At 46.4% G+C, this 56,943-nt stretch overlaps 4 protein-coding genes across 5 annotated transcripts; 1 reads left to right on the top strand and 3 right to left on the bottom strand.

Moving 5' to 3' along the window:
* Nucleotides 1-757: 757 nt before the first annotated feature.
* Nucleotides 758-9,801, bottom strand: LOC117659235 (enkurin-like). 2 transcript variants are annotated; one of them, XM_060693725.2, is made up of 6 exons: nt 9,698-9,801; nt 9,272-9,396; nt 5,809-5,957; nt 4,441-4,667; nt 2,831-2,977; nt 758-1,942 (listed from the first exon to the last, which is right to left on the bottom strand). In XM_060693725.2, the coding sequence occupies exons 2-6, from the start codon at nt 9,370-9,372 to the stop codon at nt 1,769-1,771; spliced, it is 798 nt and encodes a 265-aa protein (XP_060549708.1). In that variant the 5' UTR covers nt 9,373-9,396; nt 9,698-9,801; the 3' UTR covers nt 758-1,768. The 2 variants fall into 2 exon arrangements, with proteins under 2 accessions (XP_060549708.1, XP_060549709.1); XM_060693726.2 differs by having other exon boundaries at nt 9,772-9,801.
* Nucleotides 9,802-18,082: 8,281 nt separating this feature from the next.
* On the bottom strand, nt 18,083-35,510 carry LOC117659866 (uncharacterized). Its single transcript, XM_060693728.2, has 3 exons — nt 35,457-35,510; nt 22,406-22,538; nt 18,083-21,762 (listed from the first exon to the last, which is right to left on the bottom strand). Exons 2-3 carry the CDS (start codon nt 22,500-22,502, stop codon nt 18,191-18,193), a joined length of 3,669 nt encoding a protein of 1,222 aa, XP_060549711.2. The 5' UTR covers nt 22,503-22,538; nt 35,457-35,510; the 3' UTR covers nt 18,083-18,190.
* On the bottom strand, nt 28,385-35,818 carry LOC148114442 (uncharacterized). The gene is made up of 3 exons (XM_087893705.1): nt 35,789-35,818; nt 35,457-35,537; nt 28,385-29,362 (listed from the first exon to the last, which is right to left on the bottom strand). Exons 1-3 carry the CDS (start codon nt 35,816-35,818, stop codon nt 28,385-28,387), a joined length of 1,089 nt encoding a protein of 362 aa, XP_087749831.1.
* Nucleotides 35,819-38,842: 3,024 nt separating this feature from the next.
* Nucleotides 38,843-56,724, top strand: LOC132709156 (uncharacterized). Its single transcript, XM_087894340.1, has 5 exons — nt 38,843-39,199; nt 41,436-41,568; nt 43,920-47,134; nt 55,569-55,623; nt 55,722-56,724. The coding sequence occupies exons 2-5, from the start codon at nt 41,472-41,474 to the stop codon at nt 56,360-56,362; spliced, it is 4,008 nt and encodes a 1,335-aa protein (XP_087750466.1). The 5' UTR covers nt 38,843-39,199; nt 41,436-41,471; the 3' UTR covers nt 56,363-56,724.
* Nucleotides 56,725-56,943: the final 219 nt, after the last annotated feature.

Genomic DNA, 56,943 nt, shown 5'->3' with positions numbered 1-56,943 from the left:
CTCCATCTCTCCATCTCTTTCCATCTCTCTCTCTCCATCTCTCTAACTCTTTCCAACTCACTCTCTCTCTTTTCTCTCTCTCTCTCTCAGGCCAATCCTACCTCACAGGGTTGTCATTGGGATAACCAGGATGGGTGGAGGGCTGGCTTATGTTTTACTGACCTCACTGCACTGCATCTCCAGTACCATCCTCAAGCCTACCTTGACCTGTATTTCTGACCTGGACACTCAGAACTCAACTCAACCCAACTCAACTGAACTCAAGTCTTCAATTCAATTCAATTCAACTCAACTCAACTCAACACAATCCAACTCAACTAGTTCAATTCATGGGATTTCTATACCTGACTGACTCAACCAAATTCAACCAAACTCACTCCTTGCTACCCTCTAGTGGGCCACTGGATTTTGGCAGCCCAGGAACCTGTCCTGCAGCCGGAGACAGGCCATTTTCAGAGACTCTGCTATGTTTTATGAGAAGAAAAAGGAGAAGGGGAATGGGGAGCAAAAGGAAGGAAGAGGGCAGAGGGAAAAAGAGGGGAACAGAAGGGGAAGGAGAAGGGGAGGAAGAGGAGGAGGAGGAAGAAGAAAAAGTAGTAGTTGTTGCTGGAAGGGACCTTGGAGGTCTTCTAATCCAACCCCCTGCTCAAGCCAGGTGACCCTCTGCCTTTTCAGACAAATGGCTGTCCAGTCTCTTCTTTCTGTGGCAACGGAGCACAAACACACCCATGCACACATATGGACACACACAGATAACAGAGGGCAATAATGCGCTTTATTTAAAAGAAAGAACCATTTTACAACTTCAACCACTTTGTAAAACTCAAGTAGAACCTTTGTAAAACTTTGAAAAATTCGCAAAACTCAAGGAAGAATGTTTGCACAACTTCGGCAAACACATCTTAAAAACTAGTAGCAACTTCTCATGCTTCTCCTCCCCCGAGGATGCACTGGTTGTGGAGGAGGGGGAGGGGGAGAAGAGATCTCGCCCAGGATTGTGCCTGACTGTGGTGGTGGAGAATCGGAGCCCTTTCGGGTCTGGCAGCTCCAGGGGTGAAATTCAACCAGCTTGGACCGGCTTGGGCGAACCGGTAGAGATGATTTGAATCAGTTTGCCGAACAAGTAAAAACCACCCCTGGTTGGGCCTTCCCATGCTCGCCCGGTCGCCACTCACCCCTTCTGGCCGCTTGCCCCATTCAACGTTAAATGCTGCAGCAGAGAGAATCCAAACTTTTCTCTGTCCATTCACAGCGGAGCTGCAGCAGCCTGTCCCTTTAAGGTAGTTCCCGGGAGGGAGGAGGCCGGGGGGGGGAGGGGCATAAAGGGAGAAGCAGCTCCGTTGTGAATGAATGGAGAAAAAATCAGCTTCTCTCTGCCGCAGCATTCACTATCAGCCCTTCTGGTGCTCATACACACATTTTCTCCTACCGGGTTCTGTGGGCGTGGCTTGGTGGGTGGGGGTCATGTGACTGAGTGGCCGTGGCTGTGAATGACATTGAGTTGGCCACGCCCACTCAATCACAGGAAAAACCCCCCACTAAGCCACGCCCACAGAACCGGTAAGGGAGAAATTTGAATGTCCCCACTGGGCAGCTGCCCAACCCAACCACAGCAACTGGAAACCCATTGGGAGAAGTGATGGACCCACCAAAAGCTGGGGGGGGGGCTGTCCGCCAGGTGTCGAGCCCCTCCCAATCTGGGGAAACAAAGAAACCATGGGAGGTGATCCCAAGGCAGCCCACTCCTCCTCGGCCCAGACTCCCTCCCTTATTCGCCAGCAATGTAGATAAACCGATGTTTCTCCAGTGCGCTGATGTCATGTTCCAGCTGTTTCATCTCAGTCTCCAACTTCTCCTTGCGGAGCCTCTGCGGGATGGTGGTGATCTCCACAGAGAGGCTCTGGAAGTCCTTGTTGATCTCCTCCCAGTTGTTCTTCAGACCCTGCGGGGAGGGGACAGAGAGAAGAGGGTCCACATAGGATGGTGTTGCCTAGTTGGGTCATGAAACGTCTGCCAGGAAACACTCAAGCTTTGAGACCATCGAGGATGCCACAGCCCAACTCCTCCTCCTCCTCCCCTCCCCCTCTCTCCCCTCCTCTTCCCCTTCCCCTCCTCCTTCTATTCTCCTCCCCACCTTCTGGCACTGATGGTGTCCCTTAGTTGGGTCATGAAAACATCTGCAAGAAAACCACCCAGCTCAGAGACCACTAAGAATCGCACAGGATAGAAACCATGGGGTCATATTAATCCAATCATTTTTATTTGAAATAAGGGAGAGGTATGTAAGCTTTAAGGGTGTGAACGGTATCCGGGAGTGTTTACCTCCCCTTCCACAATTTGGTGCTCCCGATGGATTGCACTGATTGGCCCAAACTCTCAACCAGCAACCCATGGAAGGTACGTGCCAGTAAGGTCAGGCACTGGGTGGACCTGTGATGCTCAGGAGATGTTAGAAATTCTGTTTATATATAGCACCACAGATCAGCCGCCCTGAGTCTCCAGAGAAAGGTGGCATATAAATTGAAATAATAATAATAATAATAATAATAATAATAATAATAATAATAATAATAATAATAATAATAATAATAATAATAATAATAATAATAATCAAACAATGTGCACAGTCAGCATGTCCTTTACTGCTTAACTGTAACAGGGAACAGGACACAAAGGAACTATAGATGCTAACTTAATATCTGTATAATTATAGATGCTAACTAAACACTGCCATCTACTGGCTGATTAATTCTGTAGTTGCAATACAAAATACATTCCAACCATGAATTCCAATGGGGGTGGGGGTGGGGGAGGGTAGGCGTCTGCTTACATCCAAGATGTTCTCCCGTTCACGGGAGGAGAGGCGGGTCAGCCGTCTCTTCTGCAGGCACTCCCGCCGAGCAGCCACCCGTTCTTTGCGCACATCCACAGCTTCTTTCTTCCGCCTTTGGATGTATTTGGGGGTCACCCCGAAGTCCTGCGAAGGAAGAAGTGGGGTGCTTGCAATTCATGAAGGAGAGATGCAGGCAGTCTCTTTCAGAGCTGTTTCCTGGCGAAGGAGGAGGGAGCCTGGTGGTTGTCCAGTGGGGAGTGGGCTCCTTTGTTGGGGGTGGTTGAAACAGGGTCAGCTTTCCACCTTGCCCCAAACTCTGCAGGGCACCCTGCCCCAAATGGAGCCCGCGGAAGACAGGAACAGTGCCAGGCATTCAATGTCTGTCTGTCTGTCTGTCTGTCTGTCTGTCATCTATATCATCTATCACCTCTCTCCATCTATCTTTGTCTATCAATCTCTATTCCCTCTCTCTCTCTCTCTCCCTCTTTCTCTCTCTCACACTGTCAGCCTCCTCTTTTGCTGCTTTGGCTGCCATAGGAACTGGGAGGGGGGAGAGCTAGGGAGCTTGGGGGGGGGAAGCGTGCTGGAGGAAGGGCATGGCTTCGGAAGAAACAAAACTGAATCCTTGGAGTGGCTATTGGGTAACCGTCGTGGCATTCCTGATTGATGACGCTGCCAGACGTGCTTCCACCTGACCCTGGAAGACCTTTGGATTGGATGATTTACATGGACAGTGGGAGGGGATGCTTTCTATATGCACTTTTCATGCCTATTGCTTTAATTTTAGCTTTCCTTTGGTTGCATTCACTTCATTTCTAGTAAAAGTACCTGTCTCTATAAATCATGGAGTCTGGGTCATTCTTTCCTGGATTTTGAAGGAAGCACACCTGACACACACACACACATCTCTTCCTTCTATCTATCTATCTATCTATCTATCTATCTATCTATCTATCTATCTATCTATCTATCTATCTATCTATCTACCCATCCATCCATCCATTCATCCATCCACCAACTCACTCACTCACCCGCCCACCCACCATATCTATCTATCTATCTATCTATCTATCTATCTATCTATCTATCTATCTATCTATCTATCTATCTATCTATCTATCTATCCATCCATCCATCCATCCATCCATCCATCCATCCATCCATCCATCCATCCACCAACTCATTCACTCACTTGCCCACCATATCTATCTATCTATCTATCTATCTATCTACCTACCTACCTACCTACCTACCTACCTACCTACCTACCTACCTACCTACCTACCTACCTACCTACCTACCTACCTACCTACCTACCTACCTACCTACCTACCTACCTACCTACCTACCTACCTACCTACCTACCTACCTACCTACCTACCTACCTACCTACCTACCTACCTACCTACCTACCTACCTACCTTGGACTTAAACATTCAGCTGAGAGAAAGCTAATCAGGAGATAGAGGGAGGGTGGCATGGGGAGGGGGTGGGGGTCTTTCTGCAGAACCCCCCTTTTCCGCGCTCCCCATTTCGGAGAGCCATTTTCACCCAGCCTGGTCCTGGCCTTCCCTGCACATCAGCCCTGGGGGCGCTAAAGAACCCACCTTCTTCTTGAGGAACCTTTGGACCAGTCCAGATCCGTCCAGCAGGAACTTGTCTCCCCTCCGCTGGTCCACGCAGGCGTGGAGGGGCTTCTTGGCCACGGCCATGATGGCCTCAGCTACGTTGGCCGTGATGAAGTTCTTCTCGCTCTGGATGCCCATAAGCGGCCGGTCGGACTGCGCAGGCAACGGGGCTTTGCCGGGGAGCCTCTTTTCACGCTCATGCGTGCCTGGGGTCGCGGGAGGAAAAGAAGAAACACCCGGGTGGGTGACGGTGCAGTTGGACTTTGGGTCAGGACCAAATCCAGCTTGTCTTCCACTTACGACCATTCATCAAGTGGCTGTTCGGAGTTACCAAAAGCGACCTTGGATCATTTTTCGCACTTAATGACCATCGTGGTATCCCCAGCCAAAATTTGGAAGTTTAGCAACTGACTCGTATTTCTGTCAGTCGCAGTGTCCCCTTTTGCGACTTTCTGACAAGCAAAGTCAATGGGGGAAGCCAGATTCTACATTAATAATGTCATAATTGCAGGGATTCACTTAACAACAGTGGCGAGGAAGGTCGTCAAAGGGGGAAAAACTCACGTAGCAAGTGTCTCGCTGAGCCACAGAAATTTGGGGCTCGATTATGGCCATAATTTGAGGACTACCTGTAACTGGGGTGGGGGATGGTGGGATACATCCAGCATGCCCGTTCAGTGGAAGAGATGGGTATGAAGCCTGAAATGGTCTCCTGCTTGGGCAGGGTTTTTTTTAAAATTTGATTTATATGCCGCCCTTCTCTGGAGACTCAGGGCGGCTTACAATGCGTTAAGCAATTGTAAGGGTTGGATTAGAAGACCTCCGAGGTCCCTTCCAACTTGGTTACTCTATGGTTCTATAGGGGTCTCCTCTTCGAGCAGGGGGCTGGACTAGAAGACCTCCAAGGTCCCTTCCAACTCTATTCAGATTACAAACACAGAGGGTGAAGCAGCTCAGGGTGTTTCCAAAAATTGACAGGGTGCGTCAAAAACACTCCAGATTTTCCTGGGCTGGTAGGGATCTCACAGCTTCGTTGAGCCCCAATGGGTTTCCCCCCAGCCCAGCTCCGGGTGCTTCCTTCTGACATCTAAAAGCAAATCCACTCCAAGGGATCTCATCCTTCTCAGGATCTCTATTGACTCTAACACCACTCCCTTCTAGCGCTGATGATGTTACCAAGATGGGGCACGAAATGTCGGCAAGAAAACCATCCAGCTCAGTGGAAGTCCATAAGTCTCCAAGTTGCCCCTGATCTAGACCGAGGAGAGAGGTTCGAGTCCCGTTTCCCCCCTTCCTCCCAGGAAGGTGAGCGATGCATGGCAGAGAAAACCGGGCATGCCAACGTACATTTGGGGACCCTCTGCTCCTTGGAGTGTTTCCGGAGATACTCCTTTGGGCTGGGCACTTGCAGCTTCGGGATGCCCATGGTTTGGCATGGCGCCTTCCTCTTCTCTTCCATCTCCTGCTGGACGAAGGACCGGAAGGTGGAGATGTACCTTCAGTGGAGAACAAAGGAGACGGTGGGTGAGAGTCCAAAAACGGGGATCTGGCGGAGGGGGGAGGGGTTTGATTTGATGCTTCTGAAGGACCCCAGGCACAGGCTGGCTGGGGTAGGAGCTGGACGAAACACACCCACATCTACACAACTCACAAAAGCTTCCACTTCGGCACCCGGATCGGACAGTTGCCCTTTCGAGAGAATTGACTTTGGACAATAATGTTCCCACAGCCCATAATAGTCAGCTTTCAGAGGTCCATTTGGCCAGAATATTTAGAAAGCCAGCTTGGATTGGTGATTAAGGTACAAGGTTAGAAACCAGGAGATGGTGAGTTCTAGTCCTGCCTTAGGCATGAAAACAGGCAGGTTCTCTCTCCCTCTCTCCCTCTCCCGCTCCTTCCTCTCTGCTTCTCTCTGTCCCTCTCTCCTCCCTCTCTTCCTCTCCCTCCCTCTTCCTCTCTCCCTCCCTCCCTCCTCTCTCTCTGCTTCTCCTTCTCCCTCCTTCTCCCCTCCTTCTTGCTCCCCTTCCTCTCTCTCCCTCTTTCTCTCTCCCCCTCTCCTTTCTCCCCCCTCTCTCCTCTCTTCCTACTTCTCCCTCTCCCTCTCCCTCCTCTCTCTCCCTTTCCCTCTTTCTCCCTCTCCCTCCCTCTCTCCCTCCTCTCTCCCTCCTCTCTCTCTGCTTTTCCCTCTCCCTCTCTTTCTCCTCTCCTTCTTGCTCTCCTTCCTCTCCCTCTTCTCTCTCCCCTTCTCCTCTCTCCCTTTCCCCTCTTCCCCTCTTCCCTCTCTCTCTGCTTCTCTCTCTTCCTTTCTCCTCTCCCCCTTCCTCCCTCTCCTCTCTCCCTCCCTCTCTCCCTCCTCTCTCTCTACTCTCTCTGCTTCTCCCTCTCCCTCTTTCTCCTCTCCCTCTTCCTCCCTCTCCCTCCCTCTCTCCCTCCTCTCTCCCTCCCTCTCTCCCTCTACTCTCTCTGCTTCTCTCTCTCCCTCTTTCTCCTCCTCCTCCCTCTCTCCCTCTTTCTCTCTCTGCTTCTCCCTATCCCTCTTTCTCCTCTCCTTGCTCTCCTTCCTCTCTCTCCCTCTTTCTCTTTCTCCCTCTCCTCTCTCCCTTTCCCCTCTTCCCCTCTTCCCTCTCTCTCTGCTTCTCCCTCTCCCTCTTTCTCCTCTCCCTCTCCCTCCCTCTCCCTCCCTCTCCCTCTCCTCTCTCCCTCCCTCTCTCCCTCTACTCTCTCTGCTTCTCTCTCTCCCTCTTTCTCCTCCTCCTCCCTCTCTCCCTCTTTCTCTCTCTGCTTCTCCCTATCCCTCTTTCTCCTCTCCTTGCTCTCCTTCCTCTCTCTCCCTCTTTCTCTTTCTCCCTCTCCTCTCTCCCTCCCTCTCTCCCTCCTCTCTCCTTCCTCTCTCTGTTTTTCCCTCTCCCTCTTTCTCCTCCTTCTCCCTCTCCTCCCTCTCTTCCTCTTTCTGTCTCTGCTTCTCCCTATCCCTCTTTTTCCTCTCCCTGCTCTCCTTGCTCTCTCTCCCTCTTTCTCTTTCTCCCTCTCCTCTCTCCCTCCCTCTCTCCCTCCACTCTCCCTCTGGTTCTCCCACTTCCTCTCCTTCTCCTCTCCTTGCTCTCCTTGCTCTCCCTCTTCTCTCTCTTCCTCTCCTTTCTCCCCCTCTCTCCTCTCTCCCCCTCTTTCCTCTTTCTCTGCTTCTCCCTCTTTCTTCTCTCCCTCTCCTTCCTCTCTCACCCTCCTTCTCTTTCTCCCTCTCCTCTCTCCCTCCCTCTCTCCCTCCTCTCCCTCTCCTTCTCCCTCTCCTTCTCCTCTCCTTCTCCTCTCCTTGCTCTCCTTCCTCTCCCTCTTCTCTCTCTCCCTCTCCTTTCTCCCCCTCTCTCCTCTCTCCTCCTCTTTCCTCTCTCTCTGCTTCTCTCTCTTCCTCTTTCTCCTTTCCCTCTCTCTCCCTCTCGTCTCTCCCTCCCTATCTCTCTCCTCTCTCTGCTTCTCCCTCTCCCTCTTTCTCCTCCTTCTCCCTCTCCTTCCTGTCTCTCTCTTTCTCTTTCTCTTTCTCCCTCTCCTCTCTCCCTCCCTCCTCTCTCCTTCCTCTCTCTCTGCTTCTCCCTCTCTTTCTCCTCTCCTTCTTGCTCTCCCTCTTCTCCCTCCCTCCCTCTCTCCCTCCTCTCCCTCTCCTTCTCCCTCTCCTTCTCCTCTCCTTGCTCTCCTTCCTCTCCCTCTTCTCTCTCTCCCTCTCCTTTCTCCCCCTCTCTCCTCTCTCCTCCTCTTTCCTCTCTCTCTGCTTCTCTCTCTTCCTCTTTCTCCTTTCCCTCTCTCTCCCTCTCCCTCTCTCTCCCTCTCGTCTCTCCCTCCCTATCTCTCTCCTCTCTCTGCTTCTCCCTCTCCCTCTTTCTCCTCCTTCTCCCTCTCCTTCCTGTCTCTCTCTTTCTCTTTCTCTTTCTCCCTCTCCTCTCTCCCTCCCTCCTCTCTCCTTCCTCTCTCTTTGCTTCTCCCTCTCTTTCTTCTCTCCTTTCTCTCTCCCTCTTCTCCCTCCCTCCCTCTCTCCCTCCTCTCCCTCTCCTTCTCCCTCTCCTTCTCCTCTCCTTGCTCTCCTTCCTCTCCCTCTTCTCTCTCTCCCTCTCCTTTCTCCCCCTCTCTCCTCTCTCCTCCTCTTTCCTCTCTCTCTGCTTCTCTCTCTTCCTCTTTCTCCTTTCCCTCTCTCTCCCTCTCCCTCTCTCTCCCTCTCGTCTCTCCCTCCCTATCTCTCTCCTCTCTCTGCTTCTCCCTCTCCCTCTTTCTCCTCCTTCTCCCTCTCCTTCCTGTCTCTCTCTTTCTCTTTCTCTTTCTCCCTCTCCTCTCTCCCTCCCTCCTCTCTCCTTCCTCTCTCTCTGCTTCTCCCTCTCTTTCTCCTCTCCTTCTTGCTCTCCTTCCTCTCTCTCCCTCTTTCTCTTTCTCTCTCTCCTCCATCCCTCCCTATCTCCCTCCTCTCTCTTTGCTTCTCCCTCTCTTTCTTCTCTCCTTTCTCTCTCCCTCTTCTCCCTCCCTCCCTCTCTCCCTCATCTCTCTCTGCTTCTCCCCATCCCTCTTTCTCCTCTACTTCTTGCTCTCCTTCCTATCTCTCCCTCTTTCTCCCTCTCCTCCCTCCCTCCTCTCTCCCTCCTCTCTCTCTGATTCTCCCTCTCTTTCTCCTCTCCTTCTTGCTCTCTTTCCTCTCCCTCTTCTCTCTCTCCATCTCCCTCCCTCTCCCTCCTCTCTCTCTGCTTCTCCCTCTCTTTCTTCTCTCCCCCTCCTTCCTCTCTCTCCATTCACCACCTCGAATTGGCTGCGTGATGCCTGTTACAGTCCCTACCTTAACGGTGGCTTGGTGGGCTCTTCCTCCCTGGTGGGCAGCCAGTGGTAGATGCTCTCCTGTTGCTGCAATTGAGGCTGAGGGCAGAGAATTTCAGCCATTTCAGCTGGGGGTCCTGCAAAAAGCTGGGGTGAAATTACAGAAGGGTGAATTGGGGGGGGGGGAAGAGAAGAGGGTTTAGTGGGCTTCTCAAGTCGGGAAATTAACTGTGGGGAGCAGCTAGCCTAGGAAGAAGCAACCCCCCCCTTGGGGAACAGCAGAAGGAGACAAGGGTCCAGATCCACCCCCCACTGAGGTCTCTCAAATCTACAGGTTGGTAGAGGGCAAGGGTCCGGCAACCTTGAAAAGCCCCCCAATCAATCCATTTTCTCACAATTCAGCCCTCCCACCCCTGAATTTGAGGGAGAGGGCGAGGGTGGCACTCACTCCAGATGCAGGGCAAGAAATCAGGCCCTGCTTTTTGGCAAGGGATGGGGTTTCCTCTCTCCCCCCCGACACACCTCTGGATGGAAATGAGGCTTCCACCGTCCGGTAGTGGCAGTTGGTTCCGAGGGGGAGGAGCCTGCAGAGGCCCCACCCATAGGGTTCTGAGGCTCTGGATGGGGGCCAGGACCGCAGCCCACCCACTGGGGGGGGGCATGAGTCCCATTGACCCAGGGGTGAAATCCAGCAGGTTCTGACAGGTTCTGGAGAACCGGTAGCAGAAATTTTGAGTTGTTTGGAGAACTGGCAAATATCACCTCTGGCTGGCCCCGGAGTGGGATGGGAATGGAGATTTTGCAATATCCTTCCTCTGCCATACCCACCGGTAGTAAAAAAAAAATTGGATTTCACCACTGCACTGACCCCTATTGGCAGGATCCTCTATAAAGTCTCCATCATATTATTTCATATCTTTCGGAATCGGGGTAAGATGGAAGGTCCTGGCAGGATATGGGGGACCCCCGCCAAACCCTATTTTGGGCTCCCTCCCCATAGCCTGAGCCACAGATTAACCCACCATGGAAGCCCAGAGAGTGGACCATTGGGAGTCTTCTCCCCCTGGAAGGCTGAGTTGGAGTCAACCCCCAGGATGATTTTTGGGGGTAATGAAGGACCCACATCCGTTCCTTCCATTTTGAAATTGTGGGTGGGTGGGCCACAAGGATTCTCCCCAAGCTGCAGAAGGGACCTCAGCCTCACAGGTAATGGTGAACACCGGCCCGAGAGGTAGACTCAAGTCACCTCCACCAAGGAAAGAGTTCATAAGGAGATCTTTGACGCCAGGAGAAAGCCAACCCTAATCAAGAGCATTCCATGCCACCGGATCTCAAGGAGTTCGAAGAATAACAACAGAAGATAGCAAGGGGAGCAGAGCTGGAAGGGGCCTTGGAGGTCATCTAGTCCAACCATCTGCTCAAGCAGGAGACCTTTACAGAGTCAAAGAATAACAGAGTTGGAAGGGACCTTGGAGGTCATCTGCTTAATCATTCTGGACAAAAAGCTGCAAGATGTCCAGAAGAAGACTGTGTTGTCTTCTTCTGGAGGTCTTGCACCAGGCTGGTCCGGGGTTCCTTTTTAAACTCCTTTTGAAAGGTCAAAGGTTTACTCAGTGTAGAAAAGGGTGGAGAGCGATACTATTGTTGTTGTGTATAAATTTGCAACAACAGCAGAAGTATTCAGCCAGTATGTTATATACCGTTTCCTTGAAAATAAGCCCTAGCATTTTACGCGTGTGCCTAATATAAGCCCTATCCCCAAAAATAAGCCCTACTTAAGAGCCTGCACAGCCACCGGCCTGCCCATTCGGTCTTGTTGCTCACGGTGCTGCAGCCACGAGGCGAGGTGGGGTGCTGCAGCCACGAGGTGAGGCCCCATGGGCCCTGCATGGGCTTACCTCAGGGCCCCTGCAGCCAAGCCATCCACAGCCCGAAACCTGCCTCGCAGTGGCAGCACCAGCAACCATGGCTTCAACGGAGCAGGAGGCCGAGCGGTGTGGTGATGGTGCCGTGGCCATGAGGTGAGGCATGTGTCAGGGCCTGGCTGGCCTGGCTGTGGGGGCCCAGAAGTAATGTGCTGCGAGGCATGTGGGTCAGCTACACCCGCCTCACCTCATAGCCGCAGCCCCGGTGCGTTGCTCGGCCTTGTGCTCCATTGTGGCCCTGAGCAAGGAGAAGAAGTGGGCCGGTGGCCATGCTGGGTCCTGCTTGATGGGGCTACTGGTGCCATGGCCGCAAGGCAAGGCAGGTATCAGTGTGTGGGTGGCCTGGCTGAGGGGATCCTGAGGTAAGCCAGTGCGGGGCAGGTGGGGCAGCTCCATCCCCTCCTGCCTTGTGGTGGCAGTGCTGGTGCATGGAGCGGCCCCCTGCCCCACCACAAGCAAACAGAAGTGGGTCTCCTGTACTTGGGGAAAAAATAAGACATCACCAAAAATAAGTCCTAGTGCTTATTTTGGGACCCAAAAGAAAACAAGACCTGGTCTTATTTTGGGGGAAACACGGGTATGTTATGTTACATACAGTATTTTGATGGTAGCAAGGTTACTTCATGCGCAAACATGGAAGGACCCTTTGATTCCCAGATCTGCCAGATTTGATGGAGTTAGCAGAGACGGTTATACTGACCGCTTTGATTAAAGAAAAAAAAACCCCACAATTCCTTTTTTGGAAACCGCTTTCGGACTTTGTGCTTGAGGTGGAAAAAAATTGGAAACTTTGCTTTTGGGTTTTACCAACGAGATAGATTTATTTTTATAAAAGTGGCTAGTTTATACTATTGTGTAAAAGTAAAAAAAAAAAAAGAGATTTGATGTTACTATCTTATTCTACTGCACCAAAGGGAGTCAGAAGTCAGTGGCTTTACCTTTCTTTCCTTTTCCCTTCTTTTCTACGCTTTCTCCTTCCCTATTCTTACGATTATTTGCTTTTGTGTTTTTGTATTTTATATTATAAACTAACAAAAAGAAAATCAGACATAGAAATATCCAGCCAGTAGATGGTTGTGTTTGTATGTTTGCTAGGTATAATCTATGATACAGTATATGCTCTATGTCTTTTTTGTTCGGAAGAAGGTTTCCTATCAACTGTTATATATAAGCAGTTAAGCAGGAAAGGCACATGGTGACTGTGCACTTTATTTGTTCTATAGTGATATATATATATGTTTTTCTTTCTTTTTCGTAGGTTTTATGTGTCTTTCTCTTTAGCCAGGTTCTACCTACGTAAACCAAGATGTTATGCAGCCCTAGTTCAGTGAAATCGCAATTCACTAGTTTCTGGGCTTTCCCCCCCCTCTCTTTCTGGCAGCCAGCAGACCTTTTGCTGCCCATTGGGAGACTAAGATAGATCTATTTCAGCGTTATAAGGCCCCATCAGTTAGCCACACCCTCATCTCATGTGGGTCTTATAAGGCCGAAATAGATCTATCTTAGTCTCCCAATGGGCAGCAAAGGTTCTGCTGGCTGCCAGAAAGAGAGAGAGAGAGAGAGAGAGAGAGAGAGAGGGAGGGAGGGAGGGAGGGAGGGAGGGAGGGAGGGAGAGAGAGAGAGAGAGAAAGCCCAGAAACTAGTGAATTGTGATTTCACTGAACTAGGGCTACATAACATCTTGGTTTATGTAGGTAGAACCTGGCTAAAGAGAAAGACACATAAAACCTACGAAAAAGAAAGAAAAACAAATATTGTACCTTTACAGGGAGGATACATGAGATGAGGGTGTGGTTAACTGATGAGGCCTTATAAAGCCGAAATAGATCTATCTTAGTCGGGTGTGTGTATGTAACTAACATTTTAACATTTTAACTAACATGTAACATTTTAACTAACAAACTTATAATGACGTGGGAAAACACCTGAGATTTTAACTTTATATATATATGTGTCTTCTTAAGTTTTCGTGGGTGTGCATATGCAAAAAATTAAAATCTCGGGTGTTTTCCTGTGTCATTGTAAATAAGTTGGTTAAAATATTTAAAATTCTGGTTAAAATCCCAGCTTAAAATCTTCTAAAAATCCTTACAGAGCTCTCTGCAAGGTCTTTAAAACCTCAGCTAAAATCCTACCAGTGACTTTAAAAGTTTTTCTTATAGCAACGTTTCGACAGGCTCACAACCCTGTCATCTTCAGGCTCTTGTTTCATTTAGAAGCGAAGGGATCTCTGTTGCGAGGTCGGAGCTGTCGCGTATCTATAGTTGCTGCTGCTGACATATGCCGGTTAGCCTGTAACTCTGTGTGGACAGCAGTTTTTCTTCCTGCTTCCTCATCCTGGCTGTTTGGCTGCGTGTTACCGGCCCAGCTTTCTCAGACTCTAATAATAGAGAATCTGTTGTGAGCCTGTCGAAACGTTGCTGTAAGAAAAACTTTTAAAGTCACTGGTAGGATTTTAGCTGAGGTTTTAAAGGACCTTGCAGAGTGCTCTGTAAGGATTTTTAGAAGATTTTAAGCTGGGATTTTAACCAGAATTTTAAATATTTTAACCAACTTATTTACAATGACGCGGGAAAACACCCGAGATTTTAATTTTTTGCATATATATATATATATTCTTCTAGCCAGGTTTTCCCTACGTAACCAAGGTTTTTCTGCAGCCCCAGCTCAGTAGAATTACATCCACTCGATTCTGGGCTTTTTTCCTTTCTAGCAGGCAGCAAGCTCTTCCTGTTAGGTGGGAGACCTATATAGATCTATTTCTAGCTCGTTTGCTTTCATCAGTAGGCCACACCCACATCTTATGTATCCTCCCTGTAAAGGTATAGTATCTATTTTCTTATATATATATTCAGGTAGCCCAGGTTGCTTCAATAGAAAACCCACTTAATCTCTCCCCTGGTACAGCTGACACATACACATACACATACACACACATACATGCATACACACACACAAACACACCGAATTTCTAAAAAAGTACAAAAGCCTTTTATGGCACAGAGGGGTGAGAAGGCTAACTGATGGGGAATTTAAGTCTACACCTTTTAGGAAAGCCGGCTGGTCTGAGAAGATGCCCTCCAACTCCTCCATTAACACCAACATGTTACTGAAGTGACGATCTAATCTCGTGGGTCCACCTCCTTAGCTTGGATCTGACTATCCGGCCTGGGTCCTTCTGGTTTCTTATCCCGAGCTTCCTTCCAAGCAATCCCTTTGGGGTATTGTGTCGTAAAAATATCCCAATAAAGAGGAACACAGACAAACCACAAATGATAATCCTTACTTTAAGATTCAGAGGTTTATTTCATGAACAATTTGGAACATGAACAGCCGTCATAACACAACTTAACATCAATAACCCATTCCAAGGAGGTCCAGAGACAATAGCTAGGTCCAATAAGGAGTAGCTACGGCCAGTGGCACCCAACTCATCCCAAGACATTCTTTTTATACCTTTTGGCATAAAAGGTCACAACTTACTTCTTTGTTCTTTCTTACTGACAGAAAGTCTCCACATATACCCGTGTTCATCTCGAACCTCTATCCATCGGCTACTTTCCATTCCTTATTTCTCATGGTTTTGTCCTTCTATGTCCAAATATATTGATAAAGCTACATACTTTGGAAAATCATGTTTCAACAATTAGCAACAGCTCAGCAGGATTACAAATAGTTCTGGTACATTTTGAAATCATCCTATCTAAAACTTTGGTTCATGTCTCTTTCTTCTGGGACCTGCTATCATCCAAAGGCCTTATTGAATCTGAGAGATCAATAGCCTATATTTTTGTTTCCCACAGTCGCCACTTCTTGTTCGTAAGAACCAGGGGTGAAATCCAGCAGGTTCTGACAGGTTCTGGAGAACCGGTAGCGGAAATTTTGAGTAGTTTGGAGAATGGGCAAATACCACGTCAGGCTGGCCCAGAGTGGGGTGGGAATGGTGATTTTGCAGTGTCCTTCCCCTGCCACATCCACCAAGCCATGCCCACAGAACTGGTAGTAAAAAACAATTGGATTTCACCACTGGTAAGAACAACACAAAATGAATCATACAAAGCAATATCTAGCAATATAATAGAGCCGAGGTGGCGCGGTGGTTAGAGTGCAGCACTGCAGGCTACTTCAGCTGACTGCTAGGTGCAGTTCAGCAGTTCAAATCTCACCGGCTCAAGGTTGACCTCAGCCTTCCATCCTTCTGAGGTGGGTAAAATGAGGACCCAGGTTGTTGGGGACAATGTGCTGGCTCTATAAACTGCTTAGAGAGGGCTGTGAAGCACTATGAAGCGGTATATAAGTTTAAATACTATTGCTATCTGCATGTAAGATACCTTATATCAATTATGGCAGTAAGTTCAACGTCCTTCACTTGAGATGAAGGAGGACAGCTACTTTGATTAAAAGGCATTTCAGCTAGGCAAGGGATAAGAGGGGATAGACAGGCTGAGCATTTGAATGGTGGGACGTGCAACCCTAAATACAGCATGGTACTGAAGAGGAGCAATGTAGCGATAGACTGCAGGCATAAGACCTCTCCTAATGCAGGCTGTTTCTTGCAGTCATCACTGGGCTTCTATGAGCTGGTCTTTTGTTACTCGATGCTGGTGTGGCTTTGGCTGAAGGTTGTATGGAGAGCGGGGGCAGAGGTTACTAGCACTTGCCTCCCTGCTGGGCAAAGCTTTGGTCTTTGCCTTGTAGCAGTCAGGTGACATGAGCTGAGGGGCTTCCTCGTCTGGGGCTGGTACCTTCTTACAGTGCGAAGCAGGCACCCAGGAGGCCAGATGTTGACACTTCACAGCAGGAGTATGGTCAAGATGAACTGCAATGGACCAGGGGTGAAATGCTACTGGTTCGGACCGGTTCAGCTGAACCGGTAGTGATGGCAGCACTAAGCTCCACCCACCCACCCGGTCATTGTTACTTCCTGGTTTTAACCAGGAAGTAACCTATTTCTTACTCCACGTGCTTAGAAGGGTTTGTGCATGTGTGGAGGGTCCAACCGCACATGTGACACATGCATGCGCATGCATGCACTTCTGAATGTGGTGCGTGCACTTCCAAACCGGTAGGGAAGGTAAGTAGATTTCACCCCTGCAATGGGCCCTTCCAATGGGGAGCCAGGCAATTCTTTCGTTGACATTCCGTCACCAGTTCCTAATCACCAGGTGCCAAGGAGTGGCAAGGGATGGTCTCCACATTTTACACTGAAAGTTCGCAAAGTTTGGTACAAGTTTGCATGGTGGCATCTAGGATGTCTTCACCAAATCATAGACATAACCATTCTAGACCAGGAGTCCCCACCCCATCACAAAGCAAGAACATCCAACAGAAAATGAGCAGGGGAGGAGAGAGGAGAAAAAGGCAACACACATTAACTCTATGACTAAGGAATGTCCTTCTAGACCACAGGTCAAGGGAAAAAGGCCTTCCTTATCCACGGAAAAGTGGTCAGGCTCAGTCGCTTGTGGTTCCATTGATGCTCAGCATCGCAGTCCTACACTGATCGCACTCCGCTTGTGCCCTAATGGCAACACACTCAACAACACTGGAGCTCATTGTATTTGTATTAGTAGTTGCTTACCGATCTAAGGGCAGGTACTTCACATTGGGTTTCCTTTCTTCCTCCTCCTCCTCCTCCTCCTCCTCCTCCTCCTCCTCCTCCTCCTCCTCCTCCTCCTCCTCCCCTCCTCCTCCTCCTCCTCCCCCCTCCTCCTCCTCCACCTCCTCCTCCTTTTTTCTGCTATCATCTGCGATCATCCAAAGGCCTTATTGAATCCGATAGATCAATAGCCTATATTTTTCTTTCCCACAATTGATAGACCCTCCAGGTGGACATGAGCTTAGATGGGTCCAGAACTGGATGGGCACCTGTTGACGTTGCTGAGTGTGGCATGAGATGGTATCTAGATCAGTGGTGGGTTGCTCCCTGTTCACACCGGTTCGCAAGAACCGGTAGTAAAAATTTTTAGAAGTTCGGAGAACCGGTAATAATATTGTCTGGCCATGCCCCCGAACTGGTCCCCGGCCCAGTCGCCGCTTGCTTACCCCTGTTACCTCGCTTAACCTCTTTGGCTGAAAAAAAAAATGCTTTTAAAAGTTAAAAAAAAAGCCTCTAATTATTGCACGGCTCAGCTGGGATCTCAGAAGCTTCTAAAAGCATTTTTTCCTGCAACTTCTTCGGCCAAAGAGGTTGTAGGGAAAAAAACACCCCTTTAAAAGCCTCTGGTGATCCCAGCTGACTTGCCTGATCGTCAGAAGCTTCTAAAAGAATTTTTTTCTGCAACCTCTTAAGGTTGCAGAAAAAATGCTTTTAAAAGTAAAAAAAAAAAAGTTGGCCACGCCCACCCAGTCACATTACCACCCACAAGCCACGCCCAGAGAACCAGTAGTAAAAATTTTTAGAACCCACCCCGATCTAGATGGCATCTGATGTTGTTGCAGAACGTGGCATGAGATGATATTGAGGAGACTGCTGTGGGACATCAACCACGCACCACCTCACTGATGAAATCTAGCTGGTTGAAAGGAGTCCTAAGAGTTTCAGAAAACGAGAAAAATACAGACGTGTTCAACAAGATTTGACCCCACTCCCACCCTCCTTGTCTCTGGTTTGAAGTACATTGATCTATTGGAGGTGACACGGGTGAAATCCAGCAGGTTCTGACAGGTTCTGGAGAACCGGTAGCGGAAATTTTGAGCAGTTTGGAGAACCGGCAAATGCCCCCTCTGGCTGGCCCCAGAGTGGGGAGGGAATGGAGATTTTGCAGTATCCTTCCCCTGCTACGTCCACCACGCCACATCCACAGAACTGGTAGTAAAAAAAATGGATTTCACTACTGAGGTGACACGATAGTGAAACGCAAGCAGGACACGGGAAAGAGAAGGGGTTGAGCAGGATCTGGCTGGTTTTGTTAGAGCTGGCCATGATGCCTTTGATAGATATCTTCTAAAGAGGAAAGGTTCTCAGATGTCCACCTGCCTAATAGACAGAGATGTCTTCCTGTCCTCTCTTGAATCTATATGCCTGAGGGCAACTTCTGGAGACTCTCAACCAGTCTCCTCATGTCCATCACGGATTGCATCGTCTTCAGCTCCTGTTTTCCTGTCAGGATACGCAAGTCCTCGTCTTCTGGCATGGAGAGTGCGACGGGTTTCAGTGCGATTTCCCGCAGATTCTCCAGACACTGACAGGATTGATCCAGGGAGGTCTTTATGCCGAGTCTGATCTCATCAAACTTCTCGTCAAGGCTTTTGATTTTTTCTTCCAGAGTATTCTTCTTGGCCTTGGCCTCTTCATACTGCCTCTTCAGCTCTGTGTGGAACTTTCTCTCATAGATGATTTTGGTCTTCTCGTAGTGAGACTTCCACGCATGGCTCGACGAACAACAGCGCCCCGGACAAATGAGACACTTTGCTTCGTTGTTCATAGCGTCACATCGCTCAAATCTCCCATCATTGTGACAATTGTAATGGCAAACTGTGGAACACGACGGACAGTACATTACGGGGCCCTGTACATGTTCTTTCGCGCACTTTCCAACTTTATACTCAAAGTTTCGACTGGCTAGTACATTGATTGTGCATTGCTCCAAAGCTACCTGGATCTCTTTCAGTTCCTCCAGCTCCATCAGACTGGCTCGGAGTTTGGTCTGGAGCCCTTCCAGAGCGGTGTCCAATGACTGACGTTCCTTGAGGACCTTCATGGTCAAGGTTAAGTCTTTAGCTTCCAGCATCTTTAACGAGTCAAAGAAATCCTTCATGCTCTTGGTGCTCATTTTCCAGAACATTTTGGCAACAATATTAGGGCTTCCTCCATTTTCTCGGGGAGCAAAGAGGGCAGAATGGTTGAATCTGAAGTGCAGAGGGATTCCCGACTCATCCTGAGCACATGGCAGATCAGCTTCCTTGAGGGCCTCCAGGACAGGTGGGGTCCCCCCATCCGCAAAGGTGATCAGGAGTTGGATGTTATCCTTCATGTCTTTTCCCAACATGGAGAGCATGGAATCAAAGATGCATTTCTGGGTGTGGGTTGAATTTGAATGGGCAAAGAAGGCCTCAGCCACCAAGCAGATGGCATCCATGTGGTCAATGCCCCCTGGGGTGGAGAAAAACTCCAGGAGCTGCTTCTCCAACAATTTGTCTTGCTCTGCATCTCTTCTGCCTCCAAATCCTGGCGTGTCAATGATTGTGAGAGAATAGGGAATTCGGAAGCCCTTCTGATGGTTCACCATGTAGGCTGTGACTTCAGACATCCTGCTTCCAGCTTCGCTTCTCTGGGTGGTTTCATGAATGAGTTTGAATCTGAAGTTATCTTCCCACTGGACACCCAGGATATAATTGATCATCCCGTTGATCAGAGTGGTTTTCCCACACCCTGTTGCTCCCATCACCAAGATCACTTTGTTGGGCACTTCCAGGTTCTCCTTTCCAAGCTGGTACATGAGACATGGTGTGGAGGCATCTGAGGGGACTTCCTTCAAAGGAAGGGTGAACACTAATGGCTGTTTGTCCTCCACCAGGGAGCTTTCCTGAAGGAACTGGTGGGCTATGTTTCCTCCATCTTCCTCCTCCAGTAATGTGGAGACCTCCAACTCCACACTGGGGCCACTGAGAGCTCCATTATCACACACAGCTGACACCCGTATTCTATACATCATTTGGGGCTTCAGATCTTCAATGGGATAAAATTCTGTTTTTCTCCCAGTCCTTTTTTCAGTCCATTGGTCCTTACCAGCTCCAGCCTCCACCATTCTGTACTCCACCTTGTACTCCTTGATCACAACTCCGGAGGCAACGATGCTGGGACTCATCCAGGCCACAGATATGACAGAGGATGCCGCAGTGACCATTCTTAATTCCTCAGGAGGGCTGGTGGGAAGGGTCTTTATGGGTGGGCTCAGCTCACTGGTTTTACTAAGGCCTACCTTGCAACAAGCAGCATACTGGAACTGGTACTCTGTGTTTGGAGGCAGATCTTTCAGCAGGAACATCTCCCTGGTGTCCTCTGTCTTCATGGTCTTCCAGTTTTCTTCTCCTGCAATCTTGTACTCTACCAGATAACTGGAGATTGTAGCCTTTCCATATTCAGCTGGCTGAAACTTCAGTTGAATGCTGTTGTGTCTCAGTTCACAGATCAGGAAAGGGAGAGGTTTTGAGGGCAACTCAAAGTTCTTGCTGACCAGCTCTCCATCTTCATAAAGGTATATTGAGGCTCCTGGTGTGGCCACTTTTGGAAGTGAGGCCACGACAAAGCGGACCTTCTCATTAGATTGGTTGATACTGAAAAAGTCTCTGATGGATTTGGCAGCTTGGCGAGCATTGCGGGTCCTCTCCTTGTCCTCAAACCAGGGCATGTCTTCCTCCTGCCTCCTTGTGGACTTAGCTGATTCTTGCAAGAATTGCTCCTGAAGCCACTTTTGTAAGCTCAACAGAAATGGCTCCTCTTCATGTAAAGAGGTGAATATAAAGGAGACCACATATACATTCTGGGGGTCCAGAACTATTTCTTCCAGTTTGTTCTGAGATGAGATAACTTGTATTTCACTTAGAATAGTCAGATAAGATTTGACAAAGTTCATTTCTCTTTTTTTGCTGTCCAGAAATTCGCGGAGTCTTTGGCTGTTGAAAGGCGACTGGTTGATGGACATCAAGATGTCCACCAGAGTCCCTTCCTCCTGCCCTCCTCCCCGGATGGAAGGCAACATTCTGGCCAGCTGTTTCTGGAAAGTCTGCCTGTGTTGCTTGCACAGATCCTTGAACTGCTGGATCTTCCTCTGGATCTCAGGGAAGGTTTCAGCAATGGGATTCTTGGCTAGATCGTTGCTTTGCATCTTGTTTTCATTGAGTTCCTCCAAGATCTTTTCGGCATCAAAGATCAATGTTAGGCTGATTTCTCGGACCATCTTAGCTGCTCTGGTGTCCAACTTGGTCAGGGGGTAGAGCCAGACCCTCATAGGCACAGCCTTCTCCCCATGTTCCCCTAACAATTTTGGGAGAGTTTCATAAACTTTCATGGCATCTTGGAAAGTCACTGGATTTTTCTCCAAAGAAAAGTCTCCATGGAACTTGCAACTAAACTTCAGAGCATTCTCTTTCTCCTTCTCAGTCAGTTTGACCTCTGCTTCTCCCGTGATGGATATCAAGTTCTTGACTGTAAGCTGGAGACTTCCTTGAATATCTTTCACCATCTCTGTTGAAGAAACTTCTCGGTCAAAGACAAAAAAGGCCTGGGCTCCATAGAGGATGGCGGTGACCACATGGGTGGCTGTGCCATGATCAAAGACAGCTGGGTAAGAGATATTCTGGATTCCTAGGTGGCTCATTGTCAGCTGTTCATACTTGGTGGTGGTTTTGTACTGTACAGTGACTCTGGCCTGTTGCTTGGACTTCTTTTTGTCATGAAGATACTTGGCCGACCCTCCCACTTCAACCAGCCCTCCGAGGAAACTGGCCTTGAGGGAGGCTGAGATGTCCAGGGCGGAGCTCTTATCATCTATGCTATCGGATGCAATGATTTCAGATTCTGTCTTGGGCTGAGGCTTGATGGTCAGGTCCTTCTGAAGAGAGCTGTAATCCCAAAGGGTGACCCCTGCACAAAATAGAAGAACAAGGTCATAAATTGAACACCATCTTCCAAAACAACTGTAGCTAGACAAAGGACCTCCAGAGAGATGGGACAAGGAAGACATCATTTCCCCTGGTGAGTTCCCTCATTTGTTCTCTCCGGCCATCACCAGAGATGCTTCCTTCCCATTTTGCAAAATACCGCAAAGTCCAAAGGCTTTTGACAGAGTAGAGACGAAAGGGAACCTCTTGATTTCCAAAAAGATCTCCAACTACCTTGTGAAACCACGTCATTCATCAAGCTTCTCATTTCAGACCTACCCCCCGAGAAAAGCACTAGCACCACAACCTGAGAATTTCACCCCTCACTTCAGCTCCTTGGAAACTTCACTCTTTTTTAAAGCTATTTTTCAAATCATTTCACTGACATTAGTTTGGAAACCTACCCTCTGGTTGGTAGTCAATTACGGCCCTGCTGAGTGCCTGGTCCACAGCAGGGCTGGTGGGATGGATACACATTCCCAACTAGAAGCTCCTACTTAGTTAGCTGTTACTAGTAGGCCATGTGCCCAGGAGGTCAACTCTGTCCCTGGGCTGAGCCTTTGTATCTCTGGCAGTGCCCATGTCCTTCCCTCCCAACACCCATCAATCTCTCCTCCAGCTCCTACCTGGGATGAGGGCATCCTTACGACAGTCATAAAGCATCCCCAGCTGGAAAGGGCGACCCAATGCTGAGGTCTCAATGGCATCCTCTGTCTGGGCCATGCTCGGTTCCTGCGTGTCGCTGACTCTTTTACTGACCTGCAAGAGACAAGAACCATCCATAGGAGGCCATGACTGAATGATGTCTCTATGAGTTGTGCTGGGGACACTTCATACCCCTTCCTGAAGCCCCTTCCCTGGGTTTCTCCCCCCCTTCTCCAACACCGAAAGTCATTCCAAGAAAGGGCCTTTGGGTACACCGACCAAAGACCACCTTTGTAAAGAGTTTGGGGAAGGGCATTCCTGTCAGGGAATTGGGTTGCCGGAGTCCAAATGGAGTCAGAGACACTTACACTGAACATGGTTTCATGTAAATGAATATCTTCATGGTCAATAAGAGAGGCAACCAGGAGCATTGTTCGGTAAATCAACACCACAGGAACATCATGAGATAAATCTTGGAGAGCAGACAACAGTGGTCCCCAATCTTTTGGACACTGGGGACCGATTTCGTGGAAGACAATTTTTCATGGGGAGCAAGGGTTGGGGAGGATGGTTTCACATGCTACCTGGATTCCACAGATGCACAGATGAAGCTTTGCTCACTTGCGTGGAGCAGTTGTTAACAGGCCACTGATCGGTATTGGTCCATGGCCCTTGGGCTGGGGAACATTGGCATACAGGACCCCAAGGCATAAAGGTGGGAAACAAGGAAAATCCCCCTTTTCACTCAAGGCAAACAATCACAGCTCCGATTGCCTCATGCAGTAGCCAGCTCACTTTCATCCAGGGGTCCCCAACTTGTGTTGGCGTGGGCCGCGCAGGCACTAGAGATTTCATGTTGTGATTCCATGAGCACAATCCCCCAATCGCGGTAGTGTTGCAGTGTTGTGCTGGTGCTATGATGGCGTAAGAGCTGTGCAGGCTCTACCATCACCATGAGCACACACTCCCCCCACTCACACTAGCATCACTATGTTGCGCTGGCACTATCGTTGCCATGAGTGCACACTAGGGGTGAAATGCTCCCCCGGTCTGAACTAGGAGCATTTCAACCCTGCTTTGAATGGTCATTAAGCATAACCAAGAATACACAAAGGCAGAAGCGTATCCCCCCCCCCCAGGATAAAACACCCAGACACAAACTGAACAATGTGGTATATGCAGTACAAAGCAGTGAGCCATGTGCAGATCTTTACATTGGGGAAACAAAACAGCCACTTCACAAACACATGGCACAACATAGGAGAACAAACCCATCCGGACTAGATTCAGCAGTCCATCTGCCTTTGAAAGACAAGGGCCACTCTATGGAAGAGAGCAAAGTCCACATTTTGGACAGAGAGGACCACTGGTTTGAAAGAGGGGTGCAAGAGACCATCTACATCCATACTGAACAGCCCCCTCTCAACAGAGGGAAAGGGATATGACATAATCTATCTTCAGTCTACAACACGGTCCTTTCAGCTATTCCAACAAGGCCTCACACCCATTTGCACCACTCAGGTGACCCTGAGGACACAGACGAACCTCCAGGTGCCCTCAACAACCATTTATTTATTTATTTATTTATTTATTTATTTATTTATTTATTTATTTATTTATTTATTTATTTATTTATTCGAGTATATATTAGATAATATATATATAAGCATGAATTGAATACATAAAATGAATACAATTAAAGGGAACATTAGGACAGGGACGGTAGGCATGCTGGTGCTTTTATGCACACCCCTTACAGACCTCTTAGGAATGGGGTGAAGTCCACAGTAGACAGTCTAAGGTTAAAGTTTTGGGAGTTTTGGGATGAGACCACAGAGTCTGGTAGTGCATTCCAGGCATTGACCGCTCTGTTACTGAAGTTATATTTTCTGCAGTCGAGTTTGGAGCAGTTCACTTTAAGTTTGTATCTATTGTGTGCTAGTGTATTGTTGTGGTTGAAGCTGTAGTAGTCATTGACAGATAGGACATTGTAGCAGATGATTTTATGAGCTACGCTTAGGTCATACCAGAATTTCAAGTCTGGTGGCATAAGGTATTTTACTGCAAGCAGAGGAGTGGAGGACTCTTCTTGTGAAATATCTCTGGACTCTCTCAAATGTATTTATGTCTGATATGCGGTGCGGGTTCCAGACAGATGAGCTGTATTCGAGAATTGGTCTAGCAAATGTTTTGTATGCTCTGGTTAGTAGTGTGATATTACCGGAGAAATAGCTACGCAAGATTAGGTTAACAACCCTTAATGCCTTTTTGGCAATGTTGTTACAGTGGGCTTTGGCACTTAGATCATTAGATATGAGTACTCCAAGGTCCTTGACAGAGTGAGGGTCATCTACAAGGTCATGTCCACTCAGCTTGTATTTTGTGTTCTTTTTTTTTTTTTTTTTAAATTTGATTTATATGCTGCCCTTCTCCGAAGACTCAGGGCGGCTTACAATGTGCTCAGCAATAGCCTTCATACTTTTGTATATTTATACAAAGTCAGCTTATTGCCCCCACAAACTGGGTCCTCATTTAACCTACCTTAGAAAGGATGGAAGGCTGAGTCAACCTTGAGCCTTGGAGAGATTCGAACCCTGCAGTAATTGCAGGCAGCTGGTCTTAATAACCAGCTTAATAACAGGGTGCCTTAAACCCCTGTACTACCACTTTCTCCTCTCCATAAAAAGAAGTTCTTTATAAGTAATAACCTCTTGTTTTTGTTCTATGCTTATATTTTCTATCACGTGTCTAGGAATTGCCCATACAGGTATTTTATAATTCAGCTTATACTGATACTTTTTCCAGACACACAACAAAGCATTTCTAAGTATATGACTTTTGAATGTCTTGTCCACTTTCTTATCATATAATAAATAAGCATGCCATCCATATAACAAGTCGTACCCTTCTATAGTCAGTATTCTTTCTTCACTTAAATTAAACCAATCACTAATTGTTGAAAGACCAACTGCCTCATAATATAATCTTAAATTAGGCATTTTAAGACCCCCTCTTTCACGTATATCCTGTATTACTTTTAACTTTACCCTGGGTCTTTTACCCACCCATACAAAATTATTAATACCTTTCTGCCATTCCTTGAGATTTATATCTTTTTTAAGTATTGGTATCATTTGAAACAAAAATAAAAATCTTGGCAAAACATTCATCTTTATTGCTGCTACTCTTCCCAGTAAAGATAATTGTAACTTTTTCCAATTTTCCATTTCTTTCTGAACTTTATGCCATAACACTTCATAATTATTTTTATATAATTTCACATTTGTAGCTGTAATAAACACTCCCAGATATCTCACCTTTTTTACTATTTCAAAGCCCGTTATTCTTTCTAACTCTTCTCTTTCCTCCATAGTCATATTTTTGTTATTATCTTTGTCTTTCATTGATTTACTTTAAATCCCGATACTTTTCCATATTGATCAAGTATATCCCTCAGATATATCACCGAATGTGTTGGTTGTGATAGAGTAACAACCAGGTCATCTGCAAATGCTCTTAATCTGTAATCTTGCTGTCTTATTTTAATTCCCTTGATTTCACTTGAACTAAGTATTTTATTCAATAATAGTTCTAAAGTTAAAATAAACAATAATGGAGATAATGGACACCCCTGCCTTGTCCCTTTTTCAATTTTAAAAATTTCTGTTAAACTACCATTAACTATTATTTGGGCTGTTTGTTGTTGATATATTGCTTTAATTGATTGTGTAAAATATTCCCCAAATTACATCCTTTCTATTACTTTAAGTAGAAATTTCCAATTCAATTGATCAAATGCTTTCTCAGCATCCAAGAAAAAAAGTGCTGCAGGGACCTAGTTGTTTCTCTCCAGATATTCCAATAAGTCAACAATTTGTCTAAAGTTACACCTCATTTGTCTCCCTTTTATAAATCCTGACTGGTCATTATGGATCATTTGCTGCATAACTATCATTAATCTATTTGCTAATATTTTGGCAAAAATCTTGTAAATCTTAAAAGCGATATTGGCCTATAATTTTCTGGTTTGTTACAATCTTGATCTTCCTTTGGTATCAATGAAATAAAAGCTGTTCTCCATGAAGGAGGCATTTCCCCTCCAGACAATATTTTATTAAATAAATCCCTAAGCGGTTCCACCATTTTTGCTTGTAAATTTTTATAATAAACAGCTGTCAAACCATCTGTCCCTGGGGCTTTACCCGTTTTTAACTCTTTGATTACTGAAGAAATTTCCTCAGAAGTTATAAGTTGATTCAATCTTTCCCGTTGCTCCAATGTAAGTGCAACAATATTCTGCTCCTGTATGTATCTCTCTATATCTATATCTTGAATTGAGTCACTAGTATATAACTTTGTATAAAACTCTAAAAAAGCTTTCTTAATCAAATTCTGTTGATATACATCTTTACCTCTATATTCAATCTTAGCAATTAATCGTGATTTCTGTTTTTTCCTTATTAGATAAGCCAACCATCTACCTGGCTTATTAGCATTGCAAAACGTATTATGCTTAGCATATTGTAAGTTAATAACCACCTGGTCTGCTATCAACATTTTAAACTGCCCTTGTAATATATTTATTGCTTCTTTTGGTCTCTTGTCTTGTGGATTTAACATAAGTAGTTGCTCTTTCTTTTTTATTTCTTCCTCTAAATCTTTCTGCTTTTTCTGCTGTCTAAGTCTATGTCTAGTACTCATATGTATTAAAATTCCCCTCATATATGCTTTACTTGCATCCTATACCATCTCCATAAATGTACCCTTATGCATATTCATAACAAAAAATTCTTTCATATGTCTTTTGCACTCCTTCACATTTTCTTCATATCTAAACAAATTCTCATTTAACCTCCATGACCGCCTATCTTTCTTTTCCTGATCTAATTCCACCCAAACCGGGCTATGATCAGACAATATTCTTGAACATATCTTTGTCTTCTTTACCCTAGAAAGGAAGTCATTAATAATTAGTATAAAATCAATCCTAGAGAAGGATTGATGTCTGTCAGAGAAAAAAGTAAAATCTTTTTCTTCATTATTCCGCTCACGCCAAATGTCTCTCAACTCCAAATCTTCCATCATATCAAAAAAAGTTTTAGGAACGCATGACTTGAAATATTTTGAGAAAGGCTTTTCTTGTCTTTTCGAGTGTCCAATACTCCATTCCAATCTCCCATTAATATAGATTATTTATAATCCCATTGTATTATTTTGGCATGTAAGAGTTTATAAAATTTTTCTTGTTGCTGGTTAGGAGCATATATTCCAATCACAAGTGTTTTCTTTCCTTCTACTAAAAGTTCAATTGCTATATATCTTCCTTGAACATCCGCTTCAATTTATTTGGCAGATAGATCTTTCTTTAAGTAGATGACTATTTTTCTTTTCCGGAGCTGATGCAACAAAATGTATACCTAGTTTTGAATTTATCAAATATTTTTGATCCGATATTCTAATATGTGTTTCCTACAAGCATATTACATCATTTTTAAATTGTTTGAGATAATGAAATATCTTCTTTCTTTTTTGTGGTGAATTTAATCCATTTACATTCCAGGTCAGAAATCTAGTCGCCATTCTTGGCTCCTTGAAGCTTTTGGAGCATCAGCTGGAGGTCTTTCTTCATCTGCCTCTTTGGCCTAGCTCCTCCCACAGCTTCTGTTTTAGTAATTTCTTGAGTTGTCACCTGAATTTTTTTTTTTAATTTGATTTATATGCCGCCCTTCTCCGGAGACTCAGGGCAGCTTACAGTGCGTTAAGCAATAGCCTTCATACTTTTGTATATTTATACAAAGTCAGCTTATTGCCCCCACAAACTGGGTCCTCATTTCACTTACCTTAGAAAGGATGGAAGGCTGAGTCAACCTTGAGCCTTGGAGAGATTCGAACCAGCAGTAAATTGCAGGCAGATGTGTTAATAACAGGGTGCATAGACCACTGTACTATCAAGGCTCTTTTTATTGCCTTTTTAATTCCAATTCTTTACGTTTAGTGACTGCTCGGGTCTGTCTTTGCTCCTTTACTTCCTCCAAATTTATCAGAGGTTCCCAAACCTGAACAGCATCCAAAGATTGCCCATTCTTAATTGCTGCCCCAGCTTCAGCTTGCAAATGTTTCTCTTCTGTCTCCTGTTTCTTGGCCATATCTTCCTCCTTTCTCCTCCTCATTTCTGGCGATGGTGGACATTCCGCCTTCAATACATTGATATAGAAATCTTTCGCCTTCCAAACTGTATTAAGACAGTATCTTTGCCCTGAAAAATTCACAATTAATCCTGTTGGAACATCCCATCTGAACTGCATCTGCCAATTTTTTAATTCATCCACCAAAAAAGCAAAATCCTTTCTGTTTCTTAACATTTTGGGAGGAATTTCTTTCAGTATTATAAGCTCTTGGCCTGCAACTTCCACTTTGTTCTTATAAGCTGCTTGTAAGATTGCATTTCTGACACTTCTGGTTGTAAAGTAAATCACCACATCTCTTGGCAACTGTTTCTGTTTGGCAATCCAGGAATTAACCCGATACATTTTATCAATCTGAAGTGCAAGATCTTCTGGCTGGTCTCCAATCAAAGGTGCCAAGGCTTCTGGAATAATCTCTCTTAAATTCTCTAAGTTACTTTCTTTCACTCCTCTCACTCTCACTGCAAATTCCATCATTCTGTATTGTAAAAGAGTCATTTCTTCATCTGCCCTTTCTGATTTATTCTGAATTTCTTCCACTTTATTTTCCAAGTTCAAATTAGCTTGACTTATTTCCTCAACCTTCTCATCCAGCTGAACCATATTTTTTGCTAAACCTTGAAATGCAAACACAATATCCTCTCTTATCTCCTTATTATGAACCTCAATAACTTCTATAACTTCCTTAAGTTTTTCTTCCATAACAGAGGTGTGCTCCTTTAAGGATTCTTTCAAAGTTTCTGTGATAGATTCCTTCAATGATTTTTACAGCATTTCCAAATTAAATGCTTGCGCTTGTGTTTATATTTGTGGCTCAGCCAGAAGTTGAAGTTTCTTAGAAGCCCTTTCTTTCTTTCTTTCTTTCTTTCTTTCTTTCTTTCTTTCTTTCTTTCTTTCTTTCTTTCTTTCTTTCTTTCTTTCTTTCTTTCTATAGCAGAGAAGAAAGCTCAGCAATTTTAATTTATGTGATTTAATTTGGCAAATCAATTCTTTATCTTTCCCAGTTAGCAATAAAGTCTGTAGAATCCAACCACCTTGAACAATGCTGGGTGTTAACAGCTTTAATGAGAGTTAACTTTCACTTTCACACTCTATTAAGCACAAGCGCCATTTTCTTCACTCCTTTAATCAATTTCAAAAAGTGGCAATTTAAGCATGGAGTTAAGGGTTTGTTATTTGCGATTGCCTGCTCTCCTGTCTTCCCTCCGTCTGCATAGATAATCAACTTAGATGTCAATAAAAATTGCAGAAGTGGTCGTGACGTTTTTTTCTGCTCAAAGCAGAAGCGCCCTGGATCTCGGAGTTTCACCGGATTTCCTGGGGAGCTCTCACCCTCCAAGCCCCCAAAACTATTTCAGGGGCTTTTGGGGAGCTCTATCCCCATCCGATTACTCTCCTTTCCCTCTTCATCCTGGGAGAAAGGTTTTCTGGCCGCCGGACAGTTGATTTGCGCTGTCAGGGCGGCTTTACAAGATCGCAGGGCTGGCGCTCCGAGAGAGAGTGTCCAGCAACGTTGGCGGTGCCACCAGAAGTCCTTGTGTTCTGATTCTTTTTGCCAATGTGTAAGACAGAGCATTTGTTGGCTGAGATTTGGAGTTGCCAATTTTTTGATCATTCCAACACAAAGTCAAGGTCTTTTTGAAGGGTTGCAGCGTTGTTGGTAGTGTTAAATAGCTTTACATCATCGGCGAAGAGAACACATTTACTTATTATATGATCACAAAGATCATTTATGTATAGTATGAAGAGTGTTGGTGCTAGAACACTGCCTTGGGGGACACCGCTATTAACAGGTGCAGGATTTGATAGGGCGCTCCCTATTTTGACCACTTGTCTGTTTGACAGGAACACAGTTATCCAATTATGGAGGGGTCCAGAGATGCCGTAGGATTTTAGTTTTAGAAGTAGTTTGTCATGTACCACTGAATCAAAGGCTTTACAGAAGTCTATGTAAATTGCATCTATTGCTTTGCCCTGATCAAGATTTGTAGTCTATGTTTTTGCAGTGTAGAAGTTGTAGATTACAGGATATTTTTTTTTTCTGAAACCAAATTGTTTATTAGAGAGTAGGTTATTTGTTTCTAGGTGGAGAGTAATCTAAAAGGATGCAAATGACCAGCTGACTGCAAGGAGCATCAATCCTTCCCTTCCCCACCATCCAGGCAGAGCTGAAGAAGCTTCTTGGTTGAGAAGCGAAACGTCTTCAAAGAAAGAAAAAACAAGGAAGTCCAGTTGGCTCTTGGAAAAAAAGCATCTTTGGGGCAACCACGACCTGAAGGACAGAGAATCTCCATAGACCAGGCATCCTCAAACTACGGCCCGTGGGACGGATGCGGCCCGCCAAAGCCATTAATCCAGCCCGTGCGGGACCACGAGGCTGCTCCGCCCACATCACCGCACCCACCTGCCAGCCCCCACCCTTTGGCCATATGGACGGCTGATGTTTGCGAGAGCTGGCAGAGTGCTTCTGGGGGGTAGGGGAGGCAGGAATCCCATGTTGCACAGATCCACAGAAAGGAGGGAGGTGCACCTGATTCCTGATTGATTCTATTCCAAGCCCGAAATCTCTCCCAAACTCAAATTGCCTTACCGTTGCCAGAGAAAATTGACCTTCCGAGCAAGCAAAGATTCCCCCCTTGATCCGTGAAGAAACAGTCAAGAGATGTTTGTGACAGCTGAACCCCTCTCTCCCCCCCACCAGTTTGAGCAAAGCTGCCTCCATGAAGCATCGTGTGCTGTCAGTGAAGGGACATTACTTGCGTTGGGACAACCAGAGGTGAGCCCAGCCCCACTGCCCATGGTGGCTCCTTCTGCAGGTGGATTTTTTTGTTTTTGTTTTTGACAGACTGGATCTGTCCCTGCTTAAATACTGTATTTCCTTTGTGGAATTTAGCTACCACACATAGATATCAGTCCTGGCGTTGGCCAGTGAGGCAGCCTGCCCCTGAAGGAGGATGGCTGCCTCTACCCCTGGGGAGGGAGGCAGGAAGGGCATGGAATGGAATAGAAATAGGAGAAAATGGAATGGGAATAGGAATAGGATGGGATGGGATGGAATAACAATAGCAATAGGATGAAGTGGGAATGGGATGGAATGGAATGGAATTCAGTGAGGTATCCCAGTGCACTGCCAAGGTTGAAGGGGATCCTGCAGAAGATGCCCCAGGAGAGAGAGAGGGGGGGGGGAAGAGAGAGAGGTGGAAAAAGAGAGAGAAAGAGAGAGAGAGAGAGAGACATACATAGAGAGAGATAGAGATAGATAGGTAGATATAGAGAAGATAGATAGATAGATACATAGATGAGATGGATAGATAGATAGATAGATAGATAGATAGATAGATAGATAGATAGATAGATAGATAGATAGATAGACAGACAGAGAGACAGACAGAGAGACAGACAGACAGAGACAGACTTGTTGATTGTAAGCTCCTTGGGGCTGAAAAGAATTGCTGCAAAACTGAGTATCCTGAAGTAGACCACTAAACAACTTAAAAAACGATCTAGTAAAAAGAGAAGCCAACCAAAAGAGCAACATCCAAACAAAAGCAAATAAAACACTCCCAGGAGCAAAACAAATGAAAGTTTAATTTGTGTGTATTGTTTAATGGCCTGCTAAATTGGCAAAATGGACTGCTAAATTGCCCACGCCCACCCAGTCACATGTCCACCTAGCCACGCCCACCCAGCCGGTCTGCCCCCCCCCCCAACAGTCTGAGGGACTGTGAATTGGCCTCCTGTTTAAAAAGTTTGAGGACCCCTGCCATATTCCTTTTGGGGGTGGTTGGGATCGATGCAGTTCCTCTCTTGGCCAGCAGAGGGCAATGCAGGATCAGGACTCTGTTTCCCGATAGGGAAAAGGCTGCTTTTTGGTTCTGGTGTTTTGGGAGGGCGGTTGGAGAGGGAACCCAAGGATGTTCTTTCCTTCCCCTAAGGTAAGGTGACCAGACGTCCTGCATTTGGCGGGACAGTCCCGATTTTTAGCAATTTGTCCCACGTCCCACGGCGTTTTAAAAAAGTCCCGATTTTTCATTCTGCCTCCTGAGTCCCAGCTGATGGCTAGAGGGAAAAAAACTGTTTAAACTCTTGCCGCGGGGCTTCAAAGGGACGCCCTACAGCTGATCAGTGTAAAGAGTTCCTGGAGCAGATTTTTTTCCCCTAGCTATGCTGAAAAAGCGAAAGCTAAAGCAGGTTCTTTGCTGCAACGTGACAAAATGAGGCAGAGAGAGATTTCTTTTTCTTTTTCCTCACCAAAAAAGGTAGGTGCAAAACTGCAAACAATGGGAAATTTAGGAGGAGAGTTCAAGATTTTAAAACACAAAAGAAAAATTTATTTATCTATTTAAATCTATTTAACTAGGGAATTGTAATAATTGAGATACTATTAATTGTATATTGTGTTGAAAGCAGAAATGGTTAAGTTGTGGTTTGGAGGAATATATGGGGGAAACTATTTGGTTTATTATTATTGGTAAATATAATTAATTGATTTGTAAGAAATTGGATTGCATGGAAATAATTGGAATATTCATGTTCATATTGATATACAAAAAGATAGTTATATAACTAATTGATTTATATTAAAATGTTGAATTTGTATTAAACAACTGTATTACATAATTACATAATTAACCAATATGAGGATGGATATAAAAATAGATGACAATGGGAAGGGATATAACATAGAATAGAAGGGAAAAACTGAATTTGATTAAGATTAGAGATGAGGATGAAGGGTAATATTGTTTTTTTAAAAAAAATAGATGAATAAATATGGCAAAAAGGAAATATAGAAATTGTAAATTTAATTGAAATGACTAAACACTGTTTAAATTTGTGAACCGGCCAAATACTCTGTTCAAAGAAAATACATTGTATGTTTGTATGTATGTTTCTAATTATTACTATTTATTCATATTTGTTCTCTTTTATTCTTTAAAGTTTAACAATTCATTCTTTATCTTAATATCTTTATATTTGTTGGGGTTGGCTTTCTTCCCTTTCATCTTTTTTATTGTACAGCAATCTTTCTCCTCAAACCTACCACCTCTCTCTTTTCTTTCCTTCTTACTTTCTCTTCCCCCACCCTCTTTTTCTCCTCCCTACTTCCTCTTCCTTTCTCCTCCTCCTCCTCTCTTCCTCCCTCTCTTACCCTCCCTCCTACTCTAATTTCCCTTCCCTTCCTTCATCCCTCTCTATTGCTGTATCCTTTTATGCATATGGACTACTCAGAGGGCTGAAAAAGTTATTTTTGACTGGTCCTCGCACTTTTGACCAGTCCTCGAACTTACGACTGTCTTCACATTTTACGTTTTTGCCCTATGTTGTCACCATGGTGAAGAGAAGCAGTTGTGAAATGAGTGACATGGTTGTTAAGAAAGCTGCACGGGCATAAATGTGAGGATGGTCATAAGTGTAAGGACCAGTCAAAAGTGCGAGGACCTGTCAGAAATGACTTTTTTCAGCCCTCTGAGTAGTCCCTATACACATAGCCATGGCCACCCGGTCACATGACCAGCTAGCCACGCCCACCCAGTCACATGACCTCCAAACCACGCCCACAAAATAAGCCACGCCCACAATGGTGTCCCTCTTTACCAATGTTAAAATCTGGTCACCTTACCCTAAGGATCCCTGGGTTCCAAATTTCCTTTTATTTCCCCAGCCAGTTGAAGAATGTGCTCACACGCACATCCAGGCAAACCAATGCACACAGCTGCAAACCTTCTTTTCTAGCTCCTGGAGTCCCCCCCCCCGACGCTGGGGTTTCAGCCAAGCCCCCCCCCCTCCATCGCCTGTGTGCCCACGAGGGGCTTTCAGGGAAGGAGGAAGGAGAGCAAATTCCTACCATTCTCCCCTCCCCCCCCTTTGCACGGAGGGCAAATCCTGATCCCTCCAGGGGTCTTTGAAATCTCACAGGATAAATTCCGGGGGGGGGGAATTTGTGGGGGGGGGAGAAAGGGAGATGGGAGTGAGAGTCCCAAGGGTGTGGGGGCTTTAGAAAGCGGTATCCCTTCCCTGCACCCCGATCCTGTGTCTCCCCACCTTTGGCTGCCTGGAAAGGACTCTTCAGAAAAGGAGCCAGCCCCCTCCCCAAATGATCTGGCCTACCCCCCCCCCCATGACACAAGTGCTTCTGGCTCACCCTTGTTCCACCTTGCACTACATGTCAAAGTTTGCACTGAGTGAAACAACAACATTGGGGCTTCATCCCTGGAAGCTTTCAAGAAGAGACCGGACTGCCCTCTCTCAGAAATGGCATAGGGTCTCCTGCTTGGGCCACGGGGGTGTGGGGTTGGACTAGATGACCTACAAGGTCCCTTCGAACTCTGTGATTCTGTTCTGTTCTGCTGTTCTTTCCCTCTCCTTCCTCTGCCGCTGCTAACACGGATGACTGACCGATCCAGCCGTCCCATTCCTAATGTTAGGATCTCGGCTGTTAGATCGGCTATCCAGAGTTGGAAGGGACCCTGTAGGTCATCTAGTCCAACCCCCCCTCCGCCCAAGCAGGAGACCCCACACCTATTTCTGACAGTCGAATCTCTTCTTGAAAGTGTCTGGTGATGAAGCCCCCACAATTTCTGAAAACAAGCGGTTCCATTGGTTGATTGTTCGTCTCTTCCACTCCACCTCCCTCCTCCCTTCTCTGCTTGCTTTTCCTCAGAGGAGGGTCTCAGCTCCCCCCACCCACCCATTTGCTTCCCCCAGAAAGGAAGGACCGCTCGTCCTCGGGTCAAAGGGGCAGCTCCTTGGCTTGCTTCCCACCGGAGGCCCAGAAGAAGCCCTTCCCTCGCCCCACTCCACTCCACTGCCCCTAACTCTCAGAGCTTCTGGGGAGGGGTCTCACCTGGTTGCAGGGATCAGGAATCCCCGGCGGAGGGTGGATCTGCTGCTCTCCTTCTCTGCTTCGCCGCTCGATCTCTCCGTCCTTTTCAAAAAAAAGGGGGGAACAGTGACCCCCCTCTCTTTAAGGTCTGCTTCTCCTTCCTTTAACCGTGCTCCAACCTGGGGTCCCAGGGGAGAGGAGGGGGGGCTTCCCTTAAAAGATGTCAGACTGGGGGAAGGGAGAGTTCCTGGTTGAAGAAATCAAAGGATGTGATTGTGTGCATTGTGTGTGTGCATGTGTAAGGAAGATGGACCTGGAAGGGGGGATGTCTTCATTGCACTGATGGCACTCACTGCCAACATTAGCATCCTTTCCACTTCCATCGTCCTCTCCTGGTTATCCCTCGGGGCACTTCGGTGGGTCTGAGGGGTGTGTGTGTGTCCCCAGCTGCACCTCGGACTTCAGAGGGTCTCTCCCGAGATAGGAGGGTGAGTTCCTGAGATTTTTGGACTCGGATCATGGGGGAAATCACCATGATTTTCAGGAGTATCTGCAGGACGTGGTCAAAAGGTTGAGAGGGTGCCACCACGGAGCAGTAGAACCTCTCTCCGTCTTGTAGGCACCTCCGGTCTACTCCATTGCATTTGGTCCAGCCTCTGCTTCCAGCCCTGAGCATGGATTTCACACCAGGACAACGAGATGGTCTAGGACTCCCATTTTCTTAAGGAGGTTCCATAGCTTGAGAAGGTCCAAACAATCCAAGGTCTTTTTAGAACTTCCTTTGGGACATCTTGGCTTGCTCAGAGATCCAGCAGGCATCCTCCATCACTTCTTCCTTGATTGTCCAGTCACTGGTGATCTCCTCAAGCCCAGGGAGAAAGAATGGTATGATCATGTCATCCATCTATCTAAACATCCATCTGTGTATCCATCCATCCATCCATCGATCCATCCATCCATCCATCCATCCTTCCATCCATCCATCCATGTATTTATCCACCCATCCATGCATCCATCTGTCTGTGTGCCCATCCATCCATCATCTAATCACCCACCCACCCATCCATCTGTCCACCCATCCATCTGTCCACCCATCCATCTGTCCATCCATGCATCCATTCATCCATTCCTCTGCATCTCTCCATCCATCCATTCACCTCTCCATCCATCCATTCATCTCTCCACCCATCTATCATTCACCAATCTGTCCATCCATCCATCCACCTACACTCCCACACTCCCTGCAGAAGGATCAATTGCAGAACATTGTTCAAGGGTGAAGTCACACAATCCACAAGGGGTGTGTGTGTGTGTGTGTGTGTGTGTGTGTGTGTGTGTGTGTGAGAGAGAGAGAGAGAGAGAGAGAGAGAGAGAGAGAGAGAGGGAGAGAGAGGGGGGGGCTACTTCGAGACTTTGCCGGCTCTGAGGACATTCAGTGTCAAAGTTCTCAGAGAAGTTCAGAAGATCCCCCCAAAAAAACGAGCCAATATCTCATTTTACAGAACTGTAGGACTCCTCCAGGCTGACCCCTTTCTCTGCTGCCCCACAGCGGCAGGGACGCTGAGATAAATCTCTGTCCCACAGAGGCAGGATCTATTTGCTGGCCCCTCGGTCAAGCCAGCTTCCTTGCTTAACAACGAGCCCTACTTTCGCTTTCCAGGATCTGTGGAGATTTCTCAGAAATGCTTCAGCTGAACTGGAGCTTTCACTTTCCACTTCAACTTCCTCTTTCAGAGTTGCCCTCAGGGGAGGAGAAAAGCCAGTTGCTGAAACTGAGCTGATCCCTTCCAACTCTGGGATTCGGGGATTCTAAAGCCAAGGAAGAGGAAATGTGAGAGGTGAGGCCTGCTGGATCTCTGAGGAAGCTGAGAAGATCCACCTCCATATCTAGAAAGACGTGCAATCAAGCAGAATAGAGCTGGAAGGGACCTTGGAGGTCTTCTAGTCCATCCCCCTTCTTAGGCAGGCAATCCTATACCACCTCAGACAATGAGTTATCGAATCTCCTCTTAAAAGCCTCCAGTGTTGGAGCATTTACAACTTCTGGAGGCAAGTTGTTCCACTGATTTATTGTCCTCACCCTTAGGAGATTCCTCCTTAGTTCCAGGTTGCTTCTCTCCTCGATTAGTTTCCACCCATTGCTTCTTGTCCTGCCTTCAGGTGCTTTGGAGAATAGGTTGACCCCCTCTTCTTTGGGGCAGCCCCTCAAATATTGGAACACTGCCATCATATCCCCTCTAGTCCTTCTTTTCATCAAGCTAGACAGACCCAGTTTCTTTCTATGGTTTAGCCACCTAATGATCTTGGTTGCTCTTCTCTGCACGCTTTCTAGAGCCTCAACATCTCTTTTACATGGTGGCGACCAAAACTGGGTGCAGGATTCCAAGTGTGGCCTTACCAAGGCCTTATAAAGCGGTATTAACACTTCACGTGGTCTTGATTCTATCCCTCTGTTAATGCAATTTAGGATTGTGTCGGCTTGTGTGCAGCTGCTGCACACGGCTGGCTCATATCTAAATGGTTGTCCACTAGGACTCCAAGATCCTCTCACAGTTACTACTGTTGATTGAGGTCCCACCTATACTGTACCCGTGCCTTCGGTTTTTCTGGGGCCTGAGGAAAAAGTAGAGAGGCTGGAGGGAAAGGGAGAGAGAGAGAGAGGCCCGAGGCACCATCTCAACTTTCTTTTTTTTGAAAAAAAAAAATTATTTAAAAACAAAACGTAAAACATCAATCCATCATTCAATACAATTGCAAACAGTGTGTCTACCGGTTACAAATCTTTTGTGCTTCGTCCCCATATTCAAAGTTTAATAAGTATCTGCTTTCTCATATATCAAACAAATAAGTATCCTCATTTATCCTTTATTTAACTATGGCTTTATTGCTTCATAAAAATTATTTTCAAATATTATATTTATAACATTCATTTCATGTTTCATATTTCATTTCCATGTTTTATTATCTAGCCATAGATAAAATAAATCCCATATTTTATAATATTGTTTGTCTTCTTGTCTGCCAATCTCAGTTGTTTCAGAGAGAGCCTCAAAGTCCGAGGTCCCCCTCTGGACCCCTCCCCTCAGACCAATGGGAGGTCCCAGGGGGATAACCATGGGGTGGAGAGTGGGGAGGGTCTCTAACCTTAACAAGGGAAGATAGACGGGGGGGGCAGTGGGAGGAAGACCTGCCTCCTTCCAGAAGACCCCAACTCTTCTCTCTCTTGGAATACTCCACATTCTGGAGGAATGTCAGTCAAATTCCCTATGAGCAGAAGCAGCTCTACAGAGCAGGGGGGTCTCCACACTTGGCAACTTTAAGGCTTGTGGACTTCAGCTCCCAGGATTCCCCACTCTGCAATGCTGATGGTTTAATTCTGGGAGTTGAAGTCCAGAAATCTTAAAGTTGTGGAGTTTGGAAACATCTGCCTAGAGGAGTGAAGGCCCAAGAGAGGTCTTTGCTGCCCTCTGCTGGACGGTTGTGGAACTCATTTCTCAAACACATTTCCTGTTTATTTTTTCTTGCAAAGTACAGAGACTTCCACATGAATCATTCAAGAGGAAACGAACTTTTTTGTTTGTTTTTTCCTGGTCTTTTCTCTTTCGTTTTCTGAACGCCCTGAAGAGAAAGCAGAAGACGAGGCTTTCCTTACAATTCCCAGGCTGAGCCTTGAACCCGGGACTGGACGGGCAGAGCGGTGGTCCAGCCTTTGGAGGAAGTGGGCGGCAGCTGCACCCCCTTGCCGGGGTCAGGGGGAAGGGCAGGTAAGGGGCTTCCCAAGGGCAGCGGAGATCCTAATGTTAGCAAAGTCAATGGGGGAGGGGAGGGGGGCTAATGGAAGGACGTTAGTAGATGAGATCCTAACATTGGGAAGGGGATCCTGGGATGTTTAGGATCCCATCTTCCTTGGTAGGAAAGGGAACTTCAGGTTGGAGGGGGGGAAGGAGGAGAAAAGCAGGGAACTTAGCAACAATTGCTCCTTTTCTGAAGGCTGCTGAATTCTCTCCTGGCAGCCAAATAAGGTGAGACCACAAATCGGGAGTAGGGAAGCAACTCCTTCTTCCGACAACCCTCCTCCCCCAATTATCCTCCTCAATTCCATCTCCCCCGCCCACAATTCCAAATTTTGGTCTCCCTGGAGGGATCACGCTTTGCCCTCTGCGGGTGAGAGGGTGGGGGGGGGTCTCACCTTGGTTCTAGGTTGCTTCTCTCCTTGGATGGTTTCCAAGAATGGACAGAAATTCATCAAGGGGAGAAACAATTTGGGATTAAGGAGAAACTTCCTAACAGTGAGAACAATTCACCAGTGGAACTGCTTTCCACCAGACGTCATGGGTGCTTCATCTCTGGACCTCCAAGGTGCCCTCCAACTCTGTGATTCTATGATTCTGTAAGGGTCTCATCCATGAGCAGGGGGTTGGACTAGATGACCTCTGAGGTCATCCAAAGATCAACCCATCTTCCTTTTGGGGGAAGTTTCTGGAGAGGGTGGCTGTGTGGCAGCTCCAGAGGTTTCTGGATGAAATGGATTATCCAAAACTTTAGCAGTCTTCATAATTCAGGCTTGGATATAGGACAGAAACGGCATTGGTTGCACTTAGGGATGATCTGTGTACAAGATACAAGGTCAACCTCAGGACTGTATTGTCATGTGTGCAAACAGGCGACTAGTTGGCTGGCCATCGAGAAAACGGACTTCCGTTGCCAATTCCACGGCTGAGGCGGAGCTCATAGCATTGTCAGAATTGTGTTCAGAGTTATCACGGTAGACACAATAGTTAAAGGATGTGGATAGTGAAGCAAAGAGCATGAAACCAGCGTTTGAAGATAACACAACATGTACACAAATGGCAACAGGTGTGAGAGAAGCAAACATGTTGACCTAAAGTATTTATTACGTCAAGAGAAGCGACGAAAGAAAATGCAATAGACCCAGAGGTTCGCACCGGTTCTGGCAAACCGGTAGTTAAGATTAGGTGCAGTTTGGAGAACCGGCAAATCCCACCACTGGCTGGCCCCGCCCCCTCCTGTTTTTCGGCCTGCTTTTTGGGACAGCCCTAAAAAATGGCCTGAAAACGCCCCCCAAAACAGCCAGAAAACAGGCTGAACAATGGGAAGGGGTGGTGCCATCCAGTGGTGGGATTAGTCCTAACCGGCTGAATCCTACCTCTGCCTTTGAGGCGGGTGGACAGGAGGCGGGGCTGGGTGTGATGAGTGACATCACCCCCCAGTCACATGATCAACGGGCCACGCCTACCCAGCCAGAGAACCAGTTGTTAAAAAATTTGCAGCCCACCACTGAATAGACCTAATTTATTCTCTCTCAGAAAACAACTTGGCTGATGTCATCACAAAGCCATGGAGCATACAAAGACACAAAGATCTTGCGGGACAACTCGGTGTAAATGCTGTCCAGCTATAAAATTGGAGTAGTTCTAAGACACGGGTGTCAAACTCACGGCCCGTGGCCACCCGCACCCACTGTTTAGCGAAGGGGGGAAAGTCATAATACGTCACGTAACGACGATGTGACAACGTGAGTTTGACACCCCTGTTCTAAGATATTTCCTTTAATAACTCAAACAGCAAAATGTACACTGGGCCAGAGAGCATGGTTGTCGCTGACTGGTTGGAAGGCACCGTGGGCCCCTGCCTGAGGCAATCTATGTTATGATTGGTTGCTGGGGGAGAAGGGGGAGTTTCTCTTTTTCCCGCCTTTTTTCTTCTGTCTCTGCTGTTCTGGGGTTTACCTGATGATTTACCTCACGATGCTCCTGCTCCCCTGGCCGCCTTGTTTGCCGCATCTTATAAATATATATTCCTTGTTATAAAACTTCAAGTTCACGTCAGAGTTTTCTGACTCCCTTTGGACACAGAAGGTGTGGAATTCCCTGACAAAGCAAACCGACATCAGTGGGTGGAGGGTGGCCACATCCTGCGTCCCCTCGGAGAGTCATCGGTCAGTTCTGGCATCCTCCAGAAGTTTCTCCTCTCTTACAGGGAACCAGAAGGACCAGCGGCACTCAGGAGCCAAGCATGGCCCAGGCAGAGGCCCCCATTGAGACCCCAGCCCTGGGCCGCCCCTTCCAGCTGGGGATGCTGTACGACTGCCGCAGGGATACCCTCATCCCAGGTAGGAGCCGGAAGACAAGAAGCGGATGGGCATCTCCTGCGGGAAACTCTGGCAGGAAGAAGACTGGAGCTGCCATCAGTGCATGGGCTCAGCCCAGGGATGCTTCAGAGTGGGACTCCTGGGCCCATGGCCTGCTAATACCCGTATTTCCCCCCAAATAAGACCCGGTCTTATTTTCTTTCGGGCCCTTAAATAAGCACTAGGGCTTATTTTCGGGAGTGTCTTAACTTTTTGAGTGCCACCATGACGAGGCAGGCATGGAAGTGCCCGACATGCACACCGGCTCCCCTTAGGAGCCCCGTGGCTCTACGCTCTGACCACTGCCTCACTGCGTCAGCACCTGCATGCGCAGTAGGAGTCCACGTGGCCACTGGCTCACTTCTTCCCGTACCAGCCCAGCACTGGAGCAGGAGGCCAAGCGACGCAGCCAGCCAAAATGCTCCGTTAGCAAGTGATCCATAGGCGCCCAAACACTTTTTGCCCAGACAGAGAAATGAGGGAGGCTCAAAGCTTCACCTGCTTGCAAATGGGAGACTTTGAAAAGGAGCAATTAGCTCTGTTTCAAAGTGTCCCATTTGCAAACAGATGAAGCTTCGTCTCCCTCTGGGTGAATAGTGTGGGGTGAAGCCAGGTGAAGCCAGAGGCATGGGGCTGGGGGTGGGGGGGAGGCAGGCAATCCCAATGTGCCACCCGCTCTGTCCCACTGTGACTTGGTTTGTGTGTGGCCCTGCCGGATAGGCATCTGTGCGGGGCATCAGGATTGGCTGCCCCCACTCTCCTCCTCCACCTCTTGCTGGTGCTGCCGCACAAGCCTCCTACTCTCCTCCTGTGAGCCACGCAGTGTCAGCGTTCCAGAAAACCCCAACTCCAATTAAAAACTCCAAGGCAAGCATTTTCTCAACGTTCCATTTATTAGAATAGATATACTGGCACATCTGGAAAAGCCCAAATCTGAGAGTTCCGGGTTTTCCCTCAGTGACTCAAGACCCCCAAATCCATCCCCTGCACCCATCGGTCCCTCACACGTCCCAATCCCCATCCGTCCCATCTTGAGACATCACTCCGACCACTCCTTCTCCAGATGCAGGACTGTCACGACCTTGACCGAAAGGAAGAATGCTATTTTGTCTAACTACATTCCCTCTACTGAATCCCCCCTCCTACTTTCCCACACATGAGAAGGTGGCAGCGTGGAAACTTCCAGGGCTAATATGGCTTCCAAAGCTGACACGCAGCCATGCAGCCTGTCCAGATCTCTGTTACAGGGTTTATGTCTGCAGCCTTGGCAGAATCTGTTTGAGATGTATTCCTGACTCTCGAGGAGCTGCCTTCAGCTGCGTCTGTGAGGTAGTTATGGTTCCTGCCTTATGTAGATATATACCTGTAATGATGGTTTGTTAAGGGGGGAGAGGGGGCTTTTACTGACGAATAAATCTACCTTGAAACAATCTCCTTCCTCCCCACTGCATCTCCCTCTGCCCTTGGACTTAACAGTATCAGTGCTGTGCCAAGCGGCAAAGGGAAGTCCGTTTTTTCTCTGGGCTTGCTTGTGGCTGCATGGAGTAGGCATCAGGATTGTTCCCCCACCCCCCATGCCTCCATCTCCACCCTCTGCCCGTGATGCTGCATAAGCCTCCCACGAGCCTCCTGGGAGCCAGGCAACTGTGCGGCACATCTGGATCACCTCTCTCTCCCCCCACTCTGCCTCTGCGGCCAGAATTAGCAGTATCTGCACTGCACCAAGGGGCCGGTGGGCCACACCCAACAACCGGGTTTATTTTGGGGGAAGAGTTATATTAAGCCCACCACCACCCCAACAAAATCAGGGTGGGGCTTTTTGGGGGAAAATATGGTAGCAGCTAGGCAAGTAGGGACTTCTGCCTAGGAATGCATATCCACCCTTTGGCCAGGCACACAGCGGGGCACCCTTGACTGCCAATCGTGGGATGAATTTTCCTCTCCCGAACCAAAGTCACTGAAATGGTTTGGTAAATGATTTTAAAAAGGAGTTCAGATCTCACAGAGTGGTGAAGTGAGGGATGTGCCTTTCCTGAGGGGGGTCTGAACAGAGAAATCACGTCAGAACATGTGATGAAAATCACAGTTTCTCCAGGGAGTGGAGATCAAGAGGTGCATAGCAGTTCCCATTCCCCTCTACTCAGTCAAAAGCCTTTGGAGTTTGTGGTATTTTGCAAAACATGCAGGTGATGGTCAGACAGAACAAATGAAGGAGCCCACTAGAGGAAATGATGTCTCCCTTGTCCCATCTCTCTGGAGCTCCTCTGTCCAGCTGCAGGTGTTTTGGAAGACAGTGTTCAATTCATGTCCCTGTTTTCTTCTGTTCCATGCAGGAGTCACCCTTTGGGATTACGACTCTCTTCAGAAGGACCTGACCATCAAGCCTCAGCCCAAAACTGAATCTGAAATCATTGCATCCGACAGCATAGATGATAAGAGCTCTGCCCTGGACATCTCAGCCTCCCTCACGGCCAGTTTCCTGGGAGGGCTGGTTGAAGTGGGAGGGTCAGCCAAGTATCTTCATGACAAAAAGAAGTCCAAGAAACAGGCCAGAGTCACCGTTCAGTACAAAACCACCACCAGGTATGAACAGCTGACAATGAACCACCTAGGAATCCAGAATATCTCTCACAAAGCCGTCTTTGAGCATGGCACAGCCACCCATGTGGTCACCGCCATCCTCTATGGAGCCCAGGCCTTTTTTGTCTTTGACCGAGAAGTTTCTTCAAAGGAGATGGTAAAAAATATAGAGGGAAACCTCCGGGCTACACTCACGAAGGAAATATCTATTGGAGGAGAAGCAGAGGTCCAACTGACTGCGAAGGAGAAAGAGGATGCTCTGAAGTTCAGGTGCAAATTCCATGGAGACTTTTCTTTGGAGAGAAATCCAGTCACTTTCCAAGATGCCATGAAAGTTTATGAAACTCTCCCAAAAATGTTAGGGAAAGATGGGGAGAAGGCTGTGCCTATGAGGGTCTGGCTCTACCCTCTGACCAAGCTGGACACCACAGCAGCTAAGATGGTCCGTGAGATCAGCCTAACGTTGATCTTTGATGCTAAAATGATCTTGGAGGATCTCAATGAAATCCAGATGCAAAGCAACGATCTAGCCAAGAATCCCATTGCTGAGACCTTCCCTGAGATCCAGAGGAAGATCCAGCAGTTCAAGGATCTCTGCAAGCAACACAGGCAGACTTTCCAGAAAGAGCTGGCCAGAATGTTGCCTTCCATCCGGGGAGGAGGGCAGGAGGAAGGGACCCTGGTGGACCTCTTGATGTCCGTCAACCAGTCGCCCTTCAACAGCCAAAGACTCCATCAATTTCTGGACAGCAAAAAAAGAGAAATTAACTTTGTCAAATCTTATCTGACTATTCTAAATAATATAGAAGTTATCTCATCTCAGAACAAGCTGGAAGAAATAGTTCTGGACCCCCAGAATGTACATGTGGTCTCCTTTACATTCACTTCTTTACGTGAAGAGGAGCCATTTCTGTTGAGCTTACAGAAGTGGCTTCAGGAGCAATTCTTGCAAGAATCAACCAAGTCCACAAGATCCAGTCCTGGGGTGAAGGAAGGCATGGCCTGGTTTGAAGACAAGGAGAGGACCCGCAATTCTCGCCAAGCTGCAAAATCCATCAAAGACTTTTTCAGTATCAATCAATCCAATGAGAAGGTCCGCTTTGTTGTGGCCTCAAAACCAGATGTGGACACCCCAGGAGCCTCAGTACACTTTTATGAGGATGGAGAGCTGGTCAGCAAGAACTATGAGTTGCCCTCAAAACCACTCCAATTCCTGATCAGTGAACTGAGACACGACAGCATTCAACTGAAGTTTCAGCCAGCTGAATATGGAAAGGCTTCCATCTCCAACTATCTGGTAAAGTACAAGGTTGCAGGGGACGAAAACTGGAAGACCATGAGGACAGAGGACAACAGGGAGATGTTCCTGCTGAAAGATCTGCCTCCAAACACAGAGTACCAGTTCCAGTATGCTGCTTGTTGCAAGCCAGGCCTTAGTAAATCCAGTGACCTGAGCCCACCCATAAAGACCCTTCCCACCAGCCCTCCTGAGGAATTAAGAATGGTCACTGCAGCATCTTCTGTCATCTCTGTGGCCTGGATGAGTCCCAGTATCGTTGCCTCAGGAATTGTGGTCAAGGAGTACAAGGTGGAGTACAGAACGGTGGAGGCTGGAGTTGGGAAGGACCAATGGGCTGAAAAAAGGACTGGGAGAAAAACAGAATTTTACTCTATCGAAGGTCTGAATCCCCAGACAGTGTACAGAATACGGGTGTTGGCCGTGTGTGATAATGGAACTCTGGGTGTCCCCAGTGAGGAGTTGGAGGTCTCCACATCACTGGAAAAAGAAGGCAGAGACAACATAGCCCAACAGTTCCTTCAGAAAAGGTTCCTGGTGGAGGACAGCCAGCCATTAGTGTTTGCACTTACTCTGGAGGAAGTCCCCTCAGTTGCCTCCACCTCCTGTCTCATGTACCAGCTTGGAAAGGAGAGCCTGGAAGTGCCCAACAAAGTCATCCTGGTGATGGGAGCAACCCTGTCTGGGAAAACCACTCTGATCAACGGGATGATCAATTATATTCTGGGTGTCCAGTGGGAAGATAATTTCAGATTCAAACTCATTCATGAAATCACCCAAAGAAGTAAAGCTGGAAGCAGGACGTCTGAAGTGACAGCCTACATGGTGAACCATCAGAAATGTTTCCGAATTCCCTATTCTCTCACAATCATTGACACGCCAGGATTTGGCGATGCAGAGCAAGACAAACTGGTTGAGAAACAGCTCCTGGAGTTTTTCTCTACCCCAGGGGGCATTGATCACATGGATGCCATCTGCTTGGTGGCCCAAGCCTTCCTTTCCCATTCAACTCATGCCCAGAAATGTGTCTTTGATTCCATGCTCTCCATGTTGGGAAAAGATGTGAAGGATAACATCCAACTCCTGATCACCTTTGCGGATGGGGGGACCCCACCTGTCCTGGAGGCCCTCAAGGAGGCTGACCTGCCGTGTGCTCAGGATGAGTCAGGAACCCCTCTGCACTTCAGATTCAACCATTCAGCTCTCTTTGCTCCCACCCAAAATGGAGGAAGCCGTAATGCGGTTGCTGAAATGTTCTGGAAAATGAGCACTGAGAGCATGAAGGATTTCTTTGACTCTTTAAAGATGGTGGAGACCAAAAGTTTAACCTTGACCATGGACATCCTCAAGGAACGTCAGGAGCTGGAAGCTGCTCTTAGAAGTCCTCCCTCTCTTAAGGTTCAGCCTGTCAAACCAAATAGTTTCCTGATCACTATTAATCCAATGGCCGAAGCGATGGCTTCAATCTCTGGGTACCAAGTGGCATATCGGGCTGCAGGAGAGGAGAACTGGAAAAGTCTCCATGTAGAAGGTTCTAAGAATGAATTCACCCTAGAAAATGTGCACCTCACTACTCAGTACCAATTCCGATGTGCTGCTGTGACACATCTTGAGATCAGCCGATGGAGTGAGGAGACCACTTGCATCTATCCTGCAGAGAAGACTGAACAGGTAATTCTCTTCTGGGTGAATGTGAGGAGGAGAGCAGAGAGAATTCCCTGGCATCTCCTACAGTGTTTGGAACCTCTGGTACCGCTTCCCACATTCCGACTGTAAAAGAGAGATTCTTAGAATCCCTGCTTTGTCCTGTTTCTCTTGCTTCTCTTTTGGATTAATTCCCAGCCATTGTTTCTTGCTCTGCCTTCTGGTCAGTGGTGAAATCCGAACCAGTTTGCTACCAGTTCTTTTTTTTCCTTTTCTTTCTTTTTTTATTAAAAAGTTTTACAAAAAAGAAAAAAAATTCAAATATTTCCCCTTCCCCCCCTTCCTTCCCCCCCTCCCCGCCCCCCTTGCCCCCCCCGGACTTCCCAGAACAAAATACAGGGTAAAACAATTAACAATCATATGCTAAGCTAAACTAACTAACTACAGATTCCTATCCCCCCCTCGACACTTTAACTCGCCTTTTACTTAACTAAATATACATACTCTTAACTTTTCTATTCATTCATAAGCTATTTGATACTTTTTAGTCCGATATTTGTTTTGAATATAATCAATCCATCTTCTCCATTCCGATATATATCTTTCTTGTGAATGATCTTTCAAATATGCTGAAATTTTCACCATTTCTGCCAAATTGGCCACTTTTAATGTCCATTCTTCAATAGTAGGCAAATCTTCCTTCTTCCAATATTGTGCTACCAAAAGTCTAGCTGCAGTTATTAAATTTAAAATCAATTTAGTCTCTATAACCGTATAATCTGTGATTATACCCAACAAAAACAATTGTGGAGTAAACTTTATCTTCTTTTTAAGAATATTTTGGATAATTCACCATATTTTAATCTAAAATGCTTTAACTTTTTTACAAGTCCACCATATGTGATAATAAGTAGCATCATCACAATCACATCTCCAACACTTAGATTGCAAATTTGGATACATACAAGCCAACTTTTTAGGATCTAAATGCCATCTATAGAACATTTTATAAACATTTTCTCTTAAATTTTGTGCTTGCGTAAATTTTACATTTCTAACCCATATTTTTTCCCAAGTTTCCATCATTATTGGTTCCTGAATGTTTTGTACCCCATTTATCATGCAATCCTTAACTAATTCCGTTTCTGAGTCTATTTCTATCAATATATTATATAATCTTTTTATATGCATTTGGCTTTGATCTCTAATTTGTTTTACCAAATTTTCCTCCTTCTGCATGATACCAATTCTCTGGTCTTCTTTCCATCTAGCTTGCAACTGTCCATACTGAAACCAAGTTTGAATTATTTTTTCTTCTTTTAATGCCTTTATAGATTTTTAACTGCAATATACCGCCTTCCATTTTAAGAAGCTCTTTATAGGTAATCACCTCCTGCTTTTGTTCTACACTTATATTCTCTACCTCATGTCTGGGTATTGCCCATATAGGTATCTTATAATTTAACTTATATTGATACTTCTTCCAAGCTCGTAACAAGGCATTCCTTAGTATATGGCTTTTAAAGGTCTTATCCACCTTTTTGTCATATAATAAATAAGCATGCCAGCCATATAACAAATCATATCCTTCAATATTCAATATTCTTTCTTCTGTTGAATTAATCCACTCACTAATTATTATTAAAACAGCTGCTTCATAGTATAATCTTAGATTAGGCATTTTAAGACCTTCTCTTTCACATATATCTTGCATTATCTCGGTCTTTTCCCTGCCCAAACAAAATTATTAATACCCTTCTGCCATTCCCTCAAATTATCATCTTTCTTAAGTATTGGTATCATTTGAAACAAAAATAAAAACCTAGGTAAAACATTCATTTTTATTGCTGCTATTCTCCCCAACAGAGATAATTGTAGTTTTCCCCAATTCTCCATCTCTTTCTGTATTTTTTGCCATAGCAATTCATAATCATTTTTATATAATTTTACATTTGAGGCTGTAATATATACCCCTAAATATTTAACCTTTTTTACTATTTCAAATCCTGTTAGTCTTTCTAGTTCTTCTTTTTGCTTTACCGTCATATTTTTAGCTATTATCTTTGTTTTTTGTTTATTTATTTTAAATCCAGACATTTGACCGTATTGGCTAATTATAACCAGTAAGCCTGTAACTGATTGTACTGGTTGGGTTAAAGTAACAACCAAGTCATCCGCAAATGCTCTTAATCTATAGTCATGATGTCTAATTTTAATTCCCTTTATTTTATTTGACCCTCGTATTTTATTCAGTAAAGGTTCCAAAGTTAAAATAAGCAATAATGGTGATAAGGGGCATCCCTGTCTTGTTCCTTTTTCAATTTTAAAAGTTTCTGTTAAACCACCATTAATTATTATTTGTGCTGTTTGTCTCTGATATATTGCCCTAATAGATTGTGTAAAGTATTCTCCACACTGCATCTTTTCTATTATTTTCAATAAAAATTGCCAATTCAATTAATCAAATGCCTTCTCCGCATCCAAAAAGATAAGTGCTGCAGGGACTTGGTTGTTCCTTTCCAAATATTCCAATAAGTTTACAATTTGTCTTACATTACCTTTCATTTGTCTCCCACTTATAAATCCAGATTGGTCATTATGAATCATTTTTCGCATAATTACCATTAACCTATTTGCTAGTATTTCAGCAAAAATCTTATAATCAGTATTTAAAAGCAATATTGGCCTATAATTCTTAGGTTGACTATGATCTTTTTTATTATTATTATTATTATTATTATTATTATTATTATTATTATTATTATTATTATTATTATTATTATTTATTGAATTTATATACCGCCCTTCTCCCTGAAGGGACTCAGGTCGGTGAACAGCCGAAAATTAAAATAACATACAATATGAAAGTTAAGATAACTAAAAATAAATTAAATTAATCGGCCTCCTAATTTAAAACCCCAAGCTACACAATTAAAAACTAACCCATAAAACCTATTCAGGCCAGGCTGGCTTGCTGAAATAAAAACGTCTTCAGGGCCTTACGGAAAGTGCGGAGATCCGGTATCAACCGTATTCCAGGAGGTAGCTCATTCCAGAGGGCGGGTGCTCCCACACAAAAGGCTCTCCCCCTGGGGGACGCCAGCCGACATTGCCTGACCGACGGCACCCTGAGGAGGCCCTCTCTGTGAGAGCGTATTGGCCAGTGGGAGGTTATCGGTAGCAGAAGGCGGTCTCGTAAATACCCTGGCCCTAAGCCATGGAGTGCTTTAAAGGTGAGAACCAACACCTTGAAGCGCTCCTGGAAGACCACTGGGAGCCAGTGCAGCTCGCGCAGGAGAGGTCTTATATGGGAGCGCCATGTCGCTCCCGTAATCACCTGCGCGGCCACATTCTGGACCAGTTGGAGCCTCTGGGTGCTCCTCAAGGGGAGCCCCATGTAGAGAGCGTTGCAGTAGTCCAGGCGAGAAGTGACGAGAGCATGAGTGACTGTGCATAAGGAATCCCGACTCAGAAAGGGGTACAACTGGCGTATCAGGCGAATCTGATAAAAAGCCCCTCTGGCAACGGCCATTGTGTGCTCTTCTAAAGACAGCCGTGTGTCCAGGAGGATCCCAAGTTGCGAGCACCCTCTGTGGGGGTCAATGACTCGCCCCCAATAGCCAGCGATGGCATCAGCTGGCTATATCGGGATGCCGGCATCCACAGCCACTCGGTCTTGGAAGGGTTGAGTCAAAGCCTGTTCTCCCCATCCAGACCTGCACGGCCTCCAGACACTGGGACATCACTTCAAGGGCATCGTTGGGGTGGTTTGAGGTGGAGATGTACAGCTGAGTGTCATCAGCGTACAGATGGCACCGCACCCCAAATCCACGGATGATCTCACCCAGTGGCTTCACATAAATGTTGAACAGGAGTGGCGAGAGGACCGACCCTTGTGGCACCCCACAAACAAGGCACCTCGAGGTCGACCTCTGCCCCTCTGCCAACACAGACTGTGACCGGTCAGAGAGATAGGAGGAGAACCACCGCAACACAGTGCCTCCCACCCCAATCCCTCCAGCTGGTGCAGCATGATACCATGGTTGATGGTATCAAAAACTGTTGAGAGATCTAATAGGACCAGAACAGAGGAACAACCCCTGTCCCGAGCCCTCCAGGGATCATCAACCAACGCGACCAATGCCCTTTCCGTGCTGTATCCAGGCCTGAAGCTGAACCGGCATGGGTCTAGATACACGGTTTCATCCAGGTACTGCGGAGGCTGTTGCGCAACCACACTCTCAACAACCTTCGCAATAAATCTTCTTCAATAAGCGAGGTCTCTCCTGCAGCTTGTGGCTGTTTACTTTCCTTCTGTCCCTGTATTGCCAGCTCTTCTTTTCTTCTCCTCATTTCCTGAGATGGTGGGCATCCAGCCTTTAATACATTAGTATAAAAATTTCTTGCCTTCCAAATTGTGTTAAGGCGATACCTTTCTCCCATATAATTCACCATTAGTCCAACTGGAACATCCCATCTAAACTGAATCTGTCATTTTCTAAGTTCATCCACCAAGAAAGCAAACTCCTTTCTGCTTCTCAACATTTTTGGGGAAATTTCTTTCAGCACTAAAACCTCTTGTCCTGCAATTTGAAGTTTATTTTTATAGAAAGCTTGTAAAATTTCATTTCGGGTCCTACTCGTTGTAAAATAAATCACAATGTCTCTTGGCAATTGATTCTGTCTGGCAAACCAGGAATTAGCACGATATATTTTGTCAATTTGCAATGAGAGATCTGCTTGTTGCTCTCCATTATCTATGCAAAAGCCTCTGCAAAGATCTCTCTCAAGTTCTCTCGATTGTGTTCTCTCAAACCTCTTACTCTCAGGGCAAATTCCATCGCGCTATACTGTAACATCACCACTTCATCGTCTGCCCTTTCCACCTTGGTCTGAACTTCATCCATTTTATTTTCCAAATTCAGATTGGACTGGTTAATTTCTTCTACTCTTTCATCCAACAATTCAATGTGTTTTGCCAGACCCTGAAATGCCATTACTATGTCTTCTCTTATTTCCTTATTCCGAATTTGTATAACTTCTTTAATTTCAGCCATTTCTTCAGACACTCCCTTAATTTTCTCCTCTAAAAAAGAGGTTTGTTGCTTCAAAGCGTCCTGCAGAGATTCCTGTAGAACTTCCAAAGTCAATATTTGTGGGTTTGAAGTAGACAAAGATTGTAGTTTTGATGGTTGTGCTGGCGATCCTCCAGCACTTTTAAAGCCAGATTTTATCTGCTTAGAAGCCATTTTTAGCTTTCAATTTATACTTCCTACAGCAACCAAATCAATAAATCCAAATATTTTAAAATCTTTTAAAAGTATTATAGTTTATTTAAAATCCAAAGTGTAGCCTTTCCACTTTAAATCTTTCTTTCTTTGTTGTAGAACCCAGCAATCTTAAACAGCCTCAGAAGCGCTAACGATGTTAACTATCACTTTCACTATCACTTTCACTTTCATGCCCTGTTACAGTTCAGGCGCCATTTTTGCTTTCATTTTAAAAGTCTTAGAAGGAAGAAATATAGACACAGAGTTAAAGTTCAGTACTTGCAGTTGCTAGGACTCCTGTTTTTGTTCTGCCTGCTTTAAGCTTATTTTGAATCTGAATGTTGATTGCAGGGGTGGTCACGGTGTCTTGTTCTGCTTGAAGCAGAAAAGCATCAGATTCGGAGCTCAGCTAGACTACCAGGGAGCTCTCACCCTCCAAGCCCCAGAATTGCTCCTAGGGCTTTTGGGGAGCTCTACCTTAGTCCGGCTGCTCACCTTCCTCTCTTCTCTCGAGGGGAAGGTTTCCAAGCCACCAGACAGCTGATTTGCACTGTCTTGGCGGTTTTAACAAAATCGCGGGGCTGACGGTCCGAAAGGAGCATCTGTCAGCGCCTGCGATGCCACTGGAAGTCCTCCCGGTAGCTTTTTCTTTTACTACCGGTTTGCTCGAACTGGTGCAAACCGGTAGCATTTCGCCCCTGCCTATGGTGCTCTGGAGAATAATTTGATCCCATTTGACTTCATGGTGGGATTCAAAAATTTATGGCTGCAGTTGGGGTGTGTAGGTGTAATTGGGGACCCTCATGCTCTGGCTTGTGTGAAGGGGTGCCTGGAAGTCCATTCTGGGAGCTGGAGACATATGAGATGTTGGCCAAGGTTTACTCTCCAAGCTTGTTTCAATTTCATTTCTGAACATTTCATTACCAGGCTAGGTAACGTCATCAGCAGGATTTTCTTGTCCTATTTTTCTTAGCTTATCAATGTCTTGTGGGTCAGTAGGTCAGTAGGTCGTGTGATTGGTTGTTTGTTTGGAGCTATATTTGAATTCTGAGCAGCTGATTGGTTCGCTTGTTGATTGGTCGTTCGAATAGTCTGGTTTCTTATGTATTCATATCCTGGATCTAGATCCATATGCTTGTGAATTGCTCCTTTGGTAGAATAAGAAGGTAAAGGTTCCCCTCGCACATATGTGCTAGTCGTTCCCGACTCTAGGGGGCGGTGCTCATCTCCGTTTCAAAGCCGAAGAGCCAGCGCTGTCCGAAGACGTCTCCGTGGTCATGTGACCGGCATGACTGAATGCCAAAGGCGCACGGAACGCTGTTACCTTTCCACCAAAGGTGGTCCGGTTTTCTACTTGCATTTTTTACCTGCTTTCGAACTGCTAGGTTGGCAGAAGCTGTGACAAGTAATGGGAAATCACCCCGTTACGCGGCACTAGGGATTCGAACCGCTGAACTGCCAACCTTTTGATCGACAAGCTCAGTGTCTTAGCCACTGAGCCACTGCATCCCTTTTGATAGAATACCAGACTTCAATAAATTCATGTGTGTGGTGGGTGCTGATATGGCCGATGATTTTTGTTCCTTCCCAATCGAACAGCTGTTGTTCATTGTCAATGTGGGTCGAGATCAGGGATTTTTGGTTGTGCTGTTTAAGTTCTAGTTGATATTCACAAACCCTTGTTTTTAATTGCCTTCCTGTTTGTCCCACATAGGAGATGTAAAAGTCAAAGCGAGAGAAAAAATACTCACCACACCAAAATACCAAAGAGAGAATGTCGCTCTGTCTCTACTCGATCCTCCAAATCTTTAGGCTCCCAAGAATCAAAAGCAGCTCCTCTTCCTCCTCTTAGTCCAACAACGAGGCTCTGTGGGGCCTGATCCGTCTGTGGGTTCAATCATTGGGCTGTGGGAGCTGAGCAGGAGAGGCAGGTCTCTGAGCTGATGGAGACTTTGCAGAGAACTGTTTCCGAGAATTGGGGGAGATACGTCAACCGGCTGTAGTTGGAGCCCAACTTACGGGACAAGCACATCAGAGTGTCCCAAGGCTGAGTGGGACCTGGCAGGGCTACTTGGGGGAAACTCCTAGGGGGGGGCCAGGCCTGATCCAAGTCACCTATGCTTGGGATGAGGGAGCATCAGAGTTGCTTGAATTCAGCAAGATTGCTGGAGGGATGGGCCCTTGAGGTCTTGAACATAGACTGTCAGGCTTGTCCCGACTGGATCATTTAGGAAAGAAAGACCCTCGATTCCATCGTTGAATTGAAGGTGTTGGTTTTACTAAAGTCAAGTGGTTACAGCCAGTGGTGGGATTCAAGTAATTTAACAACCGGTTCTGTGCCCTAATGATTTCTTCCAACAACCAGTTTGCCAAACTGTTCAGAAAGTTAACCACCGGTTCTCCCGAAGTGGTGCGAACTGGTTGAATCCCATCACTGGTGACAGCACAAGCAAGGCCTGCATTTTTTACATCTCCCATTGCATTCCATCTTCCCAGCACTGTCCTTGATCAGCTGGACTGTTCCAGACTAACACCTCTGGTTCCTGACACCCTGTCATTCCCCCCTCCTATCACCCTGACTTCTCCCTACATTTCATGGCAAAATGCCAGCAAAGCTGCATATGTTGGAGATGGCAGACCTGACAGGAGTGCCAAAGGGCAGGGAAGTATCCTAGGAGGCAGCATCAGGTGGGGGCAGGCATGCATGGGTGCAATCAGCATTTCCAGCAAACGTTGCTTGCCCAGGATGGAAGAGGTTGGAACAAAGAGCCTCCACCACAGAGCTTCCCCTCAACCCCCGGGAAGGATTCCTACCAGCAAAGAGACAGGTGGGAGAGGAACCCGGAGGACGAGGGTCTGGGGAGCACTTGGTGTCATTCTGGAATTGCAGCTGAAGGCCCAGAGAACAGGATCCCTTCAGCATCGCATTGGCTGCGGGGAACTGCCAGCCATTTGGGGCATCAATGCCCACTGTTCCCGAAAGCCCCAAAGTGCAGAATCCAAAAGTTTGAAGGGTTGCATAAAAAGGGGGGAAGGGATCCGATGACTGCCTCAAGGGCAGTGAGGAGGGGGTGACCCTCTTTTAAGGCCCCTTCAGGTCCTGCCTGTTCGTTCTGGGAGAGGACACTTCCTGGCCACTTCTGAGCAAGGCAGCTTCTCCTTTGGCTGATTCTGTTTCTCTTTTCATGCAGAAACCGCCAGATCTGTCCTGGGCGACTCCTCTGGGTAGGACTGCAAACTTCGGAGGTAAAGCCATGAGCCCTGGGGGCTGGCAGGGTGGGGGTGGGGTGGGAAAAATGATGGAGCTGCTGACCACGTCTCCTTCTTGTTTCCCCGTTTGGTAGGACCTGAGCGGAGGATCGTCCTTGTGGGCAAAGGCGGAAACGGGAAAAGTGCAACAGGAAACACAATTCTGGGAAGAAAAGCCTTTGTGTCTGGGATGTCACTTAGACTACTGACCAAAACTTGCCAAAGAGAAGAGGCACAGCTGAATGGCAGGAAGGTTGTGGTGGTCGATACACCTGGCATCTTGGACACTGGCTATCCCATGAGAAAAACTCTTCCCGAAGTGAGCAAGTGTATGAAGTTTTGCTCCCCGGGTCCACATGTCATTCTGCGCATCGTGCGTCCTGGCCTTTTCTCCCATGACGAGAAGGAAGTGGCTCAGCTGATCAGAGAGATGTTCAGCTTTAGGGCCCTGAATTACATGATCCTCTTGTTCACCCGGAAAGAGGACCTGGACGGAAGGTCTCTGGAGGAATACATATCTGGGGAAGGTGTCTGTTTTAGGGAAGAGGCATACCATTGTGGGAACCGGTTCTTGGCTTTCGGCAACAAGGCCACAGGAGAAGAACGAGAGGCTCAGGTGGCCCAGCTGATGACCATGATTGATCAACTGGTGCAGAAGAATGGGGATGCTCCTTATTACACGGAAGACATGCTGATGGCGGAGAAGTTCAAGGAAAAATTCAAGTTGTTTTCATAGAGACTGATTGATCCTCTGCTCCACAGTGGCAACTCTCCCAAAGGCCCTCCATTTCCTTCCTTCTGTTCTGTGTTCTAATCCAGCCCTCGCCAGGTGACTTCCAAAGTACCTGAGACTCATGGCTGAGTCTCCCTGAGCCAATTCCTTCTCCTGAGAACCCACTTTCTCCCCTTGGATGACAGGACTTTCTTCAAAGCCACGTGAAAATCCTGCCCCCCACCCCACCCCAGTATCAACCGGCCCCACAGCCTAATTCTCTCCCATCCTGGACCCCTGTCCCTTTGGAAGCACAGACACTCCCGGGCTTCCCATCTGTCAATCATTTGAGGTATATCAGGCTGAGAAGCCACCAACGCAAGAAATATTAGAAGAAAAGAAGTCGAAAGTAGAAATTGGGAAAATAGCATTATGTATCCTGAAATATAATAGCCTATTATAATTACTATGTATACACAAATATTCAAAATTGAAAGATTATGATTATGTATATTTAAATGGTAATATCATTATCAGAATTGTATGCAAAGTATATTAACCCAGACAATACACGGTTCCCCAAGCACGTTTGGATGTTAAAGAAA

This window comes from Pantherophis guttatus, chromosome 4, assembly GCF_059756535.1.
Source record: "Pantherophis guttatus breed Tessera chromosome 4, ASM5975653v1, whole genome shotgun sequence".
NCBI lineage: Eukaryota > Metazoa > Chordata > Lepidosauria > Squamata > Colubridae > Pantherophis > Pantherophis guttatus.
Note: the sequence above shows the minus strand (reverse complement) of the source record. Positions and strands in the feature narration are given on the sequence as shown.

What these genes read in the sequence shown, in the direction of transcription:
- LOC117659866 (XM_060693728.2), bottom strand. Translation starts at nt 22,502, where the DNA reads ATGGCCCAGACAGAGGATGCCATTGAGACCTCAGCATTGGGTCGCCCT. An exon ending in TAAGGATGCCCTCATCCCAG is followed by an intron (nt 21,763 to 22,405) that starts GTAGGAGCTGGA and finishes TATTTTGTGCAG; the next exon opens with GGGTCACCCTTTGGGATTAC.
- LOC132709156 (XM_087894340.1), top strand. Translation starts at nt 41,472, where the DNA reads ATGGCCCAGGCAGAGGCCCCCATTGAGACCCCAGCCCTGGGCCGCCCC. An exon ending in CAGGGATACCCTCATCCCAG is followed by an intron (nt 41,569 to 43,919) that starts GTAGGAGCCGGA and finishes TGTTCCATGCAG; the next exon opens with GAGTCACCCTTTGGGATTAC. An exon ending in TAGGACTGCAAACTTCGGAG is followed by an intron (nt 55,624 to 55,721) that starts GTAAAGCCATGA and finishes CCCGTTTGGTAG; the next exon opens with GACCTGAGCGGAGGATCGTC.
- LOC117659235 (XM_060693725.2), bottom strand. Translation starts at nt 9,372, where the DNA reads ATGGCTGAAATTCTCTGCCCTCAGCCTCAATTGCAGCAACAGGAGAGC. An exon ending in CCCACCAAGCCACCGTTAAG is followed by an intron (nt 5,958 to 9,271) that starts GTAGGGACTGTA and finishes TCTCCACTGAAG; the next exon opens with GTACATCTCCACCTTCCGGT. An exon ending in AACGGGAGAACATCTTGGAT is followed by an intron (nt 1,943 to 2,830) that starts GTAAGCAGACGC and finishes CCCTCCCCGCAG; the next exon opens with GGTCTGAAGAACAACTGGGA.
- LOC148114442 (XM_087893705.1), bottom strand. Translation starts at nt 35,818, where the DNA reads ATGGAAGTGGAAAGGATGCTAATGTTGGCA. An exon ending in AAAGGATGCTAATGTTGGCA is followed by an intron (nt 35,538 to 35,788) that starts GTGAGTGCCATC and finishes TTTTTTGAAAAG; the next exon opens with GACGGAGAGATCGAGCGGCG. An exon ending in TTCCTGATCCCTGCAACCAG is followed by an intron (nt 29,363 to 35,456) that starts GTGAGACCCCTC and finishes AAATCATTGAAG; the next exon opens with GAATCTATCACAGAAACTTT.